The sequence below is a fragment of the Salarias fasciatus genome, chromosome 10 (assembly GCF_902148845.1).
Source record: "Salarias fasciatus chromosome 10, fSalaFa1.1, whole genome shotgun sequence".
Classification (NCBI taxonomy): Eukaryota; Metazoa; Chordata; class Actinopteri; order Blenniiformes; family Blenniidae; genus Salarias; species Salarias fasciatus.
In genome coordinates, this window is record NC_043754.1 from 14,385,452 (window position 1) to 14,457,540 (window position 72,089).

General features: G+C 42.5%; 2 protein-coding genes and 1 long non-coding RNA gene across 4 annotated transcripts in view; 2 read left to right on the forward strand and 1 right to left on the reverse strand.

Annotated features, from left to right (window-relative positions):
- Positions 1-5,358: 5,358 nt before the first annotated feature.
- Positions 5,359-6,715, forward strand: LOC115395222 (uncharacterized). The gene is made up of 3 exons (XR_003932256.1): positions 5,359-5,429; positions 5,587-5,705; positions 6,599-6,715. It is a non-coding gene; the product is annotated as an uncharacterized LOC115395222 (long non-coding RNA).
- Positions 6,716-6,799: 84 nt separating this feature from the next.
- On the forward strand, positions 6,800-53,285 carry stk32a (serine/threonine kinase 32A). The gene is made up of 12 exons (XM_030100635.1): positions 6,800-7,109; positions 11,445-11,500; positions 13,164-13,315; positions 22,778-22,951; positions 36,034-36,071; positions 41,921-42,010; positions 43,390-43,493; positions 45,573-45,689; positions 46,679-46,804; positions 47,962-48,090; positions 52,398-52,462; positions 53,021-53,285. The coding sequence occupies exons 1-12, from the start codon at positions 7,058-7,060 to the stop codon at positions 53,136-53,138; spliced, it is 1,221 nt and encodes a 406-aa protein (XP_029956495.1). The 5' UTR covers positions 6,800-7,057; the 3' UTR covers positions 53,139-53,285.
- Positions 53,286-59,485: 6,200 nt separating this feature from the next.
- dpysl3 (dihydropyrimidinase like 3) overlaps positions 59,486-72,089 on the reverse strand; it is a 25,933-nt gene continuing 13,329 nt past the window's right edge. The window contains exons 6-14 of one of the 2 annotated variants that reach the window (XM_030100624.1): positions 71,868-71,948; positions 70,476-70,544; positions 69,440-69,560; positions 68,590-68,746; positions 67,878-68,019; positions 67,027-67,197; positions 64,084-64,263; positions 62,471-62,624; positions 59,486-60,026 (exon numbers count right to left, since the gene is read on the reverse strand). In XM_030100624.1, the coding sequence (XP_029956484.1) occupies positions 59,932-60,026; positions 62,471-62,624; positions 64,084-64,263; positions 67,027-67,197; positions 67,878-68,019; positions 68,590-68,746; positions 69,440-69,560; positions 70,476-70,544; positions 71,868-71,948 (1,170 nt within the window). In that variant the 3' untranslated portion in view covers positions 59,486-59,931. Of the gene's footprint in view, positions 60,027-62,452; positions 62,625-64,083; positions 64,264-67,026; positions 67,198-67,877; positions 68,020-68,589; positions 68,747-69,439; positions 69,561-70,475; positions 70,545-71,867; positions 71,949-72,089 lie in introns of both variants that reach the window. The other variant, XM_030100623.1, reaches the window with a different exon arrangement.

Here is a 72,089-nt window from a genome sequence, read left to right on the forward strand (position 1 = left end):
AAAGCCCACGACAGGTTGATGAAATAAGATGCCATTGAACAGGAAAGCAACTAAACCCAGACCAGTAAGGGGCATAGGTCACTCCAAAGTTGGCTGGGATTGGACCCAGTGCCCTTTGACCCCCAAAACTGGATAATCCCTCTGAGATTAATAAAGCAGTTGTATTCTCTTTAATTCTGATCTACTCTATTCTATTACATTCTAATCTATTCTATTCTATAAAACAGTTCAAGAATTTGATGTAAGACTGTGTAGTGCCACATTTACCACCCATTTCAATTTAGACTCAAACAATGGGAGCTGATGTAGTCTGACTGGACAGACATGCAGGGAGAGAATTCTCAGATTATAAACATGAAAGAGGTGAGCTTTAGGTTTGAAAAGAGCAATTCTATCATCCTGTCTCAGATCTAAGACAACAGACTTGACGATAAAGGAAATGTGTCTTACTTAATGGCATTGCTTTGTGTTTGTAGCTATAGAATTGAAAAACTGTTCTCCGCTGCAAAGGACATTTTAAAATGATTTTTGGCTGGCTTCCTCCTCACAAATTGACTGGTGCCGGTTTGGTGTATTGTTATTTCACCCTGATGTGCACAGATTGATGCCACAGAGTGAAAAAAGTAAAAGACTGAGCCGCCGTTTGTCATACAAGCGATTGTTGCCATCATCATCATCATCATCATGCATTTTGTGTCTGAGTAATTGCAAGTCCAGTTCTGAAATACTAGACTGTGGACTTCAGGTAATATTTCCCTTCAGGAAGCATGAAGCTCTGCAGAATGAAAATCTATGACTTCAATTTTCCATCTCATTTGCATGACTAACTTCCTCTCAAAATTCAATGGAAAGATTAGACAGCCAATTAACTGCGGAATTATCAATTATGGGTAAGGAAGATTTGTGGTGATGGGGCGATGTCACGCTTTGCTTGCTCATCAGTTCAGCATTCAGCTGTTTAAATGGGTTTGAGAAACATCTTTTGACATGTTGTCTCTCCACAGCAGCTCTGCTTCTGGAGCCTTTATGCTTCTATATGCTGCTTTGAAAACATGTTGGGGTTTTCTAATCATTCAGACCTCGTGGAGCCTCCGTCACACAGTTGAGGATTTTCTTTTATAACATGCTGTTTTGTAAACTGCTTCCTCGCATCTCTTAAATCCCCTGACAGCAGTGTGGATGTGAGTTCATGCAAGTCACAACATGCCCCCTAATCCCCTCGTAGTTAATGGTTATTGTCAACATTATGCAATTTTGACAGATTTAATAGTGTTTTGTGTGTTTTGTTTTATTTTTTCATGAGTGTTTTGCTTTTGTAACTTCTGTGCATGTCTTCCGTTTGTGTCTTATTCTCAAATTGATGAGGGTTCATTTCCAGGCTGGATCTCATCCGTTTGGGGTTTACATGTTTTCCCAGTTACTGGTTGGTTTTCTATAGGTGCTCCAATTTCCTCCAACATCTTGAGGATCAAAAAGCAAGATTACCCTTTAAACCGTGTGAAACAGTAGACTTTAAAGTCCTGCTTAAACATTGTTTAAAGTTTCTGAAGAAACTTGAATGCAGGTAGAGTATAAGGTCTGCCTGTACATCAAACAGTCAGAGAATCTAAGTTAGTTTACAGAGTGTAGGTCTGGTTTGAATATTATCTTTAACAAAGACGAGTATGCTTTAAGTGTCCGAGCCATTCTAAAAGAATACATGTCCGTTTTGATTTTGAAAGAGGAAATAGTATCTTAAACAATACTCTCAAGAGTTCAGGTTTAAATTAAAGGACTTTTTTTTTGTGAAAAATTGAGTATTAAAAGATTGATAAGGGTTTTATTTTTTGGCTTTGTTTGGTTTTTAGTCAGAGATTCCAGATTTTAAACATTCCCAGTGTGTTTTCAAAAGACCAGGCCAAATGTCCAGGCTCTGTTGTTCGAGTCTGGCAGTCTAGGTTTAGTTCAGAGAGTCCATGTCTATTTCCAGGAGTTCAGCTCTGCTTTATTCTGTTACTTTTTTTCCTTTGAAAGACTGTTCAAGGTTCAAGTTAATCAGTGACTTTTGGAGTCGACAATGTGTACAAGCTCAGTGTCATCACTTTAGTCCACACTACCCGAACTTGGATTGAATAAAATGAAATAAAATATCGTTTCACACAGAGGGTTGACTGCAGAGCATGAATTCAGATTAAATGATAAAGAGAAATAACAGTTTTGTAAAAGCATTTTTATTCTAAAATGCAGCACCATAGCTCACATTATTAAGTGTTTTTTTTCTTTCTTTCATGAAGTTGTGGTTGAATTTATGTAGCCTGACATCGGGCTGAAAGCAAAGAGTTTGAACCAGAGGCATCTGTTACACCGTAACTTGATTAGTAGTAAATTGCGAGTTTGTCACATGACATTCCTTCAGCTTGATGAAGACAAACTGTCTGAGTGCGACTCCCCAGCTTCCTCGCATCTCTGGTGGAAACAAAGCGACGCTCTCACAACCCAAACAGATGCAGGTCCTCAATTTTGTGCGTGGCACAGACGTTTTGTCACGAGCAACAATTACTGTCTGGGTGCGTGATTTACAGCTGCCGAGGTTTGCTGTGAAAACATCACATAAATGAGCGCCAACAATCTGGAGGATCAAGATCACTCAGAGCATAATGTGACAAACATTCTTCCATGAGTACACGCTGTAGAAGATGCTGTTTTGAGAAGAAAAGAATGAATTGGCAGGATTTGTTCCTCATTTTCAAACCCAGGTGAAACATTTGAAGTCATAGTTTCATAAGTAGTTTACATGTTCATCTTTGCCTATATATTGGAGTATTAAAATATCCATGATGCAGAACGTGTTTGTTTGTGTGACCATAGAGCGAGCAAGCACCAATATATGAACATATAGCAGAGCAGTAATGATCAAGTGAATAAAAATGTTTAAACTTTAAGTTTAGCTGTCCTTAAGTACTGTTTACCATGTAGGATTTGTGGGCCATATGTCTCATCGCTTAATCAGGATGATGAGGGGCCCGTGTGACCTGGCTATGTGACCCTGCAGATAATCCACAAAACAAGACTTGATGATGAGAGTGACATGTCTCCATCACGTTTCAGTCTGTATTCTGTGCATTAAAAAGCCTTTTAACCTGTTTTATATCAAAGTTGCAGAGTCACTCTAATCGTATTCAAGTCAGCTGCTGAGGTACAACAGAAGAATAAGAAATAAAGTACGATTGCAGCAGTGTAAACTTTGTGAACTGTGGATGGAAATTGAAACCTGTGTCTTAAGAAACTTTTTTTTACTCTTCAATATTGATTACTGAAGCGAGATTTTGTAGTAAATTAAATTAAATCACATCTGTTGATATCGAACGCAGACATGTGGTGTCTCCTTATGTCCGCTAGGTGGAGCTATTTTACATATTTTAAATCTCTACACCCAGAAGTGAACAAAAGGGGACACTTAATTTTTAATAAGCCAAACTGTAACAGGATGTATGGCTATGTATGTTCTCTGCATGGCTATAACAGTGAATATTTGGTATTTGTTTCAAATATTACAGAAATGACTGTCCTCTGTCACTTTTCAAGCTATTAATACATCTAGTAAAGTCCAACTCAGGCATTGTGTTTAGGATCTGAAAATAAGATCAGACTCTGTTACATCCTGAGCTTATCAGGGACTGGATGTCTCACAGACACCTGAAAATTCAACCTGTTCCTACAGCAGCGCTGTTGTGTATGATGAATGCCTTCGCTTTGGCTCTGTCCAGGTGTGATATGACACCGCCATCACTCATCACATCTAAAAGAGCCGGCGATGTTCCCCCAGGCTGCCAGCCTGGCCAATAAGGGCCTGGCCTGGTTTGGAGTGATGCTCGTCACCTTCCACGGCCAGCTGAGATCTTCTCCGGATGAAGATAAACGATCCAGGCACAGTTCGTCTTGGCATCGCATGACGACATCAAGAGGAGGGAAACGTACAGTCTGCACTGTAAGCATATTTTTCAGGGCCGGTCCCTCCACTCAGTCATTCTCCTCACGACCTTGCTCCACTCAATTAGCAGAGGACACCAGTGACTGTGCAGTCCTCCTAATGAATGGATGTGTTTTACATTCAGCGCTTTAATGGATACAGAGGTTAATGTACGATGGGAAAGTGGACTCAAGAAATATGACTAAAAGACAGAAAATTCCATTGCAGCAAGAGTATATTGTGGCTTCTATATGAAATAATGGGTAAACACAAGGACTTTGCTCTTTTAATGTGCACAGGCTGAATATTTGTCCTTTGTTTTCACTGTGTTTTAGTAAATTCAGTCAGATGATGATTCAGTATGAGCATCCCTCTTCAGTGGTTTACTAAAGGACATCACCAGTGACTGTGGCTATTCAGGTAAATGAGAGTGGTGTGACTCATTCATTTTCCACCCATAGCTTTATTTTTTATGAAGGAAATTGGAGCCAATTGAATATCCAAAATAAGAGTTTATTATTGCTCATGTGCACGATTACACTTCGATTCAGCTGCTTTGTTTCATTATACAGGAACCTTTAATGATATTAAAGTATGTGAGTCCAGTGCACTAATGAGATTATAATCATTAAAATAAATACGAATTATCACTTGAATCACAAACAGTACTTGGAGAAAAAGCCACGCATGCATGAGGAGAACATGCAAACTGAAAGGACAGATCCAAAGTGTTTTTGCTGTGAGGAAACAGTCCTCACCACTCCGCTCCTGCACGGCTGTATCGATACCTGGGGAGAATAAATACCATAAAGCTCAATAAGACTGGAAATTGGACGCCGGGGAGGCATTGGCGTGTTTTATTCTCTCCGTGTAATTACAATTTCCACATAACTCCAAAGGCTATAATAAAGCAGGAGGCTCAGAGATTTCCTCTCACTTGGGGCGAAAGGTCAAAGCAGCCTGTCCTCAAACTGCCTCCCAAAAGTGCCCATCTGCACGGTAGTAGCGATACATCAGGCCAAGGTGGCGCTATTCTAAAGCGGACCATGACCTTTGACTTCATGGTGGCACCAAGAGGGAGACACACTGAAAGTTTGGATGAAGAGATAAAAAGAGGTGGAACTGGCGTCTATAGAAAATGTATTTGAGTCAAAAAAAAGGGAAAAAAAATCGGATTAGAGTGATGAATTAAGCATCATTTATTGCTTTCACCTATACGAGGCTGATAAACACACATATTGTGATTGCGCACGCGTTTGGTGAGTATTGACTTTGACCGGGACAAAAAAGCTTACGGGGTCAAATCTACTGAGGGATTTCTGCGGGGAATGCCAAACAGAGGACACTTGGTTTCCCTCTTCTTTTTTTCTATTTTCGATGCGTAAAATCCCGGCTCGGGGCTGCAGGCAGTGAAACGTGCGTCTCCCCTCCAGACGCACGGCGCTCGCCAGTCCGCCGCTGCTCAGTCTGCGATGTGGAGGTCAGTCGCTCTCGCGTCGGATCCTCTTTGTTTTTGGTTGCCCCTCTTTGTCGCCTGTCTCATTTGCTCTGGATCTTCCTGTCGCATCTCGCTGTGTGGTTCGCGTTTTATTCTTGTTGTCGATTTTTTTTTTTTTTTTTCTTTTTCCGGGCGGCAGGTGTCCCGGTGCGTCGTCGTCCGGACACCGGACAAGTGATGCTCTGAGCTGCACTGTTGCTCCGCTGCCGCCTCTCGTCTCTGCAGCAAACCGGGCTGGAAATGGTCCGGCGTTCAGAGGTAGGTGTCCACAGCAGGGTGGAGGGATGGATGCAGGGGGGGTACTTTCTATTCAGCGCATGTTCTCCCATTTGATCAGATAAGGGGCTCCGAGCACAATGTCCTCTGCGGGGAGCTCGGCACTGCAGCTCCCCACACTAGTTTTTGAATATTTCATTTAACCCAAGAGGGATGCTCGGATATTCCGCGGTGACCTTATCATGCAGTCTGGAAATGACATGCATTTATGGGTTTCCCCTGAAGGCAGTTCACCTGTCTCCTCTGTAGACAAGCTGTCGTTCACTTTCAAAAAGACATCAATGGGGAATAGTTTATCTTAGAAATCAATTGATCTTGTAGTTGTTTTAACGTGTTCTTACACTATAAAAATAAGTTAGTCACTTTTTTTTTCCCCTTTGTCATGCTCATTTTTTTTTCATTTTAGAAAACGTCCATTGTGAAATTTGTCTTTTGTATGTCTGTCATCCTGTAGAGGGCAGCCGGAGGGATTTCCACTCACAGGACATAACACCCTCAAACTATAAATCAAAAGCCTCCAATTTTGCGTCTTAATGGGAAATGGGATCATGCCATTCATCACGGCGGTCCTGTCGACCGAGCTCCTGTGGGCTGTGCTTAAAAATGTAATAATTGATAAAATGGCACATGAAGGAAAGGGACCTGCCTGTGTGAAAAGTTTTCTTGTGGCACCACTCATTAAGTTGATTTTTAATGAAAACCCTGGTGTTCCTGTCAATCTGCCACTTTAAACGCTGCCTATATAATTTTTTGAAGTTGTACTCGATAGAAATAGATGCATTCGAGCCTCTGCTCTCTCCTCCCTCCCTCCATCTCCCTGTCCCTCCTTCCCTCTGTCTGCTGCTGGTGTCATATTTTCCTCCCTCTCCTCACAGGTTAGACTCTCGCTCAATAGAGGGTCACAGCCACAAGCACCTCAGCAGCCCTGCTCAAGCCTGGCAGGAGTCATCTGCCCGCCTTCATCCGTCTGAACAGCAGCGAGGGCTGACAGAGGAGTGCTGTAGTGGTCCTACCCGTGTGTGTGTGTGTGTGTGTGTGTGTGTGTGTATGTATACATGTGTGTGTCAGCGCTTCAGTGTCTTTAGCGTTCCCTGAAGCGCCTGGCTCCTGAGTGTGTGTGTGTGTGTGTGTAATGATGTGTGGAGGTGTCAAGGTGGAGAGTTAAGACGGGACCAGTTCAAGTCAGCAAAAACGTGAGACTGTGTGTGTGAGTGTGTGTGTGTGTGTGTGTTTGGGGTTAGCTGTTGACCAGGCTATGAGTGCGTCTCAGAGGGAGAGACATTCGTTGCTGAGTTGAGTTGAGCAGAGCAGGGAGATCTGAGCGAGGAGCAGCCATGGGGCTCGGACAGTCCAGCAAGGCTCCGGTGACCGACGACACGGATGAAGGTGAGTCATGGAACACTCAGAGATGTGGCTCATCTTTATTTGCTTTCATTTTTTTCTGCAATAAATGGTGCAAAAACAAGAAAGGGACGATACAGAAGACCTGAGCTGATGTGCTGTGAGCAGATTCTCTGAAGCTTTAACAAACTGCTTGAAGAGATGCTACAATATTCCTCTGATCTGAAAGTCTGGTTGATGAAATGCTGATCGTAGTCTTTTTGATTAATTAATGACCACAACAATGAACGTAAACCTGGATCAGTGCAAATAGTAGAATAAAAACTTGATCATTGGAACACAGATATTTTCTTTTTCTTCAGATTTCTGGTTCATTTCATCATATTCAGGAGCTTTTAATATTGTTTGACCCTCTCTAGTGGATTATATTATAAATTTAATTTAAACTGATCAAGATGAAGGTCAGAATGAAAAAGAGGTATTATTCTGATTGGCATAGCTCCTAGTTTGAATTAATCTTTTTTTTTTTTTTTCCTTTTGTGTCTGCAGTAGATAATACGTTGTGAATTTATTGATCTGAGTCCGGCTTTGAATTTTCTTCCAGCCTGGCTGAAATCCAAAGCCTTCAAATACGTCAGTGCTACATGAGCCAGTAATTTAGTAGTGGAATAACTTGCCCATTGTATTTTTATCTTCTATCAAAGAGAATCAGATCTGTTTTTTTTTAACCATTGCAACTACTTTACAAGTTGTGTCTGTTAAATGGCATAAATAAATACAATTATAATTTCCTTTCTTAATTAAAACCATATTTATGCTTTTATTCAAATCATTATTAATGAATCACCTTGAGTTAAATCATCCTGAATTAGGAAACGCACGGCTCGCTGGAGACAATATAAATCCCCCCCGCTGATAAGACACACATCAGAGAGGATTGTCCATTGGAGCTGGCGGCGGACCAGGTGGCTGCTCCTTCACTTTGCTGTTGCTTGCTTGACATTTTAGCGTGGCTTTTGTGTCCCTCTGCTGCCTTGAAGCTCCGAGATACCTGGAAAACACAGTGCATGGCTGAGAAACAGAGGCGGGGGGAAATAATGCGACGAGATCAGTGGAGATAAGCACGGAGGAGCCAAAGACGTGGCAACAAATATCAAGCAAATGAGTTCAAATAGTGATAATAGCAATCTTAGAAAGCATGAAAATGAAAAAAACAAACTTTCATCGTGAAATTGTGAAAACCACAGCCATCCATTCATTTCTTTAAGCAGCAATAAACATGCAAATTGAGTTTTCGCTTCATGTTTCGGGAGCGTCAGCTCACTTCTTCTCAACATGTCTGAAGGTTGACGCTTTAAAAATAGATTATTAGTAGACGTAAACACTTTGAATTGGTAATCTTCACCCATCATCCAACCGCCTCTGTCCTGGAGTCCAATAAGGGCTTATTTTATTTGTTTAGCAGTTTCTACAGTCTCAATTTAATATATTATAAACATTTATTGTTTCAACAGAAACAAAATCCCTGAATTCCTATGAATGTGACATTGAAGCCAGTCAGCGTTATTAACTTAATTTTGAAGTTTGTTAATTTTTTTGGTCGATTGTAAACAAATGCAAAAGACAAGAGAATGATGATTAAAAAAAATGTCTTTGCTGGCTTAAGTGCAGACACACGTGCATAATTTATAGTTTATACTCAGCCGACCTTCATTGATTTACACAGCGGTGTGTGCACAAAGGTGAACTCTGTCAAGACATGTTTATTTCCTCAGAGAACGAGGCGTGTGCGCTTCGTGTGTCCCCGTTCGCCACGCAGAGCAGCCAGGAGTGTCTTATTAATGGACAGGTTCTGTTTACTGCTCGCCATACCTGATTCAGGACCACACGGACCCAAGGGTCGAGTTTCAGTTGTCAAAGCAACAACGCGGCGCTTAATGTTCCTGCATCGGTGGCTATTTGAGTGATTTACAGGCCCTTCGTGTCGGAGAATCAGACTGAGAAGCTGAGTGGAGGCTTGAACTGTTAAATCAAATCGTCCTTGCAAATAAATGCACGAGCTGTTTGAAGAACATTTTGAACCTAAAGGTCTCCGCTGTTCATCCAGAACAATTAGTTTGAGCTTGATATGGAAACATCTCTTGATGAAAACCATTACGATCCTTTTCATAGCTAATATTCCTCAGGTTCTTGCATTTCATTGCATATTTTGTCAGATAATGGTAAATTGAAATCTTGGAACATGGGTGAAGTATGCCCACTGACCTGAACCGCATACGCTGGAGAAGTAAATCAACCTCATTCGAAACTGACCGTTGATCGCTGACTGAACCTGACAGTTGCTGACCAGAGATCTTTCACTCAAAACAGGAAAAAAGTTTTTACTTGTAAGTAGCCCGGCTCCACCCGGTCTGACAGTGGGTTGGCTGGATTTTTTTGTTTTCATTTCATCGCTCAGAAACAAACTGATGTCCTGCCTTCCCAGTGAGCTCTCATTTGGCTTCATCTGTCCTCAGAACAATACCCCAGAAAGACCTTAGTTTATTTATGGCGGCTTTGGAAAGTATTAGTTTGGCTCCGACCACACGGTGACGTCTTGCCACACTTATCGGTGGTTTGAGTTCAGGCCTTTCTGGGCAGAGTTTGGATGTTCTCCCTGTGTGTGGGTCCTCTTGTCCAAAAACCTCAGCCACACAGTTTATTCATTACGGCTTGAATCGGAAGTGTGGCAACCAACATGATTATTCCAGTTTAAAACGATTAGCGTGTGTCAGTCAAATTTGAAGTGACTGGTGGATGAGTTCGTCCTTCACATGATTTCCTCAGCTGATTGAAGGCACGGCGAGGCTGTCAATGTGCCAATTCCACTCATGTGTGGACTTCGATCATTACACGGTCTATCGCTCGCGCGCCCGTCATTTAATACAGCACCTCAGAGCATTCACAGTTCTCCTGGTAAAAGATGAGTCTGCGTCCCGTTCCCTGCCTCCCCGTCTGCGTCTGCATCTCCCTCTTCCTACAATCGGAGAACTCTCCAAACGCATCCGCGTCACAGCTGCCGTCCTCCAAAACCAATCAGGGGAGAACATCCAAGTTTCTCAGCAGGAAAATGACCATGTTTATCTCAAGTGTGTGTCTGAGAATATGCTCAATTTACACAGTGGCATCTGGGATTCTGTGTGTGTGTGTGTGTGTGTGTGTGTGTGTGTGTGTGTGTGTGTGTGTGTGTGTGTGTGAGTCCATTTTAAAGCAGGCCTCATATGGACTCGATCAGAGTAGGTTGTGTACACACTCCAACACAGATAGTGTGAGAGGAGGAAGCGCCCGCGATACGTGACTAACAGAGCATAACATTAACTGTCACATCCAATAGATCGAGTGACTGCAGGCTCAAAGTGTGAGTGAGTGTCTGCATGTGTGTGTGTGTCTGTGTGTGTCTGTGTGTGTGTGTGTGAGCGCACGTTGCGCTGCTGCAAAAGAGGCAGGTGACGTTTTTAAATTAACTATCAATGTGTGTATTTTGGATGATGATCGAGGATGCGGCTGTGTGTGTATGCTTGTGTATTTCTGATCGGTGTGTGTGTGTGTGTGTGTGTGTGTGTGTGTGTGTGTGTGTGTGTGTGTGTGTGTGTGTGTGTGTGTGTGTGTGTGTGTCGTCTGATGAGTGCGCCGAGTGGGCAGCAGCTGTTCCAACGTTGGGGAAACAGCAGAGAGGGAAAACCTTCTGTCCCGGTTGTCATGACAGCAAGAAACAAACAGCCCCATCCGCTTCTAATTGGCGATAAATGTTGCTGATAGATGGAGGAAGAGAGAGAGACACAGACAGGCTCTGGTTTAAGAGTGAGAAGATTCTATCAAGGCTGAAGTAATATCAAGCTTTAAGACATTTTGGAAAAACATGCAGAACATTCTGTTTTTTGTTTTTTTTTTGCTGAAGGCCGTTTCAGTTCACAGCCATCTGAGGTTGGTGGCGTAAGCGTCACACCCCTGAGACGCCGATCTGCTTTCGCTTCAGCAGCGTACTGTTCACATAATTTGAACGGAAACCTCATAATGAACCTACTGTAACTGAACTGACATTGAATCCTTTTCCATTTCATCCACATCTGTGACATACTTGGTTTTTCTCAAAGTAGACTTTTGACTTTTACATAAAGTCGCACCTCTCCGTGGCGTATCATGAGGTTTGATTCTCTTCTCAAGAAGCAAGCAACCTGTTAGTGGTGTAAGAAAATATAGTAACGTAAGAAGAAATATATATCTCATACTCAATAATGTAGTATACTATGTAGTATTCATGATTTTTTTTAGCACTCAGTGTCTGTTTTTAATAGTTTGAACAAGTGATTAATGATTTCCCTGTTTTCTTTCCCTCTACAGTCAATTTTGACCATTTCCAGATCTTAAGGGCGATAGGAAAAGGCAGCTTTGGAAAGGTATGTTCCATGTTATTTTCCAAGACTCTCAGACATTATTGTTATTGGAATAAATGTAGTCTTCTAAATATAAAACAATTGGCCTGATCTATTAATAGATTCCTTTGAGTCTGTTTTACTGCATTCAGAAAGGTGGTGCAACCCGTCTCAGTCTTTTAAAGAGATGCTGATGTTATTGTAATAAGCTCCATCCTCAGCTGGCTCACCACAACTTTTGTTTGTTAACTTTTTTTTTTTTACCTCATATTTTGACTTGGGGTCAGAAAACTCTCATTTACTTATTTACTTTTTTTTTGCCAAATACATATATATTTGTTGTACCTCTGATGTCTTTAATAACTCGATAAAAGCAGTTTGCACACTTTTCCTTGATAAAGTAATCAGTCATTTCTTTGTCAGTCAGCTACTTGATTGATCTCTAAATGATCCCATTTCAGTTTTATGTAGAGCCCGATTGACACGATGCACGATATTGTGAAAACAGCACTGCGTCCTCTCTCTGGCTGTATAATCGCATCCTGCAGCTTTATGGTTTGATTTGCTTGCGGACAACCAACACAACAAATCGGAGGTGATAGCAATCATGTTCCCTCTTGTTGTTTGGCCATACAGTGCGGAGTCATTCAAACCAGCACTTACTGAACATGTAAGCACATATAGGGAGACGTGCGCACACTCACGTGCACATGCCCACACAGCAGCGTTGCTGAGCCCGACAACAGATAAGCAGTCTAATCACAGGCGATGCCAAGCTGTTGAATAGGAGGAGTGATGTGATCAGGGTTTGGCTGATTAACTGTGCCAGCTGGTCCACAGATCACTCTCTTAGATAGCCGTAATCACTGGCTTATTGATGCTTGTTGCACAGACAAGCACGACTGCAAATAAATACGGGGCATTACACCTCCGCACATCAAAAGTATGCACACGTCCAGCCACAGATACGCTGGAAAGAACCGTAAATATACAAGGATGAGTCTGATCAGCGCTTCCTCAATTGCTCCACTTTTCTTTTTTTTTTTTTAGTTCTGGGATACGCTGGTCATGTGTTTTAAACAAACTTCCTGCATTGTCCACTGACATATAAAAGAAATTCTAATTAAGACTATAACCTGTCTGTTCACATCACTGAAATGCGGAATATACTGGTGTGAAAAGTTAAACATCTTAGGAGAGGATTAAATTCCCGATCACAGAGATTAAAGCCAAATCCTCCCCTTGCAAAGTTTCCTTCCAACCTTGCTCGAAGGACAACATTTCTGCTTATTGCAGCAAAGCTATAAATACTCGGTGTGTTTGTGCGTCCCATGCAATAAAGCTTTAGACAAACATGGACGGATGAAGACAGAGACATGAGAGAGCATCGTGGGGAGAAACGTTTTTTTTAGCGGGTTGTTTCAGCCGAGACAGAGAGCTGCTTTATGATATGTGAAATGATGCTTCTCATAAATACACTAAACAGACTGTATTAAAACTATTTATATTGGTAAAAACATAAAAAATGAATCCCCCACAGTGCTGTTGCGTTCATATCCAGAGGGGATGTTCCATCAAATGTTATAAAATCAATATTATTAATTGTGATAGACTCACATTACTATGCAAGAAGTATAAATATATTTCCTTTCAGTTTGATGAATGTACCTCGATGTGATGTTGTCAGGTCTGCATTGTACAGAAGAAGGACACTAAGAAGATGTACGCCATGAAGTACATGAACAAGCTGAAATGTGTGGAGCGGAACGAAGTGAGGAACGTCCTGAAAGAGCTGCAGATCATGCAGAACCTCGAACATCCTTTCCTGGTCAACTTCTGGTAAGTTATCGTGCACGAATAGGTATTTAAAAGTGTGGTTGCATGTTGCTACAACCCCTAGCAAAAAGTATGGAATCACCAGTCTTGGACGAGCACTCACTCAAGACAAGATCACAAACATGAAACAACCGTAAGGTCTGAGCAAAACCAAAGAATTAAATCTGTTGGAAATTTTACACCTGTACCAAATTACTCATATTTCACTACTTAGAGCTGAAAAATGGCCAAAAATTCTGTTATTTTTCACTTGATTTGTGTCTTTGTTGATGAAAACGGAGTTAAAACTGAAATACTTCTGCTATTATGTGAAATGGAACACATACGTAAGTGGCGTGTATTTCCAGTGTTTCCACTGATTTCACAAATCGGGCAGCACCTTTCTTGATATTTAACACAACTATCTCATCATGTTAGCATACCATGGTGAGTTTGGTAAAAATGTTGACTTTAATGGATCATATTTCTCAATTCATTATATTTGTAAGCTACAAAAATATGAACGCTTTCGTCTTAAGCAATCCCTCTTGTGTTTGTTATGAATTATTACCATCAGCAATGAGTGCAATTTGTAGAATTTTTTTTAAGTAGTGCACTGTGTTTCAGACATTAATTTTCATGGCGATTGTATTTCCTCATTAAACCAGCCAGTGCACACACACAGGGAGAAAGAGCGTCAGCCACTAAAACCAGGCCTTCTAGAAAGGTGTCGACTGCTGAAGAACCCTCTCAGTCCTCCTTGTCCACGTCATCTCGGCTTTCTGAAGCCGCTAAAAGGAAAATGTAGTCTGCTCACTGATCCAAGCGCAACTTTTATGGGCATGACTCTCCTCTCTTGGCAGCCTCCCGTTTGCCTCACTGCGTTTAGCGTTGAGGAGAATCTTTCCCTCAACGCGGCACCAGCCCTTTCAGACTGTTAGAGCTCGTCTAAGATGAGTCATCAGGTACTTTTAAGCAACTCGTTCATCATAATTTGAAAGCCGAAGTTTATTGAGCACCAGGAATCGTACTTTTGAGATGCCTGATGAGTGTGGCTTGTTAAGTTTCCGTCTGAAAGGGATCATTAATTCTTGATAAGCACTCCCACTCTGCATGGTTTGAGAGGAAGCCGCTCTGGTTTTCTGTCAAGGAGGGAGACAGAGAGGAGGGGAAGTCTGCCCGAAGAACAGCCACCACAATCCCCCCTGGTTAGCGTCTAATTTATTCATCCTTCTTCTGATTTAGGGGTCGAGATGCTGTCTGAGGCGTCTCCCTCCAGAAACACAGAAACAAACACCAGAACAATTAAACACAATTGTTTGACTTCTCCAATCAATTATCCTGAGGTCGTTTCTCCCCCTCGACCCTCCATCCATTGTATCACCCTCTCTTTGGACTATCTATATTTTTAATTATTCATATGAGAGAAACAAAGCAAGACTTTTAATCCTCAGTGGGAATAACTGGGAAACATTGAAGTTGGGAGGAAAAAAATAAAATGAAACAACAACGTAGCACCCAGAAAGAGCACAATGGTTCAAAAGAGAGTGAAGGTGGAGGAGTGACCGGAGAAATCGAGAGGAGTGCATTATACAGACTCATCAGACAAACAATGCCAGTGCTTGCTTTCTTGCTTGATTGCATGCTGCGTTGGACAAAATATAAAAGTTGGAAGTTAATGCTGTTGGCAGCGCAAAGCCCCATGGGTGGCAGCGATTTCCTCCAGAGATCTGCTTCGGTCAGCGGTGTACCCAGTCGCCCACTCCCCCCCCCCCCCCCTCTCTCTCTCTCTCTCTCTCTGACTGTCTCTCTGACTGTGTTGACTTGGCATAAGTTATGATTGTCCTGAGGTGAAGCGCTCAAGGTCAGAAACAGAGCGAGATTACCTGCAAGCATACGGAGTGCGACGAGCCGGCCACACACCAGCATGCTCTCTGTTCTTCTCCCTGTGTCCTCTTTATCTTTCACCTCTTATTCATCTTCTCTCACCTCCCTCTTTTTTTCTCATCCTACTCTCCTATTTCCCTTCTTCACCACCTGCTCCACTTCCTTTTTTCCTCCTCTTGCTGTCACTGCACTTGCTACCGAGCTTGACCTCAGATGTCTGCCTGCACAGCGACTGCAGCCAAACAAAAACACACTTGGTCAAAAGGAAAAAAAAGAGAAGAGGGAAAGGCATTTGGATGTCTTAACAAGTCATTTTCCACTCGCAGTAATGACTTTGAAGGAGCTAAACTTTTGGTTTGATTGAAATCACAGAGAACTCTGGTTCTGAAGGATTTTTTTTTTTTTTGTCAGCCTTGGCCGTGGCGAGCTTCCTGCAGTGTGTAAGGGGAGCCCTCGTTGGCACGGCACTGCTCCCATATACTAACACCAGGGACACACTTGCACTCTATAGGAGGCAGACTGCGAGGGAGACACCAAACGCCATCAGCCTTAAGCGCCGCTTCCTCCTTTACTGTGGACCTCGCAGCTAATTGTGTTTGTAGATAAAAGAAATCGAGTAAATGTGAAGAAGGCTCTGTGTGAACTGCAAGTTTTTGACCAGTTTTTGTGTGTCTGCATAATGACCGTGTACTGGTGAAATTCAACTGCACAGAAAAGGTCAATTATTCTCTAAAAATCATGTTAATGTTACTTTGTCATTGTTACTTTTTTATGGAAAACATTGCAATTGAAGAATCTTGATTTTCTGGTCTCTTTTCACATTCTTTAAAGTAATTTTGAGCTATTTTGGAAAAAAAAAACCATGCTTTGGTGGCTGTGATTTGAAGGTTTTCAAGCTAGAGCAGTGAGACTATATTTTGGTAAATTGTAAAACAAGATACTCATAGAGAATTTCCCGTTGACATCCACTGAAATGTTGGACTGATTTGCCATCACGTCATCTGATGTATCTGAATAACGTTGCACTCGTTAATCTGTGGAAAGAAAAAGTTTTTAATCCCAGAGTAATCCTAGTTTTGGTGAAATTGCATTAATTATTTCTATTCAGGAGAATGTGACTTCCTGTAGAGGCTGTCTAGAGTGAAAGGAATTACATAACTGTAATTCCAGCTTTAATGTGTGTTTTTTTTTTTTTTTTTTTTTTTTTTCCAGCAGCTTGAGGACACAGTGACAGTCTGGACTGTTAAAAGCTTACCTTCTTTCATGTCTATAGGACACTTTCCCTTTAAGCCATCCTCCCAAGTGTAAACTCTGGGATATTTTACTACTATGATGTAACGTACTATTGTGGCTTCCTATTGTTGTAAGATAATTGCGTAGCTGTCAAAGGAAAAGCGGAGGAACATTAACAAAAGTCTCAAACATTTTGAAGTCGAGGCTTCGCTCGCTTCAGGGACTCCCTTTTTTTTCCCCGAGTCTTTATATAATCTGACTAATGCATTGCTCCTCTATGCAAAGCAAGACATCTTTCAGAGTTATTCTCCATTCATGTGCATTTTTTTTATTCTCAGAAGAAAACCAAAGAGTAATGTCATAATAGCTCGACAACAAAGAGGTATATTCCTCCAAGAATCCTTTCCGGCTTTGTAAGCGAGGCACGCCGTATCAAACAGGCACAAAAGCCTCCTTGAGTAAGTTTACCTTTTCAGTGAATGAAGCGAGGTCGGAGGAGCTTCAATCCCGAGTGCTGTGAGTAAATGTGACGTGTGACTGTACTCTCGGTACAAACCTTACAATATGTTGCGCGTCTATGTACTGTGCGCAGCACATCCTCGGTTTAGCGCCGCAGGCTTTGAAAACCTCCGTAAAAACAACACGTCAGCGTGTCAAGTAGTCGGCCCCATGTCAAGGTGACCCGACGAACAGCAGCGTTAAACCGTCGAGAAAAAGGAAATGTCATGAACAAACCCAGCGATTCCCTAAAGATAATGTTAGTAAAAGTCATAATGAAAGCAGGAAGACATCACACACTGAGAGTAAAACTTTCAGACAGAAATTCAACTAAATGATCATCTTTATTGGCTCTTAAGTGAGATTTGTCATGCACTGGCATGAACTCCCGGCGTGGATGTACTTTTTATTTCCAGAACGTTGGTGCTCTTGTGTTCAGCTGGCGTGAGACGCAGGCTGATGGGGGCTGTCACTCACAGGGAGCGATTGAGAGAAGGGGTGGGAGGGAGGGAGGTCGGGGGGCTGTCGGCATCGATCCAGCCTGTCACGGTTGGGGCGGTCGGCCGGCTGTTGTCCATTACGGCACGGAGCTGTGGTCAGATGGTCTGAGGGTGCATGTGTGGTTTGCGTTCATGTCCAACTTCTAGAACTGCAGTACGTTGCGCGGACCGACAGGGTTTTTTAATCAGACATGTCTGAAAACAGTTGTTTGTTAAATTGATGAAAAATCTGCTAATTTTATATAAAAATAAATTTTTTTTAACATAGTATTCCTTTTTATTATGAAGGTTTTATTTATATGCCGGGAGCTACAGAGCTACATAGAGTACTCGGTATTATTTCTTTTGCCGTGCAGCTTTACATGTCACCATTCTTACCTTTGACACTGGAAATAAAAAAAAAAGGAAAGTCTTTTTGTAACCACACATTACCATTAGCCTGTGCGCCCCTGTGGATCCTGGAGACTTCCATTACTGGAGTGGCCTGGGGTGCCTGTGCCTCTAAAAGCACCGTGCAGTATGATCTCCCATCAGGCCGACCGCCTGGAGGCCACCGGGAGGTCACATTGAAATGCATGTGTGGCAAACGATAGACAGACAGCGGGAAAAGCGGCGGCACGAGACAAGTGGCAGAGGGAAGGCAGCGAGAGGGCAGAAATTCTTCAGCGTTTTGACAGAATCCACAGCTTTTGGTCAAGATATCAACCATTTAAAAATACTCGACGAGGCAGCTGATGACTGACGGTTGCATTTCTGTGTCGTCTCTCCATAGAACGGTGTTTGGACTTGTTTCAGAGAGGGAGGTACCATGCTTCCCTACAGTTAGAAACATGTGCAGTTTCCCTATGGCTCTTTTCATACGCATTAGTGGCGCTGTCCTATTAATGGCAGCTGGGGTCATTTCTGCAGCGTACCTGTGGCCGACATCATAATCAGTGCCTTTTCTAATTCATTGTGACAGGAGTAGCAGCAGGTCGCGCCAGACTTCATTCATATTCAGCGTGCGGCCGTGGTCAGAGAGCGAGGGAGAGAGCGCGAGGGAGAACGAGAGCGTAGGCTAGATTTCAGAATAGGTGACACTGTTGTTGTCATCGGAGACCAATTTACACTCTAAGTAGGGGGCAGATATTGCTGAAACAGCATAAAACTTAATGCTCGATTAGCAGCAGGTCAGAGGGTTGCAGAGATATCGTGTTGATTAGCAGCTAAACTGAATATACAATAACATGCACTGATGGTGACACACGTCGACTCTACATAATGTTAATATATAATGGTTTTTAGTTGAATGACTGGAATGAAAATTTAGATGTCTGTGCTTATTAAATTCAAACAAGCTTGTTTGTGTTTTTAGTGGGTTTCCTCTGAAACCACAGGAGAGGCGGAGGTAAGTCTGTTGCTCTTGTTTGGTTTGAGGAAGCAACAACCTGCCTCAGTGAGCTGATGGCGAACCTATTTTTGATGGACGGACCGCTGGGAGAGAAAAAACATGGAAATCTCAGCCAAGCATGAGACTTGGTTTTCTTCTTGATTAAACTGGTTTCACGGAGGACTTGGCTGTGACATTGATTGACCTGATGGCCTTGCAGCTCGTCTTTAACATCAACCCATTGTTCTCAATCTAACTCTACATCCACATGCAGTAAATATTTTGACTTTTCATGTAATCTTTTAAGGAAAAAAAGCATTCATCTTCCAGGAAAAGAAAAAAAAACTGGTACCTGGAGTAGATCGCCAGTTCAGTTCACACAGCAAACAACGAGAAACACTCACATTAACATCTAAGAACAACCAGGAGTGACCGGCTAACATCAAACTAATGCTTCTTGGACTGTGGCAGAAAACTGAAGAGCCCGAGTGTTGGCCATAACATGGTGCACGATTTTTTAGGTTTACCTCATGAATGGTTTTAGTTTATTCTGAGGTAAATTACAATCAGCACAAACAAAAGGTTAAAAGCACTAATTTCTCCAGACAGGAAGAATCCACACGTTTTAAATTCACTGCACTTTTTTTCTAATCCCTTCTCCGGGAAAACAACACAATTAACGTCTGCTTTGTGTTTTCTAAATGCTTGTGACAGCAGCCGCTCGGATTCTCTCCACCACAGCCGACTCTGCTGGGTCAGATGTACTTAACGTGTGTGTGAGTGAGCGTGTGTGTGATGCTGAGGCAGCCTTGAGGAAGGGGAGGATGGAAAAAGTGCATGAAATGGTCCAGAGACCGGAGAGAAAAAGAGGAAACGACAGTTAATCAAAAGATTAATCGACAGCCACGTGGAGTTTGTCTAGCAAACACACTCTGCTGTCTTCTTCACTCCTGAAACCATGAAAACAGCTTGTTTTTCTCGTCCCAGTTTGCAGTTTGTGTGAATGTCTCGATAGTAATAGTTGTTATATTTAGCTCCTCGGTATTTTACACGTTATATTTTTAATCTTGCAGTACTGTTAATGAATGTTTCCTGAAACTATGTCAGTATTTATATTTTATGATTACCATGAATATACACTCACAGTTAAAGAAATGCATCCGGACATGATCTCAGAACTTCTCAAGTGATATTTTATTGTGGTTGAAAGGTTGTTTATGCTTCAGCATAGAACCTAAGCAGGAGGACTGTGGCTTGTTGACAAGGAAATTTTAACCATCTACAAAAACAAAGTTGTGTTTGTACGAAAATGTCATCCTGTATGAAGCATCAAGTTCAAGACATTCTTGCTGTGAGACAAAAGTGGTAATCACAGTGTGATATCTATATATCTTATTTAAAAATCTCAGAAAAATACAGCTTTTTTTCCTGAAATAAACTACTGACAGCATTGTTCGTTCTTAAAACATACATCTTGAGTTATTAAACCTCTTTGTTTACGTATCGGAAATTTATAGCTCTGCTTTTTCCAGCTCTGTAAAACACAATCCTGGTGATTTTATTGTATTAAGGACAGTCTCCACTTACCATGATGCCCTCTCTCCTGGATGTAGTGTCTGTTTGACAGAATACAAAGTATGTTCAGAGTGTTAATCCTTCCTATCATGAAAACTTCCTTCTGTTTAATGTGGATAAAGCACAGAGACGTTCTCCATCATGTGGTCGCAGGATAATCTTTGTCACATAAGTCTCTGTTCTACAGACAACAGGTTTGCTTTGGTTAACCATAATCTGTGTATGTTTACGGTAAACCTTTTCCAGACTTCTATTGCTTTTGAGTGACACACAATAGCATGTATTGATCCATTCAGGTAGGATCAGAAATGGAGACGTATCTTTGTGCAGCTCGGTGTGACTTTGTCAAACTCGCGTGCATCTTCAGGACGGACGTATCACATATAGTCTTTCCAAACTGCGAGGCGGTCGCTTGTTAAGTGGTCTCAGCATTATCTGAGCCTTAGCAGACAGTTTGGAGTCAGCTCAATCAATCCTCATCCATCCAACGCAGAAAAGCACCACCTCCCGTTTATTAATGGAGCGCAGGACGGGAAGGGAGTTCAAAAAAACTACCTTCAGATGGACGGACGGATGGATGTTTGTTATGTTTGGTATGATTTCCCTATAATTTCTTTCATAATTGAGCTTTTTGTTTGGAAGAAAACTAATTAGCTCATGGTTCAGGAGTAATAGGAAAAAAAAAAAAAAATAGTGCTGTCCTTGTTTCGGGGCTTTGCAGCAGCAGCAGCCACTCAATAAGAAGTCCGGACTGCGCTTACACAGACCTGCTGTGTGCGTCAGTGTCTGACTGATGGATGAACAGATTGATGACCACAAGTTGCATTGCTAATTAGAACGTTCACTACGCACAGATCGGGGACAAACATGGGAAAGCAATGCTTACAGTGTGCAGTTCGAGCAAGATTTACAAAAAAATGCAGCTATTGAGCTTTAAGGTACCCAATTAATTTTTTTTTTTTCATTAAATGCATGCTTCTATTCAGTAATGAAGCTACAATTCATCATTTCACACACACCCGGTATTGGTGGGATTGACGCTGTAACAATAACACTCTGCACATCAGTTCATGTAAAATCCCAGATTATCTGTTTGTTGATCACTAATGGAATCACAACAGAGATTATGCTTCTCTGATTCTCCTGTAGAAATGAGAAATAAACAGTAGCTTGTAGCTGACGTTACCCCATCGTGCGTCATCATGTTCTAATGCAACGTAGATGCTTTAAGGCCAGATAAAATGTGCTTCTTCTTTTTTTTTTTTTGCTGTCCGTGTTTAATGATAAATGTTATCCCCAGTGAGCAGTGATCTTCTGACTCAATACAAACATCAGTGCTCTGTCTAGGTAGTTGTGTGGATTAGAAATACGAAAAAAAATGTGAAAGAGGGAAATATATTTATCAGAATGGTTGCAAGGGGATCTCCACATCTTCATGTGAGTGTGTGACGTGTGTGACTGTCTCCTACACCCTGAAATTGTGTAAGGCTGAATTGAAGGACGACAATGTTCATTCCAGTCTTTTGTGTACAATATAATGTTAAAGAATTAATTCTCTGCTAATTTGCGTCACTCGTTAGCTTTGGCAACGTGTCGAGTGTTGCCTCGGGCAAGACTCCGCCACGAGGTCCGTGCTTCCCTTGAAACGCTGAAGAGCCTGATGAGTATTTTCCTTCTGCTCCTCCTTCGGTCGTACAGCGTAATGCAGCATCTGGCCTCAGAGAATACAGGAGGCTTATTGTTTTCTAACACAAATGGATATATTCGATGATCAGTTTTCAGCTGTTTGATACTGACAAAAGGTAAAGATGTTTTTTTCTTTTTGAAATCATTTCAGGTTTTGGATCAAACCATAGCATCATACAGTTTTGGAGCATTTTTTTAGGGGAATCACTTTCTAGTGAGACCTTTCGTCAACAAAAATATATCAATAGACGAAGTCTCCTGCTATCGACTCACTTTTGGAATATATTGAAACGATGAGTCACATCTGCAGGTTAGTTTTCTGCTCATGGATATTTGTGGCTCATTTCTGACCTTTACATTTCCTTGTATCATAGTGTAATAAGAGGCCTGCTCAGGTTTTCAACACGATAAATATTTCAGCAGTTAAGTGTATATCAGATCATAAATGCATGAAGGAACTCTGACGGATGTTTCTAAGTCGTACTGATACTATCGATGGATTGCCAGCTACATTTGGTGAGTAAGAAAGTAGCAGTTTTAAAAGATGTTGACGGTGGCAGTGGCTGATGGGAACATTTGCTGAACAAACCTTGCAGCTCAGCCTCTGCTGCCACATTAGCATTCCTCAACCTTTACTTTTTTCCACATGGTTCGGTTGACCCTGCTTTCTATTTTTTCCCGCGGCGTCCCTGCGGCCCGTGCGACCGCCCTTTATTCACGCCGGTCGTCCCCCTGCAGGTACTCCTTCCAGGACGAGGAGGACATGTTTATGGTGGTGGACCTGCTTCTGGGAGGGGACCTGCGCTACCACCTCCAGCAGAACGTCCACTTCTCGGAGAGCACCGTCAAGCTGTACGTCTGCGAACTGGCCCTGGCTCTGGGCTACCTCCGCTCCAAGCGCATCATTCACAGGTAGGAGTCCGTCCTCTTAATATCAGTCGGTTAGATAGTTTTTGAAATTTCATACGCCCCCATTTTTTTTAATACTTGGCAGAGGTCGAGTAAAAAGTACATTAATGCTCTTTCTTCCTTGGCTGTCGACTCCAATATCATTTTTCTAAAATGACTTTCCCACCACTGTGCTGAAAGGTCAAGATGCCTGACATGAAGGTCACGCCTGACACGACAGTTTACCGGGAGCTGCATCATGAAACGCCCCAGTTCTGTCTATGCTGCTGTATCGATGCCTCATTTAATTTACAAAATGCAGGTTAAGTGCTTTTTAGGCAGAAATATTTGCTGCTATGGCAGAGCCACTGACTCTGCGGGCCAAGAGACGCATGGCCTCTGCCAGGTGTTATTCTGAGCTCTTGAAGTGACTCAGATCTCGGGATATATAGTTACAGTCAAAAGTTCTGCCAAAATCCATTGAATACATGGAATAAGTGAAGCAATCATTACGGTAAAGCTACAACTCTGCACTGGTTACAGGAGCTTTGTTCATATTGAAATAAAGATGTATAAGATAAGGTTGTTTTCAGTGAAAGATACGTTTGCCTTTTTGTTTTTATTCCTGTGTCCTTGTTAAATGACATCTCAGTTGAACAAAGGTCACGAGCTGAGAAGGTTATTCAAAGAAACATGATTCTGTTTGTGTTTATTGGCAATTTCTTTGTCTGGGTGAGAATAACTTGCACATTTCACACTTCATGTTTTAAAGAAAGAGATTTTCTGAGATGTTCATTTCGGGATGACCTTGCAGCTCATTGGAAATGGAGAAAAAGTTCTTTGTTTTATGACATTTAGACAAAAATCATGCTTTTTTCTTATGTATAGGTTTCATTAAACATTTAAAAGTTAATTTTTCACCTGTGTCATTGCTCATATATATTTCTAAGACATAAAAAAAATAATTTGACCTAGCACAACAAAGTACAGGTGTCCCCGACTAAGAATTTCCATAGTCGAATCTGATTCGTCCGATTCTGCCAATAGTCGACTGATAGTCGAATCTATCATCTTGTTTGGTGGAGCGGGGGGAGCCGCGGGGGCTGCGGAGCATGCCTACACAGGGCGTCGGAGCAGCGCAGCACAGTGCAGAGCGGTGCTCACAAGGTACACGGAGCGTCGGCGCGCCTATGCCTACAGCCAGCCCTGATTGCACTAAGAATAATAAAAAATAAATAAATAAATAAATAAATAAAAAAAAGCAGTGCAGCCAGGTAAAACAACACTTATTTTTTTCCCTACACACTGAAACATAGACTGGAACAAAGTGTTGGTGACTCTAAACATCAAACAAATGAAGTATAGTTCAAATGACCAGAACCAACCCCACTTCAAACAAACGGGCTAAAGCATGTCATTTATTTATATCTATAATCTCTGCAGATAAGCTCACATTTTTTGGCTAAACAATTTCTCACATTATCTGCTCAAATTAAATGAAATAGGCTTAATTGCACTGTGTCGGTCCTTTTCGCAGCGCAACAATGCAAAAACAAACACTAAATTAAATAGAATTAGCCTTTTAGATAAATAAAAATAATATAATAATAACCTAAAATATTACAATTAAACGAAATAAAAGCATCAGCATTAAAAATGAGAATTGAGTAACAGAACCGTCTTTTATTAGCCCAATTATCTGGCTACTTACCCGTTTAAGGTGGAAAGCCATGTTGTTGTGAAGTGATATGAAAGGACACAATCTGCATTTGACTTTTTTTGGATCATTTTTGACTTGGTCTGAAGTTCTGTTTTTTTTTCCTGACATTTTGAGCCTTTTAAAGTTAAACCAAATCACCACCGAGATGCTGCTCTGTGACGGAGCTCTGCGCAAAATCGGATTGTGCCACTCACCATGGTGGTTCATTCACAAACACTAAATAGATAGAGTATTGAATAAAAGTACAAGTTAAGTAAATTTTTCCACAGTGTATTTGATAGGCTAACATGTATATCAAATAGGCTTTATATCATGTTTATTTGGAAAAAACAAGCAATTCTATGTAAAATCAGTCATTCCGCACCCCCATACAGCTGTGATGGAATGGTCCTCGTTTAATAACCACATTTTTTCGATGCTTCGACTGCGTGATTGGTAGTCGAATCAGGCACCTTCGAACGAATCATCGAATCGTCGACTATCTGAGGACAACCCTACAACAAAGTATTGCAAATAACCAGTGTTGCCATTAATCATTGACATATGTGACTGGTGTATTCTGCATTGGGACAAGACGAATCAAAAACAAAAGTCTGCAGATGTATTTGACAGTAAACGGAGTCCCTACATTAAAAAAAGAAAAATCATTTATGTTTACCCACATGAATTAAATGAGTTTCACTTATATAGCACCTTTCTTCTGCTTTAGCAGCCTCATCCACCTGGTTGATCGCATTCACACACACAAGTTCAGAGTGAAAATTAAACCCATAAAGAAAAGGCCAGTGCCTCCCTCTCCGATCACATGCATCAATAGAAATGGGAGAGGAAAGCAGGAAACCTTGTTTTTAAGGAAACAGGGTTCCCGAAAAGCTAATTAATAATAGTTCCTCTATTCTGCTATGGAGGCTGGGGCACAGCAGATACAACAAACAGCGATTTTTGCAATTACCATAAAAAATACAAATAAATTGAGTATTTTTGGACCAAAATTATGATATTTGAAGGGTTTACCAAGTAATTATTCGTCAAAGAAATAGAATCTGTCTTGACAAATATGGGGCACACAAAACAATCCAACCAACCGAGTGACTGCGTGTTTTACTATTTTTGTCTTTAAATGAGTCCTAACTCCACCACAGGTGCATGCATTTTTCACATGGCCAACTTGAATAGTGCATGAGCAGTTTCAGCGCTCTGATCTGACTGTGATCACCGCCGGGAATCTGAGTTTTAGATTAAGGGAAAAGCAACATTAACAGTGCAAGAACTTTTTGAATAGTATTAAACAGGAATGCAGTGTGTTTGCAGACTTTCTGAACTGACGCTCGTGTCTAAATGGAAAGTTTACTGGAAGAATCCGAGTGATTGATCGCAAAACTACTCAGAGAATAAAAGCTTCTCTGGCCTGAGGACTTCCGTTTCCACTCTAGATGAGCAAAGAGGTAAACACAGGAAAGAGAGGCTCTCAGATCATGACTAATAGGAAACATCACTGAAACAGAGAAAACTAATTTATCAACACCCCCAGATAACAAATTACACCATTTAACATTAAGCAGGCTACTTGCTCTTGTCCATGCTCTTAAGCCTCCACAGGAAAAGAGAAATGGGATGGGTTATTAATTTGCTTATTCATTCCGTCCACTGGGGGATATGAATATTTAAATTATGTTTTTCTATTTTAGTCCTAGAGAGGATAGACTTGCCACTTGATGCGCAGGTGTTGGGGGCGTTTGTTTAGATGGAATCAACATCTTTTCAATCTGCATTCATTATCATCAAATAGAAAGAGAGGCTGAAAGTAACTCTCAGCTCATCTCTATGGAAATTGAATACATCATTTCCTGCCTCAGATGTGGACGTGCCGACTGCTGGTACAGCAAGTTAATCCATTTAAAGTCCTCTGATAGCATTTGTGCACGTATGCGCCGGTCCACGTCAACCCGGGCAGGATGCACACAGCCTCCTTCCGACGGTTCTCGTACATTTTGATGATGATGAGAGGAGAAATTGATGATAATGACATCAACCGCATGTCGGAGGATGAAAGGGTAATTATGTTATCTACAAGTTTGATCATGAGGAAGACGGAATGTTCTTGGTCGTACTTTGTCCCCATTAGCTTTTGAAGCCTAATTCGTTACTGGCCTGTTAACTAAAGGTCTGAAATTAGAACTTTCATTCCTTCGAGGAACGTCTCCAACTTGATATTTTTTAGCACAATTTATTTCTGGGGTTTCACCCACAGCTTTATAACTACTGACAGTGGAGGAGTTACATTGATTATCTCATTACTATTCCAGCAAGTGAACGATTTCTGAAGGAGGAGCTGGAAAAATAGGGAGATGTAAAGGTCTCTGCAACTTTGACAAGGACCAAGGTCCTCATTATTAATGTTGTAAAATTAGCAAGAGCCTAATATTGACCCTTGTGTGGTTTCTGTCGGATATCAACAAGAGTTTATAGATCTCATTTTGCTCAGACTCCATGCAAAGAAAAATTAATGTATTCGAAAGAATCAATGTGGCTGTCAAAACTGTGCATTTTGGATCAATAAGGGTCTCACAGGAAACTCTATAGTCCGCAGTGACAACCACAGATTGTTCTGTGTTTAGTATGACTAATTATTTTCAGTAATGAGCTCCTATGCTCTACGCCATCGCATCGCGAGCGCGGGTGTTCCCGCGGGGATCGGCGCCCAGGTTAACGACGGCGGGGGGCCGAGTCGTCATGGGACACACGGGAAGCTCTGCTCATCCAGCATGATGCAACGGGGAAGTCTATTTATTCCCACTGTGTTATTGAATGGAAATTAATTTTCAAGAAGAAAATACAGCACGCTCAAACATAGAACAGAATCGGTTGTGATCGTGGAACTCTTCACTGGAGTTCCCAGGCACCGGGACCACCGGCGCAGGCTGGGGGGTCCTGCTCTGAGCTTCTCAATATAGAATCAGAGTGAGAAAAACATAAAAAGACACTGTCAAACTTGTTTCAAGGCTTCTGCACTGTATGTTCAGGAGAGCGTCTGTGTTCACCAGCATTTGGCTCCACTGATTAGTGTTTTAACGCAGCACTCCATGGGGAGCTTGAATTATTAACAATGGACTGAGTCTCAATTAGGTAACATCTTCAGAGACTTGATGAGTCCCTCCAAACAAGTGGAAAGATAAATGGCAAGTGTGTGTGACATAGGGCATTCGCGTGTGTGTTTATGTGTGTGTGTGTGTTTGAGTGCTCTATGGTCGTGGTGGCTGTGTGCAAGTTCATCTCTCTTTGACATCAACAACAGTCGGCCTCCTGGGAAATCCTCAGGTGCATTTTGTTGCCTCCTGGAATCTTCGTAATGGAAAGACTTGCTGGTTGTTAGTTCACAGCAGGTCAATACGCTGCAGTGCTTCATTCAGGAAACACGCCGCCTATTAATTGAAGCAATTGCTTTGAAGACATTGAGGAAAAATTGGTACTCGCTCCTCAACCAGGCTTTGGTTTTCAGGGAAGATGAGGGGTTATGCAGCATTTTTGCAGCATGTATATGAAGCTCCAGCTGCTGAAATCTAAAGCAATTATCAAAAACCTATAGACACAAGATAATGTGCTTCCTCACTGATGTGGTTTGGTTTCCTTAAAGAGGCTTTTGTCACTCTTGGAAATTACCCAGTCTGTTTATTCAGATTGTAATCTTTTATTAAATGAATGGAGGCTTACTGAAACCCAGCTGTTGCTACACGGAGTCTGTTTCAGCCAAGAAGGCTTCTCTTTTCTGCATATCCTCTCCCAGCCTCTCTCTCTCTCTCTCTGCCATTCCTTCATAATCTCTCTCATTATTGCCACCGTTTTCCTCACTTTCTTGTGCCATTTTTTTTTTTTTTTTTTTTTGCCACCTACTGTACTTTTATTTCTTTCCCGTGCTCGGCTCTCCTCCGTGCTCATTCCTTACTTAGTCTCGCTTGTGCAGGGCTTGTCTCTTTCTCAGAGGGAGTGGCACAAGCAGAGCCCCGCTTCAAATAATTTATTTGCTCTTTCATCCTGTTCTCTCCCCGAGAGACCCTTTGCCAAGCTGCCAACAGGGAATATGGTCCTAATTCTCCTATCTGCTTAAGGAAAGGTGAAAGGGAACGGCTCCTCTCTTAAAGGAAGAGATTATATATGGTATTGCAGACTGCAATGGAGGCAGACAGTCGTTACTTTCACTCTCCATCAGCTGTTGGAGATGTGGAGCGTTTGTCATGTCTTCAAGTGAAGTATTCTTTATTCATGGAGTGTGTTAATGTTTTATTTCCCAGCAGGAAAAAAAAGAAGAAGAAGAACCAGGAGGGAGGAGAGAGAGGGAAGAGAAATTATATGCTCATATTTCATAAATGCAGATTAAGGTGCCAGCTGGTGCCAGCTCTATGATTTCACCCTGAAATGGTGAATTGAGTATTATCGCGGTCGAAAATCTCCCTCCGCACAGCCCGACTCGCAGCAGCAGATTAAAGGATGGGAGGAGGGTTTCACTCCGAACATGATATACTGTTTACTAGCAAGTCTGCTCCAAAAAAGATCACTAATTGCCTGCTTGTGTATCGAACTCACGTGTCTGCCTGTAGGAGGAAAAATCCCTCCCGCCGCCCAAAAAAAGCTAAAAGGTTCTGGCAAACAGGAAGTGTATTGAGAAAGAAACAGATGTAGACGAGACGCCAGAATCAGAGAGATAACAGGAGCGATGGAGATTCAAAGAGGCAGACAGGGACGCTGGAGAGAGCTGACTTTTTTTTTTTTTTTTTTGTTTTTTTTTGCAACACTCTGAATGTTTCTGACTGGGTGAATTATTCATCACTGGTAATTGTGATGTGAATTTTTTGGCCTCGGCTTCGGCCAACTGGCTGCTCTGAGTGTCTGCTTGGCAATCCCGCCCTCCCGAAATTCAGCTGCACTTTAGACTGGTGGCTCGTCAAACGGCTCGCGCTCGGGGTCTGTTAATGAATAACGAACGCAGCGTCTCTCAGACGGAGCTGCTGCCGTCTGACGCACGCAAGACTGTTTACTCACACAGGTACAGGCGCCGGCTCACCTGTGCCGGCGTCCCTCATGTCAGAGCTGCTTCTCCTTTAACGGAGCGGCAGCAGCTCGTCGCACTGGAGCTGCTAACCGCCGCGGTTGGAGTTGAGCTTTCAGTTCACGTTCAGAGGCGGCGGCGGTGGCGGCGGCTGTCTGACTTGTTCTCCAGTGGCTCGTGGGCGTGGGGACTTAGATGTGAGGGATTTTGACACCGTGTGCATCTTTTTTTTTTCTTTTTTTCCCCCATGCACAGCTTCTGTACATCGCCGGCTCCATTTATATGCGTACGGCTTGTTTTGAGTGTGTGATGCAGCCGAGCTGTGGGCTCTCTGCGGCTTCAAGAGCTCTTTCGCTCTCGTTTGTGACAGAGAGCGAGATGCTCGATCTCCAACAGCGTTCTGCTTTTATTCCAGAGAGGAGAGGAGAGCGACAAAAGCAGCAGGGCCGTGAAAGAGTCTGTGATTAACTACCAGCAATCCACGTGCAGAAAACCGGTCTAAACAACACACACGTACGCCAAGGTTCTCCTGTTTAATTTGACACCTAAGATCACCATATTTCACCTCCTTTTTAATGGGTGAAACCTTTGCTGGTCCCAAACTGTAAACATAGCAACGAAAGGTTGTTCAGGAACATGAAATTGGAGAGTTGACGGGTTAACCGAACAGCTCAGGGTTGTTTCTGTTACCGAAGATGAAACAAAAAATGCAGAAAAATATGACTGTAGTCATATAGAAAAATTACCACAATGGTATTAATTTACATTTAAAAGAGATTGGTTTCAGCTTTTTTTGTTACAATATACTCATATTAGTTGACTGAGTGGGAAGCATTCCTTCAAGACTGCTTTACTGGATGGAGTAGACATGTAGCGCCGCTGAGCATGTTCATCCAGAGGAATGATGTCTAATTTATCCTCTCACACACAAAATGATAAGAAAAATAATAATTTAATAATTTACCGAGCTTGTTAGCTTTGACCACATGATGAGCGTTGCCTCAGGCGTGACTGAGCCAGTCTTGTGGAGGAGTCTGACGTCGCCCTGCAACACTAATGAACATTTTTTTTGATGAATATTTGTCAGCTGTTTGACACTGAGGGTTACACAGGGGTCGCCACAGCAGATCATCTGCCAACACGTCGCCCTGCCCTCCCCTCCCTCCTCCACCCTCGGCTCTTAGAGATATTTTGTAGACTTTTTTGCCTATAAGCAACATGTCTTTTTTCTCTGAAAATGCCCCCGGGGAGTCTTCCCAACATGACAGGAAGCAGCGTCTCACTGAACAGGTGGCTTCTGTTGTTATTCGTCCTGCGTCTGTGCGTCAGCATGTTGGCGCTTTCATACAGACCTCTGATGATCTGAGCGAGCGGCGGCGGGTTAGCTGACCTGTGTGTGAGCGTCCGTCAGCCTCCGTTCTCAGGTGTGTCGGCCCGCTCCAGTATCAGCGCAGTATCGTATGACCAGGTACGGGGCTCGGTTACCCCTCCGCCTCTGATAGCAGGCTGTAATGAGGCCATTAGATCCTGCTAATAGCTTGTAGAGCCAGTCAACTGAGAGAAAAGCCAAGCGGATCAGCTTGCAGTGAGCCACTCTAGCCCTGCTCAATCAGAAAAAAAAGAAAAACCCAAAATTTTTTACCTCAATCATTCACTATTTCTATTGTTAACTCTGTCCTTTTCTTCCTCTTTACTATAACGTCTTCTTAGCTCTTTATATCTCCTTTACGCTCTTTCCTTTTAGTTGAAGTTGTCTCATCATTCCTCCATTTAATTTGCTAAATTTACCCCGCGAGAGAAGCGCTATAGATCCTGTCCAAACGTCGCCATTCCCGCTGCTTCTCCACATTTAATGTTATCGCTCTTTATCGCCATTCCCCAGCAAATTCATAGAAGCCTGACTTTATTGCTCTTCTCCCTGGCCGACCAGCCCAGTTCGGAGTATTTCTTTTTAAGTCGCCCTTTTCACAGTGGCCTCACTCAAAGTGCATCTTCATAAACAGCATGTTATTGACACCATTGAAACAACAAATGGCTCTTTTTTTTTTAAGCCAGTTTGCATCTACTACTAAAATAAATGATAGGTCATGATTAGTGAATAAAAGCAGCCACTAAGTTTGTGTAAACATATTCGGAGGACTTCTGAAGAGCCGTGAACAGGTTTTCTGTTTTACACCGTATTAAAAAAATCATAGGCCTCCTGTTGCTCCTTTTATGTGGTTACAAAAAAAGCACAGTGGGAAAACAATAGAAACAACGGAGGTTCATTCAGTTCTGAGGGGGGAAAAAAATCCAGTGAATATTTCTGCTTGTTTCTCCCAGATATCATCAGTACAGCTCCGTCTGACCTACTTCTCATTATGACTGGTTTTTTTTTTAGAAAGACTTGTTGGTAATTGCCGGGTAATTCTTTTATGTTAGCTTCCGTGGAAGAAAAATGGAATATTATTTATGGATCATTAAACTGAATAAAACTGAGGAACTGTGCTCACATTGATACTGACTGTTACAGTAGGCTCTTTAGTCTTTGATTTTGTGAAATATTGACTACTTTTATGCAAATGTTTTTTTGGGGGGACAGACTGGAAATGTTCATTCATATTAATCATCTTCTATGTCACTTTGTCCTATACGGTCAAAAGGAGCTGGAGTCAATACCAGAATAGTTAAACATGCAACAGAGGAGGTGGTTTTCTGTGATTTGCCACCAGATAATGTTGAAATAACATTCTGCTGCAGATCAGTTTGTTCTGACTGGTAAAACATGTTGGCATGCAGAGCATGAATGCACAGTGCATGGAAACACAGAGCAGGTCAGTGAGTCTATCATGAATGTTGATATTATTATGATGGTGATAAAATCTGCTGTCCTCAAGAAAACCCACGCATATGCTGATTGATATTACTCAGAGTGATTCACCGGGTATTCATTGTATAACGATATATATATAATCAAAATATAATCCAGAGTACTTTGTTTCTTATTTGTATGCCATAATTTATACAAAATGGTTCATAATTTACTCAAACCAGCAGGGAAACTTTAAATGATAAATACCAGAAGAAACATCTAAATCCTGCATTTTCCCATCGTCCCTGTATAACTGTTGCTGAGATTAGCCATATTTTTAGACACCTGTAGTTCTGCACTGTGTCGGTTTTGGAAACTGTAAAGGGAGCGTTCTACAGTTGCTCGTTCATATTGTCCTTGAGGGAAGGAAAACAAGTTAGTCACGGCTATCACTGCCATCACTATTCTCTCAGCGGCTCGGCTTTTACCCTGCGCCGCCGCCTAATGAGACACGCTGTTTTGCTTTATCTCTCTTGAGCCAGGTGTCTCGGCCCTTCCTGGTCCTGCGGCTTCACAATGACAGCGTGGCCTTTCGCTGTGAAAGCGGCTTCCTTGTTCTCCGCCGCGGCCGGCTCCTCCAGCGGCGACACGCGCCCCCCCCCATTCTCCCTCAGCGCCAGCCTTTGAGGCAAATGTCAGCTAATTAAGGGTTACACGGCCGACCTTTCTCACCCCCACCTGGGCCCGCGCCACTCCATCCGCCAAAGGTCCGTGCCACAGGTCGGCCTGGTCTGCGCGGGGCGTGCACGTGGAAGCGCACAGATGCACACGCAGACGCACGGAGAGCGCCGGTCAATGTGGCCTTTGATATGTTAAATACCGCCGCGTGCTTATAGAGGGTGGGAGACTCAATTAGAGGAGACACTTGCTAACATGGAGAGCACGCTGTGTGTGTGTGTGTGTGTGTGTGTGTGTGTGTGTGTGTGTGTGTGTGTGTGTTACAACCGACCCTCCTAAATTCATTGACTAAAATAGCAAGGGAATTGAAGTTTATGCATTTTGACACCTTCAAAAAAAAAAAAAAAACATATTCCATTTTTATCTGTTTTCCTCCTATAGTCTTGCTAAAAGGCACAAACGTCTAACCTCTCACAGTAGAATGCAACAGTTCCGTTCTCGTTTTCATTCCTGATGCCTGATAATGAACAAAGTCACATTAAAAGCACAAAAGGTAAAATCAGCTTTCGAGATGCTTCTGGAGGGAACATGCAATATGCACTTCTCAGATATCTTCCGTTTGTGATGCACCAGTCGAAATGAATGCTGCATTTAATCATCAAGACTTCATGGAACATTTGAGAAGGGCTCTGAATATTGAATATCTCTAGTTCAAAGCGTTTTTAGAGCTGTGGGTATACGTTCCACAGACGAGGGAACAGAGGGAAGCGGAGAACACCATGTTCCCTTTTCACTTCTTTTGCAGTTTTAGTTTGCAGCTACAGAATTTGGACATGTTCAGATAAAGATATCGAAATATGACAATTTGTGTTGATACCTTTGACTTTTGGGCAGAAGTCTCAGTCAACACCTGTTCTTTCTCTCAGATGTGTCCTGCCCTCCCACAGCTGCAGCCGCCCCACAAATACATCACATATTCACTTTCCTCACACACCTGGCAGGCAACACGCTGCCATGTTTGGTAGAACCCAGCTCCGTTTTTATCTTCCCGTAAAATGAGTCAGCACACTCACGAGTCAGCCAACCGGTCGACTTCCCGGGAGTTGGACCTGTGTGCTCGGTTGCGGGTATTTTATTGACTCACGGCGAGTGTTTACGACTCACAGACGGCAGGACTGACGGAGAGGAGGGTGCCACCTCCAGAAGCTCGAACGTCACTCGCAGTAAATAAGACATCGCCGCCCACGCTGTTTTTATTCACAGGTGAACTGTGGGACGAGCGACATTCATCAGAGCCTGATATGTCCTGATGACTGGAGTCAACAAAACGCCAGCATTTCGCTAATTGAAACCAAACAGCACTCCTGTAGGTGAACGGGCTTCCTGCTACAAAGAAATTTGTGACATCTTTACAGTTTGTCTTTGTCGTATTCAATAACAGCGACTGCTGGAGGACAGAAACGGATGGATTAAGGTTCCTTCTGCTGAAATACAAACCAAAAACTAGACTTACGACAGACTCTACTTCAAAATGCATCTTGTCTGTCGTCACAGTATCAGAGCAGGACTCTTCACGAGACTGAAATACTTTAAAAGCAACAATAAAATGTTTCGCTGCTCAAGTGGGCAGTTTAAAAAGATCATAAAAAAGAATGTGAGTGTTTTGGTTGCTGTGTGAGAGTGTGTGTCTCCTTGCAGACAGCAGCAGGGTCTGTGTGGGTGAAATCCTTTATCGATAACTAACGATCAATGGTTATAGTGGATTCTGACATAAACAAAGGCTGGACGTGTCTTTGTTATTTAGCAACTAAGCTCATTTTTCTCTGTTCATTTTGTGAGGTAACTTTTTTCTCTTGATTATTGTGTTTAGTTTAGACAACTGCAACTTTTTCTGCAAGATTTTTTTTAAAGTGATAATAGCCATTTAGCACCAATTCAGTTTTGTGAATGATCGCTTCTCCTTTGAAACGCACATGTAGAAGCGCCGACTGTGTGTATTTCGCAAACCTGTGAGAACAGGCTGCGTTGTGGTGCTTTCTCTAGAACTCTTTTCTCACAGTGAGAATGTCCCCGGTTGGACTTCTGCGCGGAATTAGCATTCATTCCACGGTGTGTGGGTGGGCGGGTTTCCTCTGGGTGCTCCAGCTTCCTCCGACAGTCCAAAAACATGCATTTTAGGCTAATTAGCAGCTCTGAATTGACTGTAGGCGTCAACGTCAGTGATTGTGTGTCTCTCTGACTGTCAGTTCGCCCACAGTGAGCTGTGATGGGCTGGATAATCATAAACAAGACAAAGCTGTGTAGAAGATGGATGGACAGCTTGAAACTACTCTAAACGAAATAAACTTCACTGCCGTCTGACAGTTTATTGATTTATTTGCAAAATAAGATTTACTGAGTGCTTTATTGATGGTTGAAGTATGTTGTGACGTTTTTTTTAGTTCCTGATTTTCTGTTCTGGGTTTCAAAGCATTGATGATATGTTTTTCATCGTGTGTGTGTATGCACCCGTGTGTTATGAGTTGTGTAAAGCAAAACTGGTGTGCACTGTCACTATTTTGCATGCCGTAGAAATTTTACATTTTCATTTTTATATTAAACTTCAATACATGACATATTTACACAGTTTCAGGTAAACACAAACTGTAATCACATTACATTTTGGATTAGCTTTACTTCATGAGGAAGGTAGACTGAGCATGTCACACTTCTACTTATTCTTTAAACAGTAGAACAAATTTGAACTTCTTTTTTTTTATTGTCTCCATTTAAACTACATGTGAGTCTTTTCTGATTCAGTTTTTTTTTACTCCCTGCACAAAACACAAATGAATGCAACACACTAACTCAACTGTTCTCTCTCTTCCTTTCAGAGATATAAAACCTGACAACATACTGCTGGACGAGCATGGTAAGAGTCTTTATGATTATACTTTTAATGAATTCATGTTAGAGTGAGGGGGTGGAACTCAAACATGGCGCCGAACGGTATTCTAAACCTGAACCCACTCGCGCAGTGACCTAACTTGACTCACCAACCCACATTGGAGACTCAACTACTTCTGACTAAGGATTTCACCAAACCTCTGGGATCACTTTTGCATAGATCAAAGGAGTTGCAATGCTCAGAGGCAAGTTTCACAGTCGTTGCCTTGATAGGCCTTGCAGCACAAGGAAGAAGAAATCCTCATGCTGTGATTTATTTCAGCAACAAAATCTATATCGACACAGAGAAAGTCATATTTTCACTCCGAGCTGTCGATTGTCTTGGCTGAAGCCATTCTGACTTTTAGATATTTTCTTTGCTCTCCACTCTAAGGTGAAACAAGATGGAGTGATGCAATAAGAGCATGAAAGACAAGGTGCTATTCATCATGTCTCCTCTTCTCTGAAAGAGGGGAAATCCTCCCCTGAATGATTGATTAGGCTCATCATAGGTTTTACTGTCAGCTTGAGTTTCATGCCAGGAGAGGAGCACACAGACGCGCACACGGGGTGTGTGTAAAGTGTGTTCAGAGGGAGGGGAGCCATCGTAAATCAAGGCAACGTAAAGAGAGGATGTGAAATCCCTCATCATCAAAATGTGAATCAAGGGGAATATTGACATATTTCTTTTAGTGATCCTTCTTTTAAAACTCACACGTGAGCATCCTCAGATGTGATACAGCATGCACAACTAAAAATAAGTCACACAATAATATGAGCGCTCTGCGATTTCAATTAGAGAGTCGGCGCGGTTAACAACGTGAGAGGTCGAGGTCGGGGCTCTTTGCATATGTGCGCACGCTCTTCAAGTGCTTTAACCCAAACGGGATGAGCCGCCTCTTTATGCGCTGAAATTTATGCACGTGCGCTGTCACGTTCAGCTGAAGGCACATTTCAATCACGCTGAAGCACTCTTCAAGGTTTCATTGCATTTGAGGACTTCCTCCCCCAATTTGATCTGTTAATTAAAGGAGTCCCGGCTTGTTGCCGTGGTAACCTCGCCTCCTGGTGACTCACCTCGCCGACGACAGTCCAGATTACTACACTTGACCAAGAGAAAGGCTCAGATGATACGCCATGCACGCTCACAATGTGTCATTCCAGATAAAAGGTTTTAATTAGTGAGCATTAGAGAAGCTGCGAGGCAGATTGTATTATTATTATTTTTTTAACTGTTCACATCATTATGTTAATTGGAATAAAATGGGCCAAATTGTTACATCCGATCAGCAGTAGCTTTATATCATGCACACTCGTGTTTCAGTCTGGGGATAGCTGATTATGAAGATACAGGACATCCTGAAACCTTAAATGAACTGGTCTGTTGCTTCCATCCTGAAACTTGAATGAACTTAAATTCAAGGTTACATTATACAGATTTTACTCTGACCAAGCTAAATGTCAAATGCCATCTGAACAACACCTGTGCCCATGAAGCACCAGCATATTAATGACAAACTCACTTTAGCGGTGCGTGCAGGATGTCAGTGTGTCTGCATGAAGTTTTCACTCCTGACTGCTGCAGTGATGATCGCTCTATAATGCTGCTAATTCCCCCAAATTTCACTAATTTAAAAAAAAAAAAAAAAAGAAGTAAAATAAAGTGTCCCCAGTTGCCTGGCTATACAATTTAATATCGATATAAACATTCACACACATATACACACTGTTGAAAACGTTGGCATCTCAGAGGGGAGCTGAGGGATGTGGGACGGCGGCTCTGTTGTCGCTACGAGCGGAATGGATGGAGCGAGAGCGAGGAAGATGAAGCGCTGGGAGTTAGCGGGGGGACGGAGAGCGGCAAACAGAGGGAGCCGCAAGGATATGACAAGGAGGTGGAAAGTGATGAGCAAACCATTCTGAAAAGACAGATTTGTCAACGAAGGAAGAACAGAAGAACACAAAGGCTGAAAAGAAAGAATGGGAAGAGGAAAGATAAGGAGAAAAGGACTAAACAAAGAGATTTGAGGGAGGAGGGGGGGGAGAAGCCTGGTTTGCAGCGAACAGACGTTCACCTGTGGGTTGCTCTCCCTCTGCGTGTGCGCGTGTCGGAGAACTCCTCTCCTTCTGCCACAGCCTTGTTCTTCACCTCTCTTCTCAAGTTTATAACCAAATGAGGTATCAAAGTGGGGACAAGCTGTTCGCCTCTTTCACAAGTTAATTTTTTAAACTGGAAGTGACCCTGTGAGCCACCACAGATCGTGAAAAACTATTCAACCGTGCACATTTAATGACGCTTTGTGAAACTGCAACACCAGAAGATGCTGAGAGAAACTCATTTTAATTCCATGTGAGGTTCCAAGCATGTTGTCTCCACCCCCCACCCCCCTCACACTTGCTCTGAGAAATGCTTGTGCAGAGTGCATGCCACATTAACTCCTGTGGGATTGCATTGCACGCCTGACGGCTAATATGATATTGATAATATATTAACATTCACGGCCTTGTATTGTCTGTCTGGGTATGTCAGCGAGCAATTTAACCATGCAATACATGAAAAAACAAACACAACGCTCGAAATAAATCCACTGGAGTGACAGTACAGAAGTTATGTTACTCTAATTGAAGTAATATACATTGATAAATTTCTATTAATACATTTTCTTCTCAAGTGAAGACATCCATGAGCCCATAAAGAAAAACAGACTACCTATTGTGTTCATTATATTAACTAACGACTGTATTTGCATATCTAGAAAGGCTTTAAATTTCACGGTCATTATTGCTTCATTATAATTTGGCAGCTTCAGTGCCTTTAGCTCTCTGTGGTAATGCGATATAGAAATGTGAACCCACATCAGTGTTAAGACACGAAGGTCTCAGAGAAAGTGCCAGTCGCCTCTAGGTTTTACACATCCCATGTGGAAAAGCGTGATTATAACTTTACCATAATATTTCTGGCTCAGCAATAACAAGTCAGGCATCTTGATAATACTGAATGAGCGCAAGGATTTCTAATGCAAGTGATGCTGTTTTGTTTATTTGTTTATTTAATTTTTGAATTAACAACTATAAGTAACAAATAAACTTGAAAATGGTTATAATTTTCAAATTTTAGAGAGCAAGCAGCACTAAGGGGAAGAAGAAGTCCTGGGATATTTACTGTTTTCTGTTGACAGCTTTCACCTGAGAGCATCTTCAGTTCCACTATTAGCACTGTGCAGAGAATCAGACTGATGCTGGATCGCTATCTGGCCAAAGTTTTGCCAAGTTAAACTTTTTTTTTTTTTTTTTCCTGCATGATGCTGCATTTTATTCTCATGCTACTTTAACAGAGAAACACAGACATGCACTTTAGAGATGGGAAGTTTGGAACACCACAAAAACAAGGAAATGCTTTTTGACCTGTCAAAATGGGGAGAAAATAAAACCTGAGGATTTGACTGTGGTGTTTCTTATTTTGATTTTGTTTCTCTTGCTGTTCAATACGGGGCTGATGTAGTTGGAGTCATGTTCCGAGTGCGACTGTGCGGAAACTCTTATGCTGTGTAATTTTCACAGTCGTCATCATCAGTACCGGGCGCGTCCGGAAACGCTGAAAAGCACAGATGAAGTAAAAATAGAATAGAAAATGCAACAGAATGACTTAACCTAAGCATCAAACCTCGGCGGCTGCGGAGGTAATCCCCGCAAAAACACATTAGATAACTAATCCAGCAGGAATCCTGCTGAACTGTTGTTTAATGGCCACACATTTAAACTCTCACAAGCGGGGAACAGTCACAAATGGCATTTTACCAGGATTAACTCACAATGGACAAATGCATAACGTATCCATCCATTGAAACAACTGATGACTGTTATTTTTCCTGAACGTCATAAACGGAAAACCACATTCACAAGCAAGAAGCACTTAGGAAACATATGCTCTGTGGTGGCATATTTATTTATGGTATTATTAATGAAGCTATGGAACTACAATTTTATGTCATTTTAAATGATATGTTTAAAATAGGGAATGGGTTGCTTTATAAATGTACCTTTTCCCTGGTGATGTCCTAAATTCTGCAGCAGAGTGCTCAGGTTATATGCTCAAGTAGAAGTAGACACTTGTGCAGAAGGATGTTGGTTAAAGTGCAAAATACCGATTTTCGGTCAGAGGGCCAGCTGAGGTCAAGCAGTTAAGAGATGAAGCTAAAGAGAGGACGGGAAGGTTTGGACATGTGCTGAGCAGAGATAGTGGATGTATTGGACAGAGCTGTCAGGCAGCAGGAGAAGAGGAAGACCTCAAAAGATTCATGGATGGAGCGAGGGAGGACATGGAGATTGTTATGCTGGATACTGCGACACGGAGGCAGAACATCCTCGACCGTGACTTCTGAAGGAAGCAGTCGAAAGACAAAAAGTGGATACAGCAGCCTCATAATTAGCAGCGAGACCGACACACTTAATATTAATTCAATATGAAACTTATCTTTGCAGACGGTTGCTTTTGAAGCGGAAACAGGAAGTTTTCCCAATTCATTCATTGTTAATTTAACTCGACTGTCCCTCAATTCTCCAACTTCTTCGTCTGCATTGATCAAATTATTGTCACCCTGAATCGTCCTCACAGAACAGAATAAAATTGGACGGTTTCTCCTATCTTAGCATAAATATATTTAGGAAACACAAAAATAAGCGTATATACTGCAAATAAACAGAGTTTTAAGGAATAGAGAGAACAAACATTTTTGATCACATGAATCAGAAAAATACTAAAGTGCAGTAGAGATACCAGAAAATCTACTCAAGTACAATGACACAGCACTGATGTTTCCTTGAATATTATTTACATTTTGTCAATTTTTAATGGATCCAAGAAACACTTTGGTCCATATAAATTAAATGAGTGAATTTACATTGCGTCGTCCACATTTTGCGCTGTTCTACCTTTTTTTTCTTCGAGTCACCAAATGTTGATCAAGTCTGAGGTGTTAAAATGATGTCAAAGCACCGTTTCATGAAAGTTTCAACGCCTGACATTTTGGATGGTGGTTGTTTCCCCACTGTTACTTAAAACTCTTGTCCTAAATCTGTCTTCTGCGAAGCTCGAAGAGATGCAGAGTAGACAAAAAAAAAAAAAGAGGGAGATAAGTGCCTGAGAGAGGAATAAAGACATGAAAAATTAAGCTCTCGTCTTTATCTATTATCCCTGCATCTGTCAACTGATATTTCAGTCCTTGTGCACCTATCATTAACACTGTGTATATAACGCTGTGATTACAGTACGTGTCAAAGCCGTTAGCCGTGAGGAGATGAAGCGCTGGAAGAACAGGGACAGGCTGTTTTTGTTTCCTTTTTCCTGGCGCTTCTGGTCTTGCTGTACCTTGCTGCATGTGTTTTGTGGGGTTACTGGGGACACCCATTCATCCGAACAATCACTCTGCGGCAGAAACTCCCTCGCCCGCTCGCTCAGCCTCAGCCTGACACACACATCACATTCAGCTCATTAGTGTGTGTGCTCAGTGTGCATGTCAATGACTGTGGGCCATCTTGCAGCTCGGTGAGACACAGGTCAATGATTTGACTTTGAAACCGCTGGAGTTGCCCATTCGCTTTTCTAAACAATATCAAGGAACTTATCGGGAAAACTTTGGCTCATTTGCATTTGTTTGTGTTGGATTTAACATGTCATGTGAGCAGAATCCAAAGTGGAACATGTGCTGTGTGTTCAGCTGGTCCTGAATACATATTTACACCAAAATATTATTCACTAGGAGACTTCAGGTCTGTGATTTTAATCTGATTCATGGTCAATAATTACATTGACAGTGTTAAATCTCTGTTCCTCAGGACACGTCCACCTGACTGACTTCAACATTGCAGCCATCGTGAAAGAAGACTTAAAGGCAACGTCCATTGCTGGGACCAAACCATACATGGGTAAGAAAATTCATTTCTGACTAAAATTTCAAAGGGCGATCACAGGCTCTTTTCAGTAGAGGGATTGAATTGCAAATGATGGTTGAAGGGATTAAGCTTGAGGTTGAGTTCAGAGATTGACGAATTCAAAAAATTCAATTATGTATATATAATGATCAAGAAATAGATCAAACTAACACTGAGCTCTTATTGTCCAGCCACTCTCTTATGGGGCTCGTGGTGAAGAATGCAGGGTTTTACGCTCCTGGAGCAGATTTGATTGCCACGCATGAAAACCCAAAACCATTTTAAAGAAGGCGACGCTTTATTGGCCCTGGCAGCGCGGCTGCAGCCGTCCTCAGTGACTCTTAAGTACAGTAGCGATCACAGTGATGTGGATCCAGATCCGGAGAGATCTGAAAGGAGCTAACAGGATTCCGGGAGGGATTCGAATGATGAGGCAGCACGTGTTGAAGTGAGTGTGTGTGTGTGTGTGTGTGTGTGTGTGTGTGTGTCCAGGCTTCAGTTTGTTTTTGTGTGTGTGGCAGGGTTTATCTTCATAAAATGTGCTCATGATGGAGATGAATACTTCGTGATGTAACAGATAATTCATGGGTACTCTGGGGGAAAACGGAGACAAAAAAAAGTCCCAAGTAGATAAATGCAGCACTTTTTCCTTAAAGTCAAAATTATAAGTAGAAGCTCGTAAAATACGTTGGGATGTTTTCACTTGAGTGTAATGAAGAATATTCATATTGTCACATCAGTGTGAGTTAGAAATTCCAGATTTTTAAGGCAAACTGAAAGCACAGTTAGGTCGAGCAACTCTTCTGTATAAACAATATGTGGTAGCATGTCCTACATACGAAGGCATTCCGTCTTTGTTTCCTCTTCGGGCCTCCTGAGATCCCAGGAAGTGCCCGAGGCCTTTCCTCCTCTGAAGTTGTCAGAATTTACGGTTGACGCTTCATAGCATCCAGAGCAGATCTGGAAAATCGTCCATTAATTTTGAATGTTTCTGCTTTTTGTAAATTATTGAGAGCGACTGTGTCTGCCAGTGTCTGGCTTCACTGTGATGTTTAGGCGAATCGTAGATAACCGTCTTAGCATTCTTGGGGGGAATTGTTAGAAAACCACTGCACTAAATGGTGAAAATAATGAGAGAATCTATTTAGGGACTCGCAGCAAGATTAAGAGTCTTTGGCACTGTCCTTTGTCATTAATTAAGTCCGTAGAGGGGAAGAGATTAATTTCAAGGTAAGTAACTGACCTACGTCTAAAAGCCAGAAAGCAGACAGCAAACTGATCATCCAAAAGAGAAAACATTCTAAATACATATTCAGAATGGAACGCAGATTGAGAATCCATTTTGTGTCGTAACATATTATTCTGTCCTTCAGCTCCGGAGCTGTTCCAGACCTTCGAGGGGTCCCACCCTGGATACTCCTTCTCTGTGGACTGGTGGTCCCTGGGAATCACGGCCTATGAGCTTCTGAGAGGACAGGTAATAAACCTGAAGCGCAGTCGTAAATGCGCAGTATTTTAAAGATCTGTCGGCCAGAAATCAGAGGAGCAGAAAGTCCAAACAGAGGAGGGCGGAGCTGTAATTGAATCGCCGGCGTCTGAGAGGAGATGTTTGAATGTTTAGTCACGCTGTGAGACGAATGGCCGCCGGAGAGTGAGAAGATGGGATCGGAGTTATTCCAAAGGGCATATAATTGGAATTGATTCCTTTAAAATATTATCTATTTATTTCCAGCTGGTCCCATCTGGAGCAGTTTAATTTTGATGTCACGGAAATAAACACAGAGCATTATATGATCGCTCAATAGCCTTTCTCTATTAGACTGGAGTCTGGGGGCTGAAAGCGCCGTGTTTACCGTGGACTCAAATCAGACGGCAGCTGCAGAGTATCCTCTCACATTTCAGGACGATGATGATGATGATGGTGATGATGGTGATTACTCGAACTACAGTAACCTTTGCGACAATGACCCCGAACACCCGAAACCGATCTGTCGCTGTCGTGACGCGTTACAGAAATCATTTCCTAACATTTCAGTGCAATCTCCTCCCAATTTTCTCCGACGAGCCGTTAACAGTTCGCGAGCCTCAGCATCCATTATCCTCTCCAAAATGTATTCTGTCCTCTTTTTGAACTCGGTAGTTTTCTTCCCAAGGAAATAACTTGAGTCTGCCATCCAGCTGTATTTTGCCTCCAATACTCTCCTTCCTCCTTCCTCTTGTTCGTCCTTCTTCTGACCTCGCGTCTGCGTCTTTATCTTCGATGTGTCATTGTGGGAGGACGTGTCCACTGATTTTCAAGGATTCTCTTTTTCTACCTTTCACTCATTCTGGAAAGGACTGTCAAATACATCTTTACACCTAAAATGACACAAAGATTTCTATTTTCCATCACATTTTTTGCTTTCCCCCCCCCCCCCCCCTCCAGTCCCTCTTGCAATCTCTTTCCCAGCACACAACTCTCACCTTCTTCCAGAGCGTTCATTTCCACTTTGTCGCCACTGGGCTTTCTCCCCTCTCCTTCTGACTGCCACATTTCACCCCTGCCTTTAACGCATAAATCAGTTTCACGGTGTTAAAAACTGGCTGTTTAAAACTGAGATGCAGCCCACCATTATCCAGCTTCCAGGCATCTTTCAATCTCTTTCACTCAGACGTTCTCTCTTAAGCTCCTACCGCCGCACGCCGCATCCATCCTGCGGTTTTATTTCACCGTTGAGCTCATTTCGTTCAGCGAGCTTCCCCTGGCGAGTCTGACCGCTGCTTCCGGAATGAACTCAACTCTGAATCTAGAAATTCATCACAGTTTTTCAAGCCCAGACAAGAGGAAGGGAAGATTAATATGTGTTGTAATTTCTATAATCTGCTGCTTTGCGGCCACACATGGATCTTTAGTCCCTTGGTTATGTCCCCTTCAGCTTTCACTACAAGAACATTTCTATATTTATCTTACTTATTTTTTGTTTAATTTTATAGTAAAACTCAATCTAAAATTCTAATACTGAAAATGGCTGAAGCAGGTAAAAGTCAAATCCACTAAATTGTCAAAAATAGAAGAGTGAGCTACGGTATCCTCAGTTTAAGAAATTGTTTTACAGCCTCAGATTGATTTTGTTTGCTGGAAAGTTGCCTCCGGACCCCAGAACTCAGAGTAAATCACTCTCTGTCTGTCACCTTATGTGGCCCCTGCATATCTGCTGCGGTCCGCTTGACCAAGACTAATAAAAATAAAGGATTCAGAGACATGCTGGTTGCATGCTGCTTCTGAAAAAATGAATGTTTGTCCACATACACCCTGTTCATCTCCAGCCGGCTCATTTTCTTCCCAGTGAGAGGCAGAGGCTTCCTCTGTCATTTATCCCCATCAGTGCAGAAAGCGGGTCCATGCGAGGTGAGCACAAGGATAAAGGGCCGAGGGAGAGTTGAGAGGGCCAAGCGTGGAACAAACCTGAAGACACTTCATTTATCACTACAAACTTCCTCCAGGCAGCACACGACTATGAATTCAAGACGGTTTGTAACATTTTGCTTCCTCTCTGCTGCTTCCTGTTCACTCCAGAGACCGTATGTGATGAGATCCAGCACGCCGGCCAACGAGATCCTTCAGACGTTCCACAAGGTCCACCCGAGCTACCCAGCAGCCTGGTCTCTGGAGATGAAGTCCCTCCTCAGAAAAGTACACACAAATGACACTGTTTAGATATGAACGGGCATTTTTTTCCCCATCACTTTTCTTTACGTTTGAACTTTTCTCAGTATTTAAGATCCTTATTTCCTGCAGAACGGTAGACGTCACTATCTGACTCTACGGATTTCATTTGAGCAAACAAGTAGTGGCAACAGCATCTGGATTAGATGGTCATTTTTTACACTCCCGTAGCCCACCTTGCACACAGCATGCCTTTAGAATTATAATCAAATATGATCAGTATTCAGAAACTGAACAAGTTCTTGGACACAGAAGGTACAAAAAATATCCCAATAAGGCAGAAGATAAAGCAAATGCATTAATTTGAAAATCACTCATGAATTAATTAGTGATTAGGGTATCTAACCCTCGACAGCCTGGTGGGAAGTCTGTTCTTGTTGCAGTTGCCCTGATCAGGTTAAAACATCTGCGGCGGTGTTTTGGTTTTGTTTCAGCAGCGATCCACTGCAGTCAAACTGTTGCATTGGTTCGTGCTCAGACTTCTCCAGCCTCATTGGCATTCCAGCTGCATGTGCATATATGTGTGTATGAGGGAGTGTACGAGGAATCGTGTGTGTGTGTGAAAAAGACAGCGAGAGAGGGATGTAAAGAAAGTGAGACTGTAAAGGCAGAGGGCCATGCTCCATATATTTGCCCTTCATCTTTCATGCTTCACAACCTGCTGATTTCTCCTCATCACCATTCACTTTTCTACGCGTCTCTTTCTCTCCCACCCTCTCCGTCTCCTCCCTCTGTCTCCCTCTATCCCCCGTTCTCTCTCTCTTCAGCAGTCCTCTCTTCTGTGTCTCCCACCTTCCACTCCTCTGTCCCTGTATCCTCATTCTCAGACACATCCTTCGGGGCAAACATGTGCTCACGTCTCAGTGGGCCTCTGGACCTCACTTCTTCAGCCCCCCCCCCTCCTCCTCCCCACCCATGGACAATTGTTCTTACTCTAATCCTTTTGTCTCCTTCAGTTGCTGTGCATAGATGTCCAGAAGCGCATTTCCTGTCTGGCAGAGCTGCAGGATCTGGACTACATGTCAGACGTCAACTGGGATGCTGTGCTCAGCAAACAGCTTCCTCCGGGCTTTATTCCCAATGTGAGCATCAGAAAGAAACTGAAGGCTGCCTCCGTGTGTTGCACAACAAAACCTTCACATTAGAATAGAGGAGGATTCTGCTTTCATTTGAATTACGTTGATATTCAGATCCGCTAACGCTCTCCTTAATGCAGCCTCGATAACCTCTCAGCAGAAGTATCGCGCTTTATATCTACTGCTTAAGAAATAGCCAGTACAGTAAAGAATTAACAGCTGTTCGTGCAGCTTTCTCTGGATGTTAAAACACGATGTTAAATCCTCATTTCTATGTTGTTTCATACTAATTCCCATCCCGGTAAATCTCCAAAGGGGGCAAAGAAGTGAGTGAAGGGAGATGTAACCAGAACCATCCACTCTTCATCTAATCATTTCTAAGTGAGCCTGTAAACATCTCCCCCTGCTGGGCTGACTGGAGTCACCTGCTGGGGATAGAAATCCAGACAGACTGTACAGATGCACAACAACACAAGGCAGCGCACGCGCTCGCGCACGCCTCTGAAGATGCAAAGGAAATGAAACAGTGTGCGTTTGCACCTGCTGCTAAACAAGTGCTCCATGGATCATTATCATTAGGAATGGAGATCTCTATTTCTATCAATTAGCATCATCATTGTTAGTTCTCAGAGTAACTGCACTGATTTGCCCTACTTGGTAAAAACTACCGATTTAAAGTCCAGAATAAATTTCACTGAGTTACATAGAAGTTAATTTGCAAAAGCTACGTGCATCAATGCAAAAAAAATGACACAAATTCTATGGATGGAAGCAGCAAGGTGACTTTGATGATGCCAGAGCTGAATGAATGCAGAAGAAACGACTGCTGGGAGTGAACGGAAATCTAAATGCCTTTATCTAATTTTAAATAATGACTGCAGAGCAGCAGGGATCCTCGGTGGTCCGGCTGGCACAGCGGAGGAAAAGCACAAAGGATTGACAGGGAATTGACAGAGTCTCTCTTTCTAATTATAGACCCATCCGCTGTCTGTAGCGCCGATTACTGTTTAAACATGGAGTGAGGGAAAATTTTAATTCACCATTTATTATTCCTGATTTCCTGCACAGATGGGGGCATAACTGCACACAATGGATATATTAGTTATTTGACAGAATCCTTTCTTTCTACGTTTCTAACAAATTGTGTGTTTGTGTCTCTTTAGAAAAGAAGACTAAACTGTGATCCCACATTTGAGCTGGAGGAGATGATCCTGGAGTCCAAGCCGCTTCACAAGAAGAAGAAAAGGCTTGCCAGGAAGACCAGAGACCAGGGATCAGATGGGTCTCCACAGGTCAGGCTTTCTGAAAAATTTAACCCCGTCATGGTCACTGTACAAATCAAAATGACACAACTTATCACACTGATGTGATAAGTCGCACCAGAAGGCCGAGGACATCATTAGTTTACCTATATTTGCAAAAGTCGCACTACAAAGGCTGTAAGTCTGAGCCTTCTGGCACATCACAACAGTTTATGGAACTCCGTCCTAATAAAAGCGAGGCGGTTTGTGTGGTACAGACTGCGCAGCTCTCACTTTGCCAGCTTGCAATAAGAAGTCAGACCTGGCCCAAAGCGCGCCGTGCTTTATGAAAGCTGACAGCTGCTTGTGGAGTCTTGGCTGTGTGTGTGTGTGCAACCCAGCGATATCTCAATGTGCAGGAGGACAACAAGACAACATCTGATATCCGGCATGTGACTCAGACTGAGGGAGGAGTCAACCTTTTAATTAAATAATCCAGATACTGTCCAGGAAGCATTTGTTACGTTTATTAAAACAGAAGATGGTCTGACTGATGGAAATGAATACTGTGTCTTGCACACAATGCTGAGTTATTCCTGAACTATGCATGAAATCTGTATGGCCGTTATCAGATTTGTCTGTATTTCTGCTAAATACTGGGAGGAGTTTACTCTCATGAATTACTGTAGAACAGACAGCGTGTTGAACAACATCTGAAAATGTTTGTGTTGTTAATGACTGCTTTTGACAAACAGGGCAGACTCCACATTTGTGGACTCCATTATTGGATATCCTTTTTCAACAGATACAACTTTATTGGATTTTGCTGACATTTTCTTTCACTCTTTGGCTAAAAGCTGGCATAAGAGCAGGGAAATGTTAATTTTTCAGCAAATTGTTCTCTTGCAAACAGGCCTAATGCACATCAAACAGTTGTGCGACTTTATTATAATACAGCACTTCTAAATCAATATGTACTTCCTTTCATTCTTTCCCCATAATGACTTTGATCACGAGCAGCTCTCATTGTTTGGAGCTTGATCAAACTGATGTGGCCAAACACTCCGGGCCGGGTCGTATTTTGCAGCGTGTGCTGCTCCGTCTGTCTTTCTGTCACTGAGAATCCTCGCTTTACCGTCTGTAACAGCAGTTTGTTTTTGTGTGACGCTTTACCATATCCACTTACCCCGGGCCTGTGGGGCCACTTGTGATGGACGCATATAAGAGAGAGATAAAGAAAGAAGAGTGCTTGATGTGTGTGTGTGTGTGTGTGTGTGTGTGTGTGTGTGTGTGTGTGTGTGTGTGTGTGTGTGTGTGTGTGTGTGTGTGTGTGCGTAGCGTTGCTGAAGCGTAGCAGATCAATATTGAATGAAGAAAATGGCCCTAATGCCTGTCCCAGCCCGCTTGCTACACATTACTGGAGGGCTGCTCTGTCTTATTTTGGTATATTCCTCCTTTCCTCTTCCTCTTCTTCTCAACCTTCACGTGCGTCCTTCGCTTCTCTCTCCGCTCCCTTCCTCACGCCGCTCCCACACCCAGCCGTCCAGTCCGAGCCCCCGCCGTTCTTTTGTCTCTCCGCCTCGCCCCGTCTTCCGCTGCCGTGCTCACAGTGTGCCGCGGAATTAGCTCAATTAAATCACTGATAATATACAGCAGAAAATTGGTCTCGTGCTGCGAGAATGAAATAAATCTGCCCGTTCCCGTCACACATTCGGAAGAGCAGTTATTTGAATTTATTCTTTACTGCCTGTATATCGTACATCAGAAACAAGCCGTCAAAGATTTCAACACAAAAGTGAAGAGTCTGAAGGGTTTTTTGGTTTGCTTGTTGTAAGCGTTTTGATCAATACCTTTCTAGGAAAGACACATTTTGTTTAAAAACACGCAAAGTGTTTAACATCTCAGTAACAAGTCATTAGTTTAAACTGGCCCGGCGATTAAAAACACGACTCTAGATAAATGGAGGCTGTGGTCCCGGAGGCTATGTATGAATACATTACTCTTTGCTAAACAATTATAACTTAAATGATAATTATTACGCTCTCAAATTGGTTTCCACAGCAAAGGAACATTTAAAACATTTATTTAAAACCATTGATTTTTGAAGCCACTGAAAGCACAGTGTGTTAATCAGTGCAACAAGAAGAGAGCGTTTTCCAACACATGGAAGGATAAGTTGCAAGAGAAGGTTTTTTTTTCTATATTTGACAAATAAAAACAGATGCTAATTAATCAAAGTTCATTGCTTTTCCATCCAATGCAAACCATTTCTAGAGAGCGAGAGATCCGGGGATGCAGCTCCATGTGTGCCACTGATTAAAAGTGCACAGTCAGTTCTGGCTGGCTGGCATATCATCAGAAACAGGCAAGCGAGAGTAGTTTAAAGAGGTACAAGTTGTTCTGCATTGGGGTTTTTTTTTTCCACACATTCATCACAGCCATTAGTGGGTTCGGTTTAACAAACCTGACAAATTCTCTCTTTCACACATGTTGCCAACAATATCTGTCAAAATCTACTCGCAGGTTTGATGTTTCATCTGTGTGTTTATCAGTATGTAGGCAGAATTGTAATTGCAGCTATACTGTGCACAATTTTTGTCACTGCAAAAGTCAGAGAGTGTCAGCCCAGACGTGGACCTTGAGAAATGTCCCAGTTGGGCTCCGGTCCAGCAGAGCACTCCCTGTTGGTTTGTCTCATTAAATGGAAAGTTTAATCCACCATTTGGAGCAATTAGCTTCTGAACTGTCTTTTAAGAGCATCGAATAAAGAGAGAGAGGAGCTCCAAATAGTGAAGTGTCCACAGTTAAAGCTCGTTATTGGTCTCTCTGCAGGACGAGAGGTTTCTATCCACCCTAAAGGAAACGAGCAGTAATCCACATCTCACCGTCAAAAGATCAAGACGGGGCATTCAGGGGCTACGCGGTGCATTCGGTGGCATCAAACAACCAGGAAAACTCAGTTTTATAAGATCATTATCAGCCTGCTGATTATAAAGAGCTTGTCCTGCTTTGCTAATGAACTGAAAACGAACGAGTCGCATCTGAATTGTCAACATGAAGCCTGAGCAGTGTCAAAGATGCTCTCAAAGTCGTAAAACGGTGTAATATAGAATAAAGAGCTGGAAACACAAACAAGCTGTGTTAATATCTTGGTGGTAATCCTTTTAAATCTGAGGCCGTCCTCCCGACAGCACGAGGTGACGATATATCAGAAAGACGATACATCACCTTCCTTGTCTCGCCTGTCATGTATTAATGTATCACATCCATAACTCATGTTTGACAAATGATATACAGTTCTGTAGTCTTGTTTGGTATCCTCCTGTTTGTCCCTTTGTCCTCTACTTTGCATCTCGAATGCTCACAAAAAAAACCCCAAAAAAAACCTCCCGTTCTCGCACTCTGTTCGGCTGTTTGATGCCAGTATACTTTCTGTGCTGTAAAGGAGCGTTTCATCAGTAATATACCAACGTTTGTGCGATCAGGATGGATGCTCTTCGCAGAGTTCTATTCACAAAATACGTAGTCACAAAAAAAACACTCCAAACTACTTCTGCTCCTTTCCTGTAGGTGTGCCTCCTTCCACTCTCCGTCCTAAATGAGTTGAGGGCTTTTGGACGCCGGCGGCTGCTCTGCCGCTGTGACAGCACCTGTACAGTGCCTCTCCGCTGCGCTGCGTGACTGACGACTCTGGGCTGGGTTTTTTCGGGCCAGCGTGAGATTTGAGGGGGAAACGGCACGTGCTCCTCACACGCAAAGGGAGAATGCATGTGTGCTTCTGTTCACCGAGGCACGACGCCCTCAGACGCCCTAAACTCCCTGCAGGAAGTCCTACATATTTATGGCCCTAAAAGAACATTTATATCACTTTTTCCTGCACTTTTGTCCTTGAGTCCACTAGTTTTGCTCTCTCTTTCTGTCTCACACACACAAAGTACAGTGTGATGATGATGATGATGATGATGATGATGGTGATGATGATGATGATGATATGTCTCCATGATCTCTCTCCTCGTCGGCTCCTTGAAGGGGTGAGAAAGCACCTGTCTGCTTGTCTTGTCCTGACAGCGGCGTGAGGACAGCCTGGCATGACCCAGCTGGCTGTTGTCACACTGATTGAGTGGAATAAATACTGAATGTATGAGCACATCATCAGGGCTTTGTCGTCCTTCAAAGAATCAAACGTGTGTTTAGTGCGAGATGAAACTTCACGCACAGGCAGAACATGCAGATGTTATTATTAAACTAAACTGTTTACTCTTACACGATTATTTGTTTTCTCACTGAACTGAATTTGAAGCACAAGAACAATGGCGATTGTTAATTTTCTGATTTGATTCTGTTTGTCTCCAAAGCAGAACGGCCAGCTGCAGCAGCGTCTGGATAACGTCCAGAGAGACTTTATTGTCTTCAACAGAGAAAAGTAAGGAACCCCCACCATATCGCCTGCAAAGTATTGTCTTTTTAGTAAATATTGTTTGCTCTCAGGAAACATTCAGAAAAAGAAAAGAGAAAATGGAAAAAAATAAATAAATAAAAGTGTTTCTTTACTGACTGGTGAAAGCATGTAGGAGGTGTGAAAGGACAGTAAAGTGGCTGTTTGCTGCAGAAGATCTGGCCCTTACGCAATTTGTGGGTGTGTGATTAGGGCAATAACACAGCGACTGGCGGAGAAAGTGTCCCCCCATGTCGAGTGCATTCCAGACTTTCATGTTTATGCAAGTAAATAAACAAAAAAAAAAAAACAGAATACATTTAAGGAAGGAACCCAGGAATAAGATTCACCACTGATTTTCAGGAGTGAATTTAAAAACAGGTGCAATATTTACTCATGAAAGTGAGAGCCAAGACAACAATAGCAGTAGCATATTACAAGCAGGCAAATTGTCAACACAAAGCAAATGAAAACAGTAGAAACATTATGTTCATTATCATTTCCTGTTTAAAAAAACAAAACAAAAAAACTTTCTCCTCTCAACAGGTCAAGGAAGGCAGTGGTGGACTCTGAGTCCTCTGAACTATCTGTGAGTGAGAAGAACAAGGCGATAGAGGACGGACAGAACAACAACGTGGAGCCGGCTGCCTACTTATCAGGGTAGATCTCCTCACCCGAGGTCCCTGCGCCCGCCCTCATCACTTGCACCTTCCCACCGCTTATATATCAGCAAACCTACCGCCAGACACCCACCAGCACCGGCACTCAGCAGCTCCTGGGCGTTCTTGCACAGATTTCCAAACACAAAGGCAGAACGAGCGCGTCACGAGCAAATCCCGTTAATGATAATTGTAATATAAGTACACGGCAGAGAGCTGCAGGGGGGAGATGGACTCCCGGAGCCGAAGCCATCGCAGAGCCGGGGAGGGGAATAACTCTCGGCAGACTGACGCTCGCATCACGCTCCCTGATGTTACCTCGGTGCTCTGCGGTCTGCTCAACCTCTTCTCCCGGGCAGCACGCTGAAGTGAAGACAGACTCGCTTACCTGCCAGGAGAGAGGACAATGCCACACCTGCTCTGTCAGTCGAAGGCCTCGCGATCAGCTGCTTGGCCGGGACGCTGGTTTCTAACCTGAGAAGGGGGATTACCTGGTTAATTGTGGCAAATGAGCATGACGCTACAAGTGCAAAACACTGACTGGAGAGCTTCATGAGGATAATCAAGCCCTTTGTATTTAGGACAGCAACCACAGATTCCTCCAACAGTTTGCAGAGTTGAACTCGATCACGGATGGCTCACCAGATCATAGCAGCAGATACATGGTCGTCGTGGTTAACCTGCTTAGCTTTGCTAGTTAAGCTAAACCGAGGTAGTTGGATTGCAGCATTTTTTTGGATGACGTCCCAGTTTCATCAGCAGCAGATGAAGGCAAAAGATTCAGAAAAGTCCTCTTGCTGCTTTGAAGTGCAGCAAGCATACAAATTTAAAAAAGAAAAAAAAAATCAAGCAACAAAGAAACAATGTGGCTGCTGGCTGTTTCTATCAAATCCAACATGTTTCAGAGATTTTGGACAAACTTTGGCCTCGATCTGCAAACGAGAAAATGGGTCCTCACGTAAAGGTTCCTAGATGTGAAAACATAGAAAATCGTAGATGGTAGATGTTATATGTTCTGCACTGAACCTAGCTTTGCACATGCTTATTCATAAAAGTGTAGCATTTATGCACAGAGAGACAAAAAATCTAAAGCTGTGAATGAAAACTTGTTCCCTTAGGGATGATGTTATAGATGAGAATTAAGCTGATTCCTTCATAAGATTCTTTTTTATTTATTTTTTTGTCATTCGTTTGCTTCACTGGAATTCATTTTTTTTTTGTCCAATGAGCTTTGTTTAGTTTGTTGTTTTTAATGTCTTTCCTCCTTGGTGTGTTGGATGCGAAGCGATGACATATGTGCCACCAGATAATCTGTAAATTCGTATTTGCTGTTAATTGCTCCCATCACAGAAGACTACGTTCGCAAATTGTTTTCTGCTCCAACATCCTTGTGGTCTTTTGATGTTTATTCAGTAATAACCTCAAAATCTGCACCACACCAGAAAATGGCTGCGAGGCGGCGCCTTTTCATACTGTAAGATTTGCTGTAAACATGCAACAAACCACATTTGCCTCTGAGGTTTGCAGAGGAAAGCCTTACACCATAGAAATGGCACATAGCTGGTAATTTTCATGTCACAAAAAAATTAAATAACCTGAGCTTTTCTTTCTAAACTAATCACTGGATGTAATTTCTACTAATACTAATAAGTTGTTCAATTAATAGATGTTATCTAACTGCAATACTATTTGATCTTTTGAAGCCTGTAATGTATTGTAACGACATTTAGGACACTTTTAACACTCTAAATTCATTACTGTTGGCACTTTTCTATGGAGGATTGGTACAATGTTTTGACTTACCCTGTGTTGTTGTTGTTGTTGTTGTTGATGTTGTTGCTGTTGTTATCATCATTAATGTGATTTTACAAATCCAAAGGTGGTTTCCTGTATAAGTTGTAAGCTACAGCGTGATAGATCTATGTACGGACTATTTCTCGGCACACCTGGAGTAAATATTATTTGTATATAATAGAATGATCATAATACTAAAAATACTGGGTTAATTGAGTATCTTATCAGTTGGCGTAATGCTGGTCTGGTATACATAAAAATAAGTATCACTGGATATTATAAAAATAGTATTTGGCTCAGGTAATGCCATTCTTCAACCAAATGTCCATCCTGAAAAGTAATTTAGTCCAGGAACAGAACTGTTCTGAATTTCACCATGATCAAGGTTTTGCTTTCCCTCGGTTGTCACTGTGTGTTTGTTGTAATCACATGTGATGGAGTTGCAAACTATTAAGGTGTGCCTTAAATAATAACTTTCTTTTTCTGAACCAAGTTGAGTTTGTCTTGTGTTTTATCTCACTGCATGCTGCTGCATGTTCTATTATTTTCATTTTTGAGTGAAATATGATGGCTGTGGAGATGCTGTCTATAAAACTAAACACAATGCTGCCCCCTACTGATACATGCAGAGTACTCCAGTTAGAAGTGTTATTTGTATATCTTCTGCAAATATGCTCAGATAATTCACAAGCAAAGCATTTGACACGTTTAAGAAACAAGTTTCACGCCCAGTTTCAGTGATTATTGTTTACTTTCAAGGAAACCAGGTCCGCGTGTTGTGATACTGTTTTTTTTTTTTTTTAAGAGTGTTCGTTCTTTAAGCTCTTAATTCAAGGCAGCCGCCTCCCGAGGTCAACTGGAAGGCACATTCCCTTCCCTCCCTTCCAGCTGAGACAGCACATTACCACATAAACGGGTGTTCCGGGACGTCGTCAGTAGATAAATACTTCCCTGATCTGCCAGACATCGCCAGAGATACAATCAGCAAATCCTCAGCGCGTCATCTAAATGTAAAACGTATTCACTGTCCTCCTCGGGTGACAGATGTAAAGACTTAGAGGACAGGACTGAATAAAAACAATCACAGCCCAACAGCTCCGCTCAGCTCCCATTTAAACTGAGACTGCTGACTCATGGCTCTGCTAATAACTCGTCTGCGTTAACGGCCTTCACCTCTGTTCCATGACACAGTCAGAGCGATATCATTACTCATCACTTCACTTCTCTCATCACTTGACAATCCATGAGGGATCTCGCAGCCCAGATACGTTTACTGCTGACAGCCTGCAGTCTGCGTGTGCTCATGCGAGAGCCTGTCCTCGTTTCACCCACTTCCAAAACATGAGATCACAACACGCAATCATTCACTGAAACGATTAACTGGACTGAAGGTTACTGGTTCTTTCTGGTTTCAGTTTCTCCAAGGTTTTTATGCCTCAGACGATTTCTTTCTGGACTCTGTTTCTGTAAAACCGAGTTTAAAAAGATGCTTGCAGGGCTCAAACGATGGGTCCTCAGGAATGCCATAGCGAACATCTGAGGAATGCATCTGCTGATATTACTGTGTGCACGCCTTGTTGGCAGAAAAGAGATGAAAACGTTCCCACATTGGAGAAAACTTCCTTTTTACAATCTCATGGAGGAGACGTGTAGCTCTGGTATCAATGTTAGAAATAAGAATGCAACACACTTTGATGTGATGACTCTATTTTTGCTTTTTCTTGGCTGCAGTGTTATTGTGATTCCTCCCCAGGCTAGAGGGTCAGAGCGTCTTTCCTCAATGAATTTTACATGTTCTCCATGTGTGTGAATTTTCCGTGGATAATCTGGTTTCCTCCAACAGTCAACAAACATGCCTCCGAGTCTCGTCAGTCCGTCTCTCTGGACCTGTGATCTGTTCAGGGTAGAACCTGTTATTGGCCAAAGCCAGGAAAGACCGTCTCCCGCTCCAGGCAAACAAGCCAGGAGACAGATGGCGTCTAATTGGATTTCTACACTTTTGACAAACACTGTTTTCTGCCCTAATCTGTTTTTCACCTCAAACCTCATTAATTTGTTTCATAAAGGAAATATAGTTTGAATAAAAACAAGTCATGACCAGGATGGATTTTATCAGATGACACTACTGATTTCATTTGATTATTTTTTTTTAGTTTAAATGAAAAAAAGAAGTCTGTATTGGTTTAAAAATGAATACCTGCTCATTATTTGCAACTTTACTGTCCATGACGGCCACTGCCAGCTGCATCGTACCGTTCTTTGCGAGTCTAAAAGTGAGGACAGAAAAACTAAGCTTCATTTCTCGCAGATTTGATTTGAGATTTATCTTTCAGCTGCAGCCAACCTGCTATACCAAGTGAAAACAAAACCAGAAAGTGTTTTATTTTTTTTTGCAAGTGAATCATGAATAAATGAATGAAGGCGCGGCAGTCTCATGTTGACACATAAACATGTACTCACCTCACACTTCACCTTCTACACACCTGCCTGTGTGTGTAGCTCGATATAGTTCATCCTGCACACCTGGCTTCCTGGTTGCCAGATAAAGCTGACAGTTTTCAACCAAAGACTTAAAAGCCAAGATGAAAACCACCCACCTCAATCAAAACAAAGAATTATACATATCATTCAACAACATAATAAATCTGCTCTAGTTTTAACTGATGAGACCATTCTTTAATGACCTAAGAATTCATTCATGACTGTTTTCCATGCAGACGTCTCCTTTCTGGTAACATTTAGGATAAGATCACTTAATTATTTAATGCAGGATAAAGCTAATATTTAAAAATGAAAGTGATGTGAAACACAAGGGACAATTGTTGCAAATTAAAACTACATTGTCCTCACAAATGTAATAAAGTTACTCAAAGAGTGTTAGATCTTAGTTTTGTTTACTTTGCAGACTCAGGGTTTCATCTGAAGCATGCAGGGCCTTTGTTGGACCCGTGACAGCAAGGGCATCGCACGACACAGAGACAGATTTGAACAGCAGATGTCAGTAATCCTGAGAGACAGAGATGCAGCAGTAATAAAATATCACTGGCATCAAAAAACATGAATGCTGCAGAGATCCTCAAATCAAAAACACACAGCGGCACATTTTCCCTAAAGTATATGTCACGTTTAAAATAAATTTGACAGAAAAACACAGGAGAGTTATAAAATCTGCATGATTGTGAAAATTGAGACCTAATTTCACACATTCTCTGAATTAAAATTGAATAATCAAATAAGAAAAACAAGAGAAATCAGTCATTAAGTTGCAACTCATGTTTATTCAGGAAACAAATCATACTTTCACACCACACCTTATTTTTGACCTGCCATCTCTGGAATTGGATACAACAGTAAAAAAAAAAAAAAAAAAAAAAAAAGAAAAAAAAACAACCCAAAAAAACACAAGAAACAATAAAATCAGTAACAAAGGTTGTCAAACTAACATAAATACAACAAACCACCACTTGTGCCCGCTTCAATCTGCCAAACAAAAATGGCACGCCATTCCCTCCCTCTCCCATACGGCTGAATAAAAGCTTCCCTCGCTGCACCACAATCCTCTGCCTTATCAGGAAACAGCAGAGACATTAAAAAAGAGTTTCCATAACCCCCAAACACAATCAATAGACCTCGCTCAGTCATAGCCTGGATGCGCTGAGTTCTGTGTTGGAGGGCTATGTTAGGCTGACAAGAGAATAATGGTCTTCCACTTGTCCTGAAATGAGAGCCCAGTTGTTCAGGAATAACCACTTAAAGCAAGAGGTGAAGTGCTGGAATCTGAAAGCAGGTTTTTTTTTTGTTTTTGTGTCAATAAATCATTTCATTGCATCTGTTTTTTTTTTCTTCTTGTTTTTAACTTCTAAATTGCCCTTCAAAGCAATTTTGCATTTGCACAAAATTGCAGTTTTGTTTTAAAAGGTGGTTTTCGGATTGCAGGGACAGTCAGCGAGCTAGAAGCAAATGCAAAGGACGCTTTTCTTGCAGTGATTTTGTGCACAGACATGATGGAGAGGAGAAAAAGAAATTTGCTATAAACCTTTGGAGGGATAAAGAATAGTAAAATCTTTTCTAATATTTCTTATTTCTTTTGTCTTCACAGACTCTTTTCTTAAGTAGATGTCTTTTTCTTCCTTTTTAACATCAAAAATCAGTACAATATATCATGGGGACGGTATTCATCAAACGCTTCAGAGAGGAAGGGCGGCAGGATCGCGGATCACGTCGCCCATGTCGATGCGGCCCATGCAGCTCCGCGTCCGGCAGCTCCGCCACTCCCGCATTTGATAAATACCCTTTATCTTGGTCAAGTAAACCCAAAAACAGGCTGCAACGACATCGTTCACAAAGCTACGTTACATCTACCATATATACAATGCCACCTAGAGCTAACCAATGGTACTGCAAGATAATACGTGGCTAATGTGGGGGTCTACCGTTGACTATGGACGAAGCAGGCTACTGAAAAAGGGGGTGACATTGAAAGCCAAACAGGGTGAAAGAACCACAGCATCACTCTGAGACAAGCAGTATCCATTTTCCCTTGAGAACACGGTTCCTTTTCTGTTTTTTGGTTCAGTGAGTTGGCGTGAAGGTTCACTTCATTCTGACCAAAGCACCAAGTGAAGTTGTTTTTCCTGTCGGTGTCGAAGTGTACGGAGGAGAGAAAAAAGTAAGGCGGAGCCTCGTCCTGTGTGATGTGTGTGTGTGTGTGTGCTTTGGTGGGAGTTATTACAAACCGCATTAAAGTTTGACTCCGGTCCAAATTCACCAGGAAAAGGGATACTATTTACATCTCAGCATAGTAGCGTTGTGACAGGTAAGGCATGAGGATTCAGTGTTTAGCTTTTCTTTTTCTTTTTTTTTTGTTCACTAATCGTGGTCCTCTGCATTTCTTCCTCCCTCATTCACACCAACCCTTCCCACTCCCCTCCCTCCCCCCCAACCCCTCCACCCTCCACTCTGGCTGTTGTGTTTTTTGGACGTGTCCCCTCCTCCTCTTGCTGCTTAACTGAGAGATGTGATGTTGGAGCGACCACCAGGGGGCACTACGATACGCCGGCCTGCGGGCCTGATGGGAATGTCATCTGGGGTTGGGGGACCTGAACAAAGAGAGAAAGATAAAAGGGAGGGGGAAAAAGATGTTACATGGGGAGAAATAAGAGAGTACACGAGGAGGAGGACGGGGTGAAGAGAAATCCATGGAAAAGAGCATCAAGAGACTGCTGGGTAGAAACGAACCAGGAAAAAACAAAATCATTTAAAAGTTCAAGTTTCAAAACATTGAACGCATTCATGTTCACATGCAGTTTTCCTATAGAAACAAGCACTTGTATTTTTCAACACTCACTCTGTTCTTCCATGCTGACACAGCAAAACGTAGCTGTAGTCATAAACCTGCTGTATTATTTTCCAGGCCATATAAGTTTCCAAGGACGCTCTTTTATCCAACACACACGTCAGTGGAGTGACCTGGATGTTACATTTAACAGGCTCTGTGCTGCATGAATGCCGCTGAAACATGAACAAAAGACTCGTGGAGTTTGTTTAAAAAAAAAAAAAAAAGAAAAATCATCTTTCCAGCGGATGAGCCAAATCATCTGCTGCAACAAATGATCAGCGAGTGTATAAATGGAAAGAGGGACGACGTCAGCCTGTGAAATGCTGTATCTAACCAAACAACTCCCCCTTTTCATTCCAGAGAAGTAAATCAACACTACAGGTGGCGGCTTTGCAAATAAAAAGAAAAAAGAAAAAAAAAAACGAGAGAGAGAGCACGTACAAGCCTCATGCATGCAAACACACACATTCAAGAAAGAACTGTTAGAAAGACTGGAAAACCTGCAGCAGCATTACTCCCCCTAAATTCATGGGCTCAAATTTGGAAATTCCTTCCAGCGGAGGTCACTTTCTTTTTATATCAGTAAGGTATCACACATCAGCGATGCTTGTAAAGACAACCGAGAAAGACAGATCTACAATTATGTAGTCTTTTCTTTCCAGTCGTATCATCTCTTCCTGAATGAACTGCATGTATTTGCACAGAGGGCGAATACAGCTGCGTTCTCACATGGACACAGTTAAACTGTCAGAGAGGACAGAACTGTTTAATGGTAAAACACTGGATGTCTGCTTCATGATTGCACCATCTGTAAAAGGCTATCGCGCTATGGTAGTTCCACACAAACGATTTCTCACATTAGAGATCTGAACTGAAGCTAATCCGCGGCTGACTGGCATGTGGACACAATCAGACTGTCTGTCAGCTGCTCTCTGCAGCGGAACGGATGCCAAAAAGTGAATACTTATTGTGATCCCTCACATCTGATGAGCTGTCTTAGCACACCATGTCCACATGCCGAGACTGCAGACGCGAGATATGAAGGGCACTGAGCCAAAACTTATATCCTCCATATCCTACTAAATAGCTTACAGCATCCAGAGGGCATTAAGGAGAAGGAATTGACTTGAAAAAAACTTCCTCCTTTGTTTGTTCTTCAGGTTATTTAATCACCTGAGAAACATAAAACTGTTTAAATCAGTTTTTTGTTTGTAAAATAAAAACATATTCAACCAGTATGCTCACTATGAAGCACAACTACAATCATATGCTATCTGGTAAGAACAATCGGATTAACATTTTGGAAAGAAAAAAAGCTTGGCATTTTCAATTTTGATTAATAAAAACACATCAAAAAGTACTTCATGGCGATTTTGTACTTCGGGCTTGCTTCGCACTGGACTTCATAGAAATAAAATGTGTTTTTAATGTTCTTTCCTTCAACTGCTTGCGCATGAAGTGGCCAAAACAATGACAACGCTGCTCTCAATAATCCATCTAAATTAAACTGTATTACAATTTACAACCTCCAGAATAAACAGTTTGTGTTTTTCAAGTTTTAGCCTTTTTTTTTTTTTTTTTTTCAAAACTCTCCAAAACTAATCATCATTCTCAGGAAAATATGTAAAAAATGTTTTTACATATTGTCCGATAAGCCCATATCGCAAAAGTATAACAAAACGAAAAATATGGATTCAATGTTAACATCATGTGAAACCACAGCAGAACAAAAACAGAAAACCCGCATTGCTCAACTGAGAGCGCGCATAAATCTAATTTAATGCCGTCTGCATCCAAACTCGAAGGCGGCCAACTTAATCACGTCCATAAACAGACAAATTGTCACATAAACAGCGTGTAAATACTTTTTTTCTGAGAACCACAACTTACAGGATGTCTATGCATGCAACGGAGTGCACGTCGTCAATGAGAGATTATTAGATTATGCTATGGATTTGGGGCTGATTGCAAGGGGACATGAATCACAAATTAAATACAGAAACATGCAAAAATCACATTTCACCGGCCAAACGGAGAAAAGAGGGGAGCGAAGACAGAGCTCCCTCTGATGCACATGCATGTTTCCTTTGATGTTAGTGCATTCGGGATCGATCGATGCAGACCGGAGACGGAGGAAATGGGCGAGGAGACAGTGACGCGGTCGTTCTAGGAAGAGGGCTGGCTCACCGCATGGCGCAGGGTTACCTGCTAGACTAAATCCGGACTGGTGCAGGTTTCTGACGGGCTGCTTGGTGGGAGAGGTCCGCGCCGAGGCCGAGGGGGTCCCGCCGCGGGACATGGAGAACTCGGACACGGGGCCGTCGTACATCCCCCTGGGCACGGCCCTCAGGACGGCCAGCTGCGGGGCGAGGGAGGCGAGATTCAGAGGCGGCGAAGGGAAAAATATACGACCACAAAAAAGGCAGTAAAAGAGGAGAAAGAGCAGAGACGCTGTAATATTTCACTGCATGAAATTAGATGGAACCAAGCTCACATATGTTTGGCGTTAGTCTGCTGTTTGTGTCTGAATTATGTGTGCGTTTCTCAGACAGCCCCGTTTCTGCCGAGAACCAGCTCCAGGTTTACACAAACACACTCACACACACTGACTGAAACACACAAACAAAGACGCACTGCGCACACAAACACGTACGTGCACAAACACTTACATACACGCACGTAATCAAACCCTTTTCTAATCCACAATACAGCAGAAAACAAATGTATTTTTAAGCTTTAAAATCCAGCTGAAGTGTTAACGCTGCCTGAGAACAAGACATTGTGTTAGTGGAACATAGAAGCTCAGTTAAAAGTTAAGAGGACACATCTGTACATGAAAAAAAAAAAAAAAAAAAAGGGAAAAAAAACCAGTGAGTGCACCCAAGACAAACAGCACACCGTTACTACAGCTCCACTTTCTCATCAGCGGCCAGCTGCAAATTAATAAATTGTTACGCTGTGAGATTTTTTTGGGCCACAAGAAAAATGGAAAGACAGCGAAGAGCTGGGTTTCTCACAAGGCGGCTATAAATCAAATTCCTAATTGAGATCATTTTTTTTCTTATGTGTTGGATTGATTCTTTAAACTGGAGAGAAACAGGGAATGTTCCACTTTTATGTTTCTTTTCTGTTGTATAACAGGAACATTACCAAACTGAAACTAATTTAGCATTAGGCTAGACTTTGGAACATTCAATCCTAATGTTACAATTAAATTCATAGCATGTTTCCATCCTTCCATCCTCCACTCATAAAGTTACTAATTCAACCAGCAAGACCAGCGTAGAACCACTGAATGAACTCCTGAGCCTTTGTCTTGGATTGTCTCACCTCCAGGGTTTTCCTGCTCGCCAACATCCTTTATTATTTTTGATCGATACGTTTCATGAGGTTATATTTAAATGGAAATTCGTGATGCTTTTTACTGTATGTGGTGGGTCTCGCTGACAGCCATCCAAACCCAAACTCACTGTATCGTCTCTGAAATCGTGATGACGAAGCAGCGACCACCCTCAGCGTATTGGACGCGATTAAAACCAGCAGCAGGCGGCTGAAGCTTGAAGAGCGACGTCAGACTTTCTGTATCGTCCCAACATCCCACTTTACTAGCTGAACCCTGTTTTCACTCCATATCTCCCCGGGCTTTTTAACTCCCAGAGTTCACCGCTTTGTGAATGTTCTTTGTATTTTTCATTTTTGAAAAAAATTCCAGTTTCCTTCCTCTGGATTAGAAAACAGTCTATATAAAGCTTGATGAGGCTGTAGAAGTGGAAGACGGATGGATGTTTATGGCTGTATAAGAAGCAGTCGGCGCTCACCTGCTTCCTAGCTTTGATGCGCTTATAGGCAAAGTCAGGGTAGGAGGAGCAGGGGATGAAACGGCCCACTCCAGAGGTGACGTGGAGGTTTCCCTCCTCCAGGACGATCTTGCCCTGGCATATCACCACCAGCGGGGCGCCGCGCAGCTCCATGCCCTCAAAGACGTTGTATTCAGCAGCCTGAAACACACGAGATAAAATCGTCACTAATGAAGAACAGAATAGAATACGATCCTTTCAATCAGAACAAAAATACCCTAGCTACCCTATCAAATAGAAGCTATTGTGAAAAGTCACCGTTTTTTTCAAGAAATCCAAGCAATCACTCCTTTCAAAGTCTTTCCAGATGTTGTGATGATTATCAAATGAGGCTAAAGGCAGAGATGTTTTGACTTACTTCACATGTTTGTGCTCAAATGCCAACGTTCCAGTCATTAATCTGAGGAAACAAACTGAGGGAGGATTTATGAAGAAACCAGAACCGGCAGCCTCTCATTCCTCTCTTCTAACGCTCGTTCTCTTTTACCCATCCTGCATCATTCATCTCCTCATTTCTTACACTTGCCAGAGTGGTAACAGCTGCCGATGCCCAGCTGCCCCCCGATGCTTCTCCTTTCTTCTCTTCCCACTCTTTTCGGTCGTCGTCTCATCTTCTCGCCCTCTCCTGCGTTGCTCTTTCCAGCTGTTCATCTCTCCTCACTCACTCCATCTCTGGCTGATCTGTATGATCCGCACTGCGTGTCGTGCCCGTCCACCTCCAGTTTCCCAACTTTGAATGCCAACTTTGTTTTTTTTTTTTTTTTTTTTTCAACCTGTTTGTGATCTGGGACGGTCTCCTCCCCTCATTCCATTGTTACTTATTTCCTCTGCACACGGCCCCATTTTCTGCTGCCGTCCAAATCCAGGCCAGAACAGGACATAACTAAGACCTTCTGCATGCGGAGCATGACGTCATGGCCGAGCCCAGCGCTTCTCAGCCTCCTGTGCATCCAGGCTTTTCCATGTTGACAGCAACAGGACCAGATGTGGGCTCAACGATAACAAACTACGAGATAATTCAGTCTTCGGTAAACATTCCCCAACAAAAGCGTCCGAGGAAGCAGGATTCCTTCTTTTCGGGTCTTAAGGTGGATTTATCGAAACTATGAGCCGCGGCGCTCTTGTCCTGTTATTTTATCTGGAAGGACAACCAGCAGGAAATGAAAGGGTGACATTATTATGTAAGCTGCCACGGATCCTCAGAGGATGCAGTCTACATTTAGAGAAGCCGTGTTATTAGCGTCCTTCCCTCGGCCTCGCTTCGCTCATCCGCCCAGCGACAGCATATGATTCTGAGAAATCTACAACTCTGACTTCACATCCTTCTGCCAGCATACTGTTGTTAGTAAATGGCTTCTTCCTCCACACACGTATTTCTGGGCGAGCAGGATTTGTCTCAGGCTGCTGGAGCTTTAATTTCCTGTGTGGACACTTCCTTCCACTGCTTCAGATGCCTGTTTGTGACCCAATGCACACTGTGTCTGTAAGATACGTGAAAAGGGATCAAGCGTGGGAATGTTACCAGAGGTAAACATTAAAAAAATTTGAAGTTTAAATAATCAAATTTTTACGCAATTTAAAAGCAACACAACAGTACCGTGGAGGTGTTAGTGCTCTTGTCTGAGAGCGAAATGATCAAATCCAGCTGTGGTTTTCTATGTGGACTTTGCATGTTTTTCGAGTGAGCGCCGGATTTTTTCTCCTACTGTCAAAAAAAAAAAAAAAAAGTAATGGGGGCCTAAACTGCTTGTCGGTTCGAATGCAAGTGTGAGTGATATAAAGTTAAGTAAAGTGCTACAGAAAGTGAATGGATGAATGAACGGAAATCATGTCTGGTTATTTCAACCACAGACTGAAACATCGTAATAAAGCACTCAGTGCGAGATTAGGTGAAAAAAGCCGCAAAGCACATTTCAGATCAGGAGAATGGAGCAAACAGCGCAGCACAGATCACTTATTGATTGAGACATTTCCCCCTGAAATCAATTCTATTGTGACCAAAGCTATTCTCTACTTTGACATGAGCTTTTTTTCTTTTTACAACCACAAATACATACGGATGTCCAAAATCTTTGAGGTTTTATTAAAGTATTCCAATATCTCTATTCAGTGGAACTAAATCTTGACCCATGAATCACATTCTTCGAACCCACTTTTCCAATCCGGAGCGTACTTTGGGGAAGCTGTGCAAGCATAAATATTATATGGAAAGAAATACTTCTTGATGAAAAGTCATATAAATTTCACGTCGATTAACAGTAGTTTTGACTGATTTACATCCGAGGTGCACGGCTTCTCATAGCTGAGGGTTTGGGGGATTTAGCGAAGCTCAGCTTTACATTGAGAGCTGGTCGTGAGCCAAGAGGAGTGAGAGTCGTATTAGGACTGAACATCCACTGAGAATTCATTTCCGGTCAGAGGAACTGAGTTTTCTTTCTGGAAGCGGCTCAAAAATGTGTTTTCTCCCTCTCTCTCTCCCTCTCTCTCTCGCTCTCTCTCTCTCACACAACTTATCAGCGTTCAGCTGCCGGCCAATGGCGTGCCTTCACACTTTATGTCGGTCGCTCAGCGACTCGACCTTGCCAATAAGTGTGAATGTGTGTGTGTGTGTGTGTGTGTGTGTGTGTGTGTGTGTGTGTAGTCGTCTGTCTGTCTTTCGAGTTGATATTAGTGCATTGCTTCCTTTATACAGAACTCTGTATAAATTAGAATTGAATAACTTAAACATACATAATCATTTAAAAAAAAGGAAGGAAGTTCTTAGATCCTCTTAAAAATGACTCATTTCCACTTTGAGGGTATCGGAAAAAGTTGGAAATAGGAGCTGAAATGGCCTGGTGTTAAATTTGACTGGCAAAAGTTAAAACAGTCAGAAAACGCAGCGGCGTTGAGCAGCGCGCATACCGAGTTGTGTGTCTTGGCAGTGATGGTGCGAACAGAGTCTGTGTCCCAGATGACCAAGTCGGCATCGGATCCCACCGCGATCCGGCCCTTACGGGGGTACAGGTTCAGGATCTTAGCCGCGTTGGTGCTGGTGACGGCCACAAACATGTTCTCGTCCATCTTGCCTGTGGTCTAAGAAACAAAGCAAAGAGGAAATAGTTAATACATTCCATATAACTATAAGGAAATGATAGTCCAAAGAAATATGCAGCAGGCATTTGCATAAATAAGGACTGTAGGAAGCCATCAGTCCAAATATGGCTGTAATTGTGGATTGTGAGTGATATATTCTGAGATTGACTTTTTTCAAACTGAGCAAAGCTCAGAAAGACTACATGTAAGCCAACCGCCGATGCACGTGCTGATAAGTGAAAAATGAGGGCAGTGTGAAGCATGGAGGAAAAACCAGATGTTAGGATAGAAAAGCATGGGGATAAAACGATACAAAGAAAATGATAAGCCTGCCAAATGCAACAAGGGAGAAAGAGAGATTAAGGAAAGACGAGAATAGTGAGAGAAATAGCTGGGAAAAGCATAGATATAGGACAAAAACAAATAAAAAAATCCAGATAAAATAAGGGTTTTTTTTTTTTTTAATAAATAAAATAAAGATGAGAAAAATGTAGTTTTAACTGAGGAAAAACAGACAAAGCAGTACAGAACATAAGATTTTACCTTAGAGGGAAAAACGCAAAAGGAACAGGATGAAAATTAAAAAAAACAAGAAGAATAAATCTCCATGGGCCTCTCTCAGTATTCCTTCCTCTTCTTTGTAGCTCTCGTTCTCCAAATTTTAAAAGCGGTCCTCTCACCACAGCTTTGTCCCAGATGAGGGCCATCCTCTCCTCCACGCCGTTGACGCCCTCGGGGATCTGGGTGAAGTCGTCCTTGCCGATGGCCTTCTGGGCCACGCTGAAGGTGCAGTGAGCGCTGCCGGTCACACTCAGGTCTCCGCTGGGGGACGGACAGGACGGAGACGAGAAGGGGCGGGTTGACCGCAGCGCCACAAACACACGGGAGAATAGGTCTGTTTACTTGTGAAAATGGGAGCAAAACAAAATGGAACAACCCTCGGGAGCCAGCGGAACACGCAACACGCCAAAACTCTGTTCGTTCTTCAAGCTCCAACCATTACTAATGCTTCCTGTTTCCACACGGCGCCGTAACTCGTTTACCAGATGAAGTCCATTTGTTGTGTAACAACTGCTGATTTATTACAGCCAGACGCTCTAAACTTAACCTTCACCAGAAAAACGCCTCCACTTAGCACGGCAGCGGGGGAATTTTCCTACTGAAGAGCTCTTCACACACCTGCCTGCGAGCAAGCAGTGTGCACAGGAATGTGTAAACACTGAAAACATAAAAATGTGCATTCGCTGCAGCATCCCAAGCACATTTGGCATTGCATTTGCACAACGACGACTGCAAAACTCCAAGCAAAATTAATGATGACATTTAGCTCAGCAACACAAAGAGTATTATTTATCAAATGAAAGCCCTGAAGCAAAGCGCTGGGACGCATACCTGGACAGCAGCGTGTTCAGATAGTCTGGAGTGGTGGGATCGGGGCTGAGAGGGGGGGACGTAACAAAAGAAGCTGCTTTGGCCCAGTTCTTGCTCCAGTAGTGTGTCCCATCAGTCCCCAGGCTGGCCGTGATTGGCTCCCCAAACACAACGTTTCCTGAGGAAGAAAGGGATGGGAAAAAAAAAAAAAAACGTGATAAACTATCACATGTCGGGGATATTGGATTTATTTTAGCAACGGGACCTGCATCAATTAAGCCTGATTAAATCTCCAGTATTCTAATCCCTCTGAAAGCATTGGTCATTTATCAGAGTGTTTACAGAACATGAACTTTGCCACTGCTGCCAGTGTATAAATCTTACTGCTGCTCAGTTATGAACCTGCTCTTCCATGTACGCTTATCCACCATCTGAATTATGTTACCAGCCATCCTAGAGGGATTCATTTCCATGTAGAAGTTCAGAAAAAAACTTAAATTTCAAGTTTTCAAGCCAATCAAAGCCCTACATGTGTTTCGTATGCAACACTGTGTCCATTAAATCCTTCTGACAAAACACTGAAACACACATTTTCATTTTATTCCTTTCTATTCTTGACCACAGGGCCTGGTTCACAGCTGCTTTTTCCACACGAGACATACTTTATTCAGCACCTTAACTCCATGAACCCCTGAAGGATCAGTCAAACGCTGTGTTTCTGGCCAGTAAAGTCACTGCTTAAGCGACAGACCCCCGTTTCAAATGAAATTACCTCCAGACATAACACGCTTTGTCACTCTTGTCGTGTCTGACCTTCCTAAGGTGAAGCCTTTAATTTAATCTCACATCCAGTCTTTCTGCGGCGCTCTACCTTTTTTCCGGGCCTGTGAGATGATGTCGGCGGCGCTCTTGCTCATGACGCGGGTCACATACAGCGGACAGTTGGTCTGGCTGGCGATGGTGACGGCGCGAAACACAGCCTCAGCTTCCAGCTGCGGAGGAAACGGGACATTAAGGGTCGACTCACAAATGCTTTTTCCATTAGGACTCTGAAGTACACCTAAAATATCTCAACCACTGCAAATGATGTGTTTTTCAAGCTCTATTATTTGGTATAAGTTATTTTCAACCAAAATGAGAAGTGGAAACCTAGAACTTGAAAGTAAAATTGGGTTTTAGATTTATTAGGTTACACAGGATTAGGGCAGATCAAAAATCTAATTTAATGAGATTTAACAAGCAAATGCTAAAATAAACCAAAGTGAAGTCAGATGAGTGCCGCATGGCTGCACACTTTCCAACACTGCTCTGAACATCTGCGTCCAGAGGAGAGCACCTAGTGCTTTATGATTATTAAGTAGTAGTTATGTCCATTTTTAAATGTTCAATGTGTACTTCTTAAACTCATTCATGTGATGGGGTTCAGAAACCGACCACGTCTACTAACCAGATAATTGGAATCAACACAACTTTCCTTCTTGACTTCGGTCGAATTAAAACATCTTTATGTTTTAATTCCTGAGGCTCCATTTAGCTCAATGACATTTATTCCAGTCCGCCACAGAATGGAAACTCCGAGTCAAGCGAACAGCCGACGAGTTGCTGACTTTGAAAGTGTGGCTTTGATTTCGCTGTTTGTTAAAGAAACATCGGCGGCAACAATCGAGGAACCAGAGCATTTTCACCCCGTGCCTCTTGATGTGTCTGAAACCACATGTGTGTGTAACAAGAACAACGTGTGTGCGTGAAGGCCAAATGCCAAAAATGTCACGGACAGCGTGAGTGTGTCTACATGCAGTTAAAGTATCTTTCCACAAACACCATCTGAAAAAATAGTTGCACATTTATAGTTTTTCAAAAATACATACAAGAGCGTGTGTTTCGTTTGCAGCGTGTGAGTGTTTTACCTCCTCCGGCCTGCTCAGCACATGTCCCTCTGGTCCAGTGATGCCCATCTGCAGCATCCGGGCCTGCTCCTGTTCAATAAACACACACAAAAAAAATCAGCTATTTTATCATACGTAAGACATGCAAGCATATACCTGTGCACACTTGGAAACCAACTTCCACAAACATTCTGACTTGACATTGTGATGAACACATTATGGTCATTTAGTGAATATTCTCTATGTTTATATCTCCTGACACATTTCTATCAGAACCATCATGTTCTTGTGGGGCAGTTTGAGTTACATCTCTAAGTTTTTTTAGAAGTTCTGACCCAGTCTGACACGGTAACGTTGAGGCAATGCAAACGACTGATTGACTAATCTGCAGTAAATTGTGTTTGCGTGTTGCCATACAGTGATTGGCCAATCAGAGGGCGTCCTACTAAATTGTGTTGATGAAATAAGCGCGCTGCAGTGGTGTCTAGTTAAAGTCGAGTTTAAAAAAACTGCAATTTAAAAGTAGAAATCCCAAAACCCGAAGAAACCCACATCATATGCTTCTGTTTCCCGTCATATTGTGACTGTAATCCTCCAACGTTATCACATCTCGCATGTTTAACTACTACCATGCACACTAATCCATAAGGATAACGAGAAAAACTGAATTAACTGTTTTATAAACTGTATTCCTGAAAAATCTCATTGAATCACTGCAAAAGTCTCTCGCAGGACACGACAATCTGTCCTGTGACAGAGTTAAAAAACAACAACTCAGGTTTAAGACAGTTTATCATAAATGGGAAGTCATGAGAGGACGTCCTGGCTCGGGTTCTGGCTGTCACTTGATAGAAGAGCGCTGATCACACACAGGTCTCAACTGGACACCGTTATCTGAGGAGGCCTGAAGCAAACGCTACAGCATGATCTGGGAGTCTAAATATTTCTGCTCTCACAACTGATGAAAATCAGACTCCTTCAAAGTCTTGGTTTCAGACTGGATCGCAGAGCCGGGACTCGCCATGAATCAGCCCCAACGTGCACACGTACACACGCAGTGACGAGATCCAGGCACGGTCCGGAGCTCTGACTAACACTAAACCCTCTCCATCTACCCAAGTATTCCAACTGATGCACTTTCATTTATCCCCCAGTATGGCACAGCTCAGTGTAAACTACACCCACACACCACCGCCGCCGCGCAGGAAGCGCGCGCTCCCTCACATGGAGGACGGACGGCGTGTTTAGTCTGCAAGCAGTGGAGATGGCCGACGATAAGGCTTCACTGAAAAGGTGAACTCAAGTAAACTCGAGCGAAATAAATCACAGTAAACAAAAGCAGATGACGGAGCTGGACGTGGGACAGGCGATTAAAGACAGCGCTGTAAAGACGATTATTTATACTTCTTTTACCTCAGCGATGATTTCTCCATTTTCAGCGTGGACCTGAGCGATGCCCCCTCTCTCTGCCAGAAAGGTGAAGATCTCATAAAGCTGCAAGAGAAAAAGAGAACAAAGAAAGTTTACAAAAAAAAAAAAAGTTAAGGCTGCAAAGTTTTGTGCACAGAAGAAAAACGACACTCCTTTTAAAGTGAGGGGTCAGTCATGAGCCGCAGTTTAAAAGAGGCCCACAAT

What these genes read in the sequence shown, in the direction of transcription:
- stk32a (XM_030100635.1), top strand. Translation starts at nt 7,058, where the DNA reads ATGGGGCTCGGACAGTCCAGCAAGGCTCCGGTGACCGACGACACGGAT. An exon ending in TGGGACCAAACCATACATGG is followed by an intron (nt 42,011 to 43,389) that starts GTAAGAAAATTC and finishes TCTGTCCTTCAG; the next exon opens with CTCCGGAGCTGTTCCAGACC. An exon ending in CTCCGGGCTTTATTCCCAAT is followed by an intron (nt 46,805 to 47,961) that starts GTGAGCATCAGA and finishes GTGTCTCTTTAG; the next exon opens with AAAAGAAGACTAAACTGTGA.